The following is a 72,089-nucleotide window of genomic DNA, read 5'->3' as shown; positions in this document are numbered from 1 at the left end:
ACATTAAAGGAAACTACCAGCTGTGTGGAGATATAACCTACATAATGGAAGAAATTCATTGATGAGCCACTCCCATCTGAATGGGTACTTTGGGTTTGTGGCTGAATCAACCACTGTGCGGATTGTGTCTATCCATTTTTGTGCGTGTGTTTTATCTGCCCTTGTCTATCTCTACCACTTTCCTTCCCTCTCTATGGGGCATCAACAGATTACCCCCCTAAGTTTGACTTTAGATAACTGAAAGGATGTCCTCACCTGGGCTCACAACGCCTGTCTGGAAGACAAGAAAAATATGGATAACGTTGATTGATGTCATTTCGCAGGTGCCTGGGTGAAGCCTTTCCTCACTGCTTTGCCTGCCCCAGTAACGCTGAGGCTCCAACCCCCACCTCTTCCTCCTCAAACTCCCCTTACTGGCCTTGTCCCTTCAGCCCCAACTGCCCTCTGACTGTTTCCCACTTCCTCCCTTTACCCTAAGAAAATCCCCTGTAAAAAAAAAAAACAACAACAACAAAAAAAAAAAAAAACGGGTCCTTCCAGAGGACCTGTGAGACTAATGATAAAATCACATGCCCCCCCCCCCTCCAGATCCACCTGCCGGTGCAGGAAAAAAAAAACCTCCAAAATGGCTCTGGAGGCCAACTCTCCCAGCCAAGACCACTCTCCCTGCTGGGGTCCCCACTTCCCCTAAGCAGCCACCATGGCTCCTGCTGTAATAGGAGCCATGTGATAGGAGCTGGGGAGGGAAGAGAGCACAGGCAGCAGGTAACAGAAAGCTCTACAATGAGTCCTGCAGGCAGCGGCTGCTTTGGGGACCCTAGGCACTGCTTAGAGGGTTAGGCAGCATGTGAGCATCACAGGGCCTGGATGCAACAGGATCGGGGCCCCAGCTGGCTCAGAAAGCTATGGAATAGAGGCTTGGCTGCATGGGAACTAGGCATTGCCTTGTGCTAGGGACCACTGTGAGCACGGCCAGCTGGCAGGTGATGGCTGGGCTCCCATATGGACAAGGGGCAGAACTGGCCAGGAGCCAGCTGGAGCCTTGAGGAGCTCAGAATGGGGGGACTGGTGGAGAACTAACTGCCCTTCCAGGGTCACAGCTGACAGGTCGGTGGGCCCAGCCAGGGCATGGAGTCACTTTTAGTCGGCCGCTCTCATGTACTTTAAAATCTGAGATTAACAGCAGTCTTTTGCCCCCATGGTACATGCCTTCCTGTGCTGAGACTCCAAAGACCTGCCCTGGGGCTAAAACCTGATCAGGATCTGGCTCCAAGAATAAAATGTCACTCCCTATATAAGGCTATAATGTAAAAGGTCAGTGAATTGTTTTGTTATGATTTCTTATACCTGCAAATACTAAATGTGAGAGTTAATTCTGGTTGGTTAAATATGGCTGATTAAATAGGTATGTGACTTGGAAATGTAAGCAAGCTTTAACTGTATGTATGTATATATGTAAATTGGATCCAACTGTATGTATGTGTGCAAGTAATTATTGCTTTAAGAAAATATATATGTAACACCTCAGTACTTATGTCTTTACCAGATGTTCAACAATAAGTTGCTAAAAAAATTTAAATAGATAACAACATAGGTTTAATAAATAAAATATTTGATAAATATTAAAGCTGCACATCAATGCTTTTATACACAGGAATATACCTTGCTCTGGCAGCTAAACTTTGGAATTTAAGATTTACCCATATAAAATGATAATAATTTTAAAGACATAAAAGGATCATAGGAATCAGCTGAAGTTTGCAAATATATGGCAGGACTAAAGGTCCAAAAAGAGTCTTGTTGCAATGGTGGACCTTAGCAGTTTTAAAAATTGCCAGTGTCAGGTGATGATCACCGAAAGCACCAGACATAATAAAATAAAACAGACAGGCTATGTATGTGCTGCCAAAGGTGGGGTCAAAGGACATCATCCAATCATCTATGTAAAAGAAACAAAAAGATTACAAATAAGTCCCAGATATTGAACTTTGAGATGGTTTGTACTCATTTTGTTTTGGTTTCTTTACTGAACCTGTATTTGATGCTAAAAGAGATTCAACTTAAATAAAAGCATTGTTTTTAATAGTCAGTCATGAGTAATCAAGTTTCTTTTTAAATGTAGTCAGGGTAAATAAGTACTGATATAATATTACAGAGATAACTTTACTCATTTATTCAGTCCCTTGCATAAGTTTTCAGGGTTGAGCTTGAAACAAGTAATTAGAAACAAAGTTTGTCTATTCAGACATCTGGATGCCCCTCATACTTCAGAGATGTACAGAATATGGCACTTTTTCTCTACATCAGGACCCTGTCATACCTGTGGAGGCACATTCTTGAATGTTAAGCAGTAATCACTCATAGGATGGGAGATGGCTGAGAGGGAAATGCATTTACATTGCAAGCCTGAGACTTGGGATTGAAACTTTAACAGTGTATCAAAAGTCAGAGAGAATGGCAGGGCCCAGACATGAACCTGTAGAGATAAGAGCTGCAGATCAGAGAATGTTGGGAATCTGTAGTACCAGACATACTTATGTACAAAGCTCCTAACAAGAAAAACACTGTCTCAAACAAGACAAAAATAAAGAACTGACAATGCATACCTCTATTGTCCACTCATGCTATGGAACTGAGGCAAAAAAAAGCAGACAAAAACTAACAACATCCCAAGCACAGACCACACAAAATACACATGAGAGGCAATTGTATTACAATTCCATTTATTTATTTAATGTATATCAGGCAGAAATTATAAGCTATTTAAGGCCTTAGAAAAATAATACTGAACATAGAAGAGACTCATCTTCTTTATCCATACAGACAGATGGAACAATCCAGAAGTTACAAGTCCTGTCTTCAATGGTTACTTGCTATTTCAAAACTACATGCTTCTTCATCTACAGATGAAACAGTAACCTAGAGCCCTGCTGTCTTCTGGTGAGGAAGTACACAGTTCAGTCTGATTTGTGGTAATTCCTCCGGTGACGGTGGTATGTGGATGACTGGTGGAAGCTACGGTTACACAGGGAGCAGGTGTAGGGCTTCTCTCCTGTGTGAATCCTCTCATGAGCTTTCAGATTTGTTTGATTGCTGAAAGACTTTCGACATGTACTACATTTGAAAGGTTTATTTTTCTGGTGTATGACCTTATGTACTCTCAGGTCTGAGTGAGTATAGAAGCCCTTATGGCACGTGTTACAGAAAAAAGACTTCTGCTTCTTGTGTATTCTCTGGTGGGCTGAAAGTCTACAGGGATATTTAAAGGTTCTGGGACATTCCTCACATTTGTATGTCTTTGGGACTCTGAGGCATCTCTTTTGGCGACCCCCACGTGTGGACCTTGCATCATGATTCTGGCAGTCTTCTGTCTGCTCTGGCATGGAGATAATCTCTGGTTGTACCTCCATAGGGACATCTTCAGAGGAAGTTCCTCCCTCAAAATCTTCCTGGTACCTAGAGGTGACTTGACTTGATCTGCTGTAATCCAGAGGATTTCCATCAGAAACACTTCTGTCTCTAGGATCATAAATCTGACCTTGTTGGGTAAGGGAAAGGGAGTCCATCTCATTTCCAGGACTGCTATCCCCACCATTTACATCACTAGTGCTCCAGGCATTGTTTTGGCCATATTCACAGTCTTCTTGTCCTATGTAAATAAGACAGTCTATGAAACTGTGCCCAAGAAAACATCCCGACACCACACCCTTCCTCCATGCAGCTTCCTGACACTTACCTGTTGTCAATAACATGTCTTGGGAGATGGGAAAGGGTGTCCTTGCACTATCTTGTATTGAACTTCTTGCTGATTGCTGCTCTTTCAGAAGGTCCATGGTTTCTTTGAAGAACATGTTCTCAGAAAAGAGGGGTTCCTGCCCCTGCATGGAGACGTGAACCTGTAAACAGAGCCAGAGGTCCATTGCAAATGAATCTGTGGATTTGTGGATGAGTGAAAACCTGTCCTCTAACTGATTGCATGGGATCACTGAACTATGAGTTAGGTCATTTGTCTATCTCTCATCTCTAATGGTGTTATTCTGTCATTCACAAGTTATGTTCTCTAAAGTCCTTATTCACAATGTATTTGCAAGTGTTGAGTCACTGTTCCAATAGAAAAGTAAGGATAGGTTTCTGCAATGTCTAGCCACAACGTTTTCTTCACCTCCTCAATGCATTGAACAATGAAAGGTATTCTTGTTCCAATACAGAAAACAGAGACTTACTCCATCCAAAAAGGATTCTCATTTTTCCAAGGACTGTCCCCATTCCACCCAGGCTAGGGCAATCATAATGAAAGAGCTGGATTACTGAGAAGACACCAAGGCTAGGTAGGACATATCAGGTGGGAGGGAGTCTGAAGATCGAGAAGACCCAAAGGAGCCTGGAAAAATTCTGACATAGACTTGCCTGTGGGTCTTGCACCTCTGGGGCCTCTTCTGTTAATTGATGGGAGTTATCTGTTCTAATAATTTTTTCTGTTTAACTAACAGTTGTATGGCCAGAGTTTCTCTGTATCTCCTTAATTCGTACCTCCTTATTTTTCCTCCTTCTCTTGCACCCAGGATCTATAGTTATTACTCAGGGCCCAGAACCCTTACCATTTCTCTATTCTTTGTCTGACAGATGGCTGCTATGCTAGAATCTCCTAATTCGGCCTTTGATTAGTAATAGTTAGTTCTTTCTGAAAATCTTTGGATGTCTAACGTAACTTTGTAATTGATGTCCTTTTGGTGTCCTGGTGTCATAGTAGCAACTGTAACTTCCTGCTTTCATGCCCATGACTCTGACATTTTCATTCCCAGATAGCTGAGGATTTCTCATGCCCCACTTCCAGCCATTAGTCTGTCAGTGGTCCCTATCTCTTAAAATGTCACTTCATTTTGCTGTGGGAGTGGGTTTTATTTCCAATACTTATATTTTTGGTTGCTAATTTTAACTAGTAACTCTAGATAAAAACTTGTATCACAGCTATATTTCTAAGGGGTATTGTTTTCTATTATTAAGCCTTAATGCAACTCACATCTGACTGAAACACTTCTAACACATACATTGTCTCCACCTAAACATGCTGTCTCTGCAGTTAAGAACATGACAGCATTTTATTAGGAATTCAGTTTCAATCATGAAATAATCAGTTTAAAACAAAATCAAAGGAGTGAAATGTGGGATAAAACAAACTAAAATGACAATATGCGCATAGAGTAAAAAACGTCAAATAAACATCAGGGTGTCAGGGTGGACAGCTTTAATCCAGTACTTGAAATGCTGGGAAAGTACAATTCCATGAATCCTACTCAATCCAGTTGAACAAAAACAAGTCCCAAATGGGGAAAAAAAAAACCCTAACCAAGCAACCAGACACACCAACTAATATCCAAATTTAAAAGTCTAATGCAATAAGAAGTTATTTCAACTATGACATTTAGAAATGTATGTATGGACTGTTTGAGAAATGGCACCAACTTGACCATTTCTGAGAGTAACTGAGAATTATGCAAACCTAGACATTTAAAGAAGTTTCAATGTAATTACTTCCAAATTAAGAATTTCAGTTCTAAAACTTTGAATTGCAGCACTATTATTCATCAGGACTTTTCTTAGGGGTGTGTTGGTGTTTAATGTGCATTTAATAGCCATATTTCAGCATCAGAAATCATGCTCTACATTCCTGCACATTCAGTTTTATACATAGGAACGTAGTGACATATAGTAGACAATTTAGAAAACCATTGAGCCAATTAGATCCCCAGTTTTCACAGCCCAGGTCTTGGAGTAACAGACTAGGTCTGAGAGGCAGAATTTTAAGTGTGTGCTGCAATTCCAACTAAATACTCATAATTACAATATAATCACCTACCTAAATGAGCCATCTTCCAATCCCAGGGTCTCTATTCAAACCCTTACAAGCTTTGCTTGAATATCATCTCCCAGTCTCTCTATCACCATGTAAAGAATTTAAATATGATTGTATCAGTCAAAAGAGCCATGGGCTTCTTGCACTTTTAATCCCATTAAATTTATACCACATTTATAGTAGTAGATAATCTCCACTGTAAATATTTTGTTTCAGTGGGACATCCTCACATATAAAATAACACCATATTCTTACTTTTCCCCCCGAATATAAATGACTGTCTTGATTGCTAACTTAACCATCTCTCAAAGAAGGTACTCACCATGATAGGAGGCTTCAAGCACTCATCAATCATACCCTCCATGAATCTCCACATGTTTCTGTCATTTGATTCCTACTTCTCTTTCAAAACTAACTGGTGCTTTTAGTGCCCAGTTTTGAGAAACTGAGCCAAGACCATTTGAGAAATCATCTCCTCCTTGCTATGCTTTTCTGGCTTCAACAAGGAGGTAAACGTCTCCCAGATTACTTTCAGCTCCTGCTTTGCACAGGAACCATTGTCATTTGTGGGAAAGTTGAGTTGAGCAATGGAGGAGTTACAGATATCTTCTTCCCACTGTAGAGAAGTATCCTGGCTTGGGATAAAGTTCATGTTGTCTAATACAAGGCCACTTTCTGGTGACTGGGGTTTAAAGGGGTTGCTGTGCTGTGAAGACATTCTGTTGAGAATCCTCAAAAAATTCAACTTTCTCAGTCAAATATCTGCCTTGTGACTTGAAGATCTGTTTAAGAAATTTGTGAATGTGTTAAAGCTATAAATTAAAACAGACATAATTAAATAGTAACAACTAAGAGTCTTACCACAGATGGTTTCTATTTTATTGAGCATTTTACTATTGCTGTGAAAGACACCATAAGCACAGCAACTCTAATAAAGGAAACATTTTATTTTGGTGGCTCACTTACAGTTCAGAGGTTCAGTCCCTCATTTTGGGGAGCATGGCCTCAGAAAGTCAGAGATGGTGCTGGAAAGTCTCTCAAAACAGCCTTGAAGAGAAAAACAAACAAAAAGGATGCCTGAAGGAGGGAGGCAATCTTCAACCCCAGATGAGAATTGTAGTGCAAGGCCAACCACAATGATTTTGTGAGATTATGAGAAGAATGCACTGAAAGAAAACATGTTTCAACAACAAAATTAAAGATAAAAATTTAAATAAAGGAAAGGAAAAAAGTAAAGAAAGGAAAAAGAAGAAAGACCAAAAAAATCACCTTGTACTTTTTGGCCACCCAATTTTTTAAAAAATTTATTTATTAAATTTAATTTTACATATCAGCCATGGATTCTCTTGTTCTCCTCCCCTTCCCGCCCCCCCCCCCGCCTTTCCCCCAGTCCACCCCCCATTCCCATCTCCTCCAGGGCAAAGACTCCCCTGAGGATTGAGTTCAACCTTGTAGATTCAGTCCAGGCAGGTCCAGTCCCCTCCTCCCAGGCTGAGCCAAGTGTCTCTGTATAAGCCCCAGGTTCCAAACTGTCAGTTCATGCACTGAGGACAGGAAGTGGTCCCACTGTCTGGATGCCTCCCAAGCAGATCAAGCTAATCAACTCTCTTATTTATCCAGAGGGCCTGATTCAGTTGGGGGCTCCTCAGTTATTGGTTCATAGTTCATGTGTTTCCTTTCGTTTAAATATTTGTCCCTGTGCTTTTTCCAACCTTGGTCTCAACAATTCATGCTCATACAAACCCTCCTCTTTCTCGCCAATTGGACTCCTGAAGCTCCACCTGAGGCCTGGCCGTGGATCTCTGCATCTGGTTCCCTCAGCAGAGAGAGTGGCATGTATTTTCTTTTTGAAAAACATGAGGTTTGATAGACATGAGATAAAGACTGTGGTCTGGGGAGGAATTAAAATTGGGTGGCCAATTGTTTTGTATCTGTTGGCCACCCAATTTTAATTCCTACATTCTACATCTAGCAGTAAATACCAGACAGTTGCTGTTAAAATCTTTTTAATCTCGCCGGGCGTTGGTGGCGCACGCCTTTAATCCCAGCACTCGGGAGGCAGAGCCAGGCGGATCTCTGTGAGTTCGAGGCCAGCCTGGGCTACCAAGTGAGTTCCAGGAAAGGCGCAAAGCTACACAGAGAAACCCTGTCTCGAAAAACCAAAAAAAAAAAAAAATCTTTTTAATCTCAATTCTAATCACAGCAATATGGTCAATTCACCCTGTCAAGTTTATATTTATCTATATCTACACATGAAAGTAATTCTCACCTTCACACTGTGTGATCCCACAGTAGCAAGTGCTGTGCTGAACCGCTGAGTCTATCCTTTGTTGAGAGGATACAAGGGGCCCTGATTTATTGCTTTCTTATTCCCTGGTACCCTTTCTTACTACAGAAGTAGTTTTCAACCCAACTCTCATTTTGTAATATCATGTACATAAAGAAGTGAGGAAATTTTAAATGACTCTCCACCAATTATGGGTCAGTTCAAATTTGTCCAAACAAAAGAACAATTCCAATGAAGCAATTATGAAGAATTAGGAAGAAAACATCTCCAGGAGTCTACAGTTTCTCAAGGAGGGATGCAGAACATGCAAAGAGCCCACGTTAAGGATATGAATTTGCTGAATATTGTGTTGTACTCAGAGTCCCCCAAAGACCACCAAGAGACCAAACCTGATGCAAAAGCAAAGTCTTTTTACTGTTGTGGGTTAACCAGGGTCTCTGTCTGTCTGATGCAGCAGGAGATCAGGAGAGACCCTGAGTAGCAATGGGGCAGGGTTTTCATAGGGGGAAAAGCAAGGGGAGTCTTAATGTCTTCAGACTACATAGGAACAGACTTGGCATTGGTTTATGCAAGTGGCAGTTATGTTAGTAACTTTAATTGGCTAGGGTTTGTTTGGGGTTACAGTTATCCATTTTTGGGCAGGTGTGGACAAGTCCCAGGTTTTGTCTTTGATCTGCTGTGGAGACTGGCTGGCTCGGCGGCACAGGTGTGGTGTGTCCTATTTCCAGGTCCTGCTGGCAGGACACCTGTGATTAATTGTCTTTTGTTCATGGCCCTCCCAGAGACTGCTTGCTCAGTCTCAGGAAACTGACATTGAGGCCTGATCTCTGAGAGAAGACTGAGCAGCCTATTATGGCATCTGCTTGATCTTTTTCATAGGACAGTTTGAGAGGATTTTCTGATGCCCAGACATCCTTACAGGTAATTTTAAACTCTGAAGAACAACTGAATTAATAGGTGTGAAGGAAAGAGGTGCAGTAGATAATATTTGTCTAGTTCTCTTCAAGACACATTTGCTAAAAGTTAGATTAATTTAACTGTGCAAATGTCATTCATTGTTTTTTAACTATGCTGTACTCCATTCTATACATGAAGTAATTTGTATGGATGGGTAATGTATGGCCTTTGATTTAGGGTTATTTTGCCCTGAACTTCCTTTCAATTAATTGTAGTGTACACCTGCATATTTATCTGCACATACTGAAGGGAGAATTATGATTATTGTAGTTTTTAAATAAAGTATTTTATTATATCTTTGAGAGTATCATACATAAATGCAATGCACTTTTAATATGGTCACCACTTACTTGTCCTCTGATGTTCTCTAGATCCACGCTCACATTCCCAAGTCCTTGCACCTTCATGTACTCTATTTTTATAACCAACCACATCCAATTTCTGTTGTCCATATACTCATAGTGTGTGAAGCCATCCACTGGACCTTGTTTGACCTACTGGGGCCTCTCCTAAGGAAAACTGACCCTCCCTCTCTAGAACCCTTGAAATGTCAATAGCTCCTCAACCATGGCTGGGGTCTCATGAACACTTTACTCATGCTAGAATATTGAGAAGCCTGACCATGTACAGGTCTTATGCATGCATTCACATTGTTTGGGGTTCATGAGTGCAGTGTTTCTGTCATAGAGAGCAGATACTGTTTTTCTCTGATCCTCCCTGATATCTGTCCCTTACAATCTTTCCACCCCTTTTTTCCATGATGATATCTGACCCTTGGGGTGAGGAGGAAGATACAGATATCCTACTTGTGACAGATCATTACAGAGTCACTTATTCTCTGCACTTTGATCAGTGTGAAAACCTCCTTCACAGCACAAAGTAACTTCTCTCATGAGTTTGGAATATTGTAATAATCTAGAGGTAAAGATATATGATTGTAGAGGGTTGTTTGACACTATGTCTATTTAGCAAATTAATACCAGTAATATCATCCATGGGATCTGTATATCCTCAATCATGGATTCCTGGCCAGATATGTAGCACCAGGCTTCCTGTGTAAGAATCCCTAAACACAACCAGAAAGTTGCTGGTTATCCAAATAATTTTGTCACAAAAAAATCTACCCATGTCAGTATCTTCTTATGCCAATTATTACTATAGATCGAAGTGTTCACCGCTGGGTAGGACTATTAGTGGCTTTCTTCCTCCAGCACCCTGCATGCATCTCAGGTACTATGAAAGTTACTCTGAACCTGATAGAAGAGAAAGTAGGAAGTAGTCTTGAATGCATTGGCACCAGAGATCACTTCCTAAATATAATATCAGTAGCATAGACACTGATAGCAACAATTAATAAAGGGGACCTCTTGAAACTGGGGAAGCTTCTGTAAAGCAAAAGACACAGTAAATAAGACAAAATGTCTACATAGAGAATGGGGAAAGATCTTCACCAACCCCACATCTGACAGAGGGCTGATATTCAGAATATATAAAGAACTCAAGAAACTAGACATCAAAATACCTAACAGTCCAATTAAAATTGGCCTATAGAGCTAAACAGAGAATTCTCAACAAAAGAATCTCAAATGACTGAAAGACATTTAACGAATTGCTCAGTATCCTTAGCCATCAGAGAAATGCAAATCAAAATGACTCTGAGATACCCTCTTCCACCTGTCAGAAAGGCTAAGACCAAAATCACTGCAGACAACTTATGTTGGAGAGGATGTGGAGCAAGGGAAGACTCTCCACTGTTGGTGGGAATGAAAACTGGTACAGCCACTGTGGAAATCAGTATGGTAGTTTCTCAGAAAATTGGGAATCAATCTTCCTCAAGACCCAGCTATACCACTCTTGGGCATATACCCAAGGAATGCTCAATCATACTATAAGGACACATGCTCAACTATGTTCATAGAAACATTATTTGTAATAGCCAGAACCTGGAAGCAACCAGGATGCCCTTTAACTCAGGAATTGATAAATAAAATGTAGTACATATACACAATGGAGTACTAGTCAGCAGAGAAAAACAATGACATCATGAGGTTTACAGGCAAATGGATGAAACTAGAAAATATCATCCTTAGTGAGGTAACCCAGACTCAGAAAGACAAACGTGTTATGTACTCACTCATAAGTGTATACTAGAGGTAAAGCAAAGGATAACCAGACTGCAACTCACAGTTCCAGTGAGGCTAGCTAGTAAAGAGAACTCTAGAAAAGAAACAGAGATTGCCCAGCGACAGAGAAATGGATGAGATCTACATGAGCAAACTGGGGGTGGGGGTTAATGGAGGGCAAGTGTTGGGGGAAATAGAGCTTAGGGGAGCGGAGGTCTGTAGATGTAACTAACTGTCTTATTAAATAAGAAACACAGAAACAATGTAAAAGAGAAAGCCGAGAAGTCAGAGCTCAGAGCTAAAATCTCACCCTTCCGCCTGTGGTGTCCCAGCTTCCCGAAAGAGGGCTACTTCCTGTCTGTATGTCTTTTTTATAGTATTATTTTTCTGCCTTCTCATTGGTTGTAAACCCAAACACGTGACTGCCTCGTCACTGTCTGAATGTACAGCCCCCTAGGTCTTAAAGGCATATGTCTCCAATGCTGGCTGTATCCCTGAACACACAGAGATCTATGGGATTAAAGGCGTGTGCCACCACCGCCACACTCTGTCTATGGCTCTAATAGCTCTGACCCCCGGGCGACTTTATTTATTAACATACAATCAAAATCACATTTCAGTACAATTAGAATACCACCACAGAGGTCCTAGTTGGATCAGGAACAGAATGTGAGAACAAAGGAAAGAGATACCACTATAAATGAAGGTACCATGGGAATAGGAAGAAATAGAGTGCTAGAACGTCCCCGGGAAGCCACAAAGATGACTCCACTATAGACTACTGACAATGGTTGAGAGGGTGCCTGAGCTGACCTACTCTTGTGATCAGATGGCCGAACACTCTGTCATGAAAGAACCCTCATCAAGTAACTGAGGGAAGCAGATGCAGAGAATCATAGCTGATCCCCAGGAGGAGCTCCAGGAGCCCAGTTGATGAGAGAGAGGAAAGATAATATGAGCAAGAAATATCAAGACCATGATTGGAAAAAGTACATACTATTAGCCAAACTAGTGGAAACACATGAACTGTGATCCAATAGCTGAAGAGCCCCGAAGGCACTGGACTAGGTCCTCTGGATAAGTGAGACAGTTGTTTAGCTTGAACGGTTTAGGGGGCACCCAGGCAGTGAGTCCGGGACCTGTCCTTAGTGCATGAGCCGACATTTTCGAAACTAGTGCCTGTGATGAGACACTTTGCTCAGCCTTGGTTCAGGGAGGAGGGTATTAGACCTGCCTCAACTGAATGTACCAGGCTCTGCTGACTCCCCTGGGGAGACCTTGCCTTGGAGGAGGTGAGAATGGGGGGTTGTTGGGGGGAAGTCTGGGAGGTGAGAGGAGGGTGGACGGGGAATCCGTGGTTGATATGTTGTGGTGATATTGTGTTTCCCAATATATCATATACCCTAATAAATTTATCTGGGGTCAGAGAACAGAACAGCCCCTAGACGGACATAGAGGCCAGAAAATGGTGGCACTCACACCTTTAATTTTAGCCATCTGGAGGCAGAGATCCACCCAGATCTCTGTGAGTTCAAAGCCACAGTGGGAATAGCCAGGCATGGTGACTCACACCTTTAATCCCAGGAAGTAATGGCAGAAATCAGAAAGGTATATAAGATGTGAAAACCAGGAACTAGGCTGGTTAAGCTTTTAGGCTTTTGAGCAACAGTTCAGCTGAGATTCATTTTGGATGAGGACTCAGAGCTTCCATTCTGAGGAAACAGGATCAGCTGAGGAATTGGCTTGTTCTGCTTCTCTGATCTTTCAGCATTTACCCCAATACCTTGCTCCAGGTTTATTTTCATTAATAAGACCTGTTAAGATTTGTGCTACAATATGTAAAATGAATAGAAAATCTCTTAATAAAAAGAAAAGAAAAAAAAAGAATCAAAACGTCAGTGTAAAAATGCATAAATTCTGTTGGAATTGAAGTCAGCTGATGAAATTCTGGATTTTAATAATTGAAACCTTTTGTTTTCCTACTCTAAGGCTGCACAAGGGACATCAGGGGAAAGTCATAATTCATCCTTCACATTTCTACATGATGCTGGAAACCCTTCTCAACTTTCTCAATAAAATCAACAGCATAAAGTTGCTAACAAGTCAGTCACCCTATGCATGCTGGCTTAGGCTAAGCACAGAGTTCCTGTTTCTCAAAACAGCTATTATTCTCTTTTCCTTTCTTGCCTACAGCTTTTGGAGTTCATTCATGGAAGACACCTGCATCTTGTAATCTATGTATCATCCTGTCAGTCCAACTTCCATATAACCAACTTTCTATGTGTCCTGTGCACACTCATGTGGGGGTACATTCTTGAACTGTAAGCAGTAAGCACTTATGGGATGGGAGATGGCTGAAAGAGTGATACACTTACCATGCAAGCCTAAGACTTGAGTTTGACACCTTAACAGGGTAGAAAACAGAGGGAATGACAGGGCGCTGTCATGAACCTCTGTAATGATGAGAGCTGGAGACCAGAGAATGTTTGGAATCTGTAGTACCAGATGTACCAGTGGACAAAGCTCCTAATAAGAAGTACCCTGTTTTAAAGAAGGCAAAGGTGAAGAACTGACAACTAAGTCCTCTGTTGTCTCCTCATGCTGTGGAACTGAGGCAAAAAAAAACCAGAAAAAGTTCACAAAATCACAAACACACACCACACAAAATATGCATAAGAGGAAATTGTATTACAGTTCCATTCATTTATTTAATATATAGCAGGCACAAATTATAAGTTACCTTAAGGCCTTAGAAAAATGTTAGTGAGCAAAGCACACCCCTTCTTTACCTACACATGGCACTGGAATGTGACAACGGACAGTGGGAACAATCCAGAACTTACATGTCACATCTTCAATGGCTACTTGCTGTCTGGAAATGACATGCTTCTTTATATGCACATGAGATACTGAGGCTGTAGCTCTGCAAGGTACACAGTTCAGTCTGACCTGTGGCAACTGCTCCATTGACGGTGGTATGTGGATGACTGGCCGAAGCTACAGTTACACACAGAGCCTGTGCAGGGCTTCTGTCCTGTGTGAATCCTCTCATGAGTCTGCAGTTTGGTTTGACTGCTGAAAGACCTCCCACATGTACTACATTGGAAAGGCTTACTTTGCCTATGTATGACCTCATGTACTCTCAGGTCTGAGAGAGTAGGGAAGCCTTTATGACACCTGGGACAGAAAAATGACCTTTTCTTCTTGTGTATTTTCTGGTGAGCTGAGAGTCTACAGGGATATTTGAAGATTCTTTGACATTCCTCACATTTGTATGTCTTTGGGTTTCTGTGGAGTCTATCTTGCTGACTCTCAAAAGTGGAGTTTGCATCATGAAGCCGGAAGTGTTCAGTCTGCTCTAGACTGGAAATAATCTCTGGTTGTAGTTCCATAGGGACATGTTTGGGAGGAGTTCCCTTCTGAGATTCTTCCTGGTACCTGGAGGTTACTTGACTTGTTCTGCTGTAATTATGAGGGTTTTTATAAGAAACCCTTCTGTTTTTAGGCTCTGCAAATTGTTCTTTTTTAATAATGATAAGGGAGTCAATCTGATTTCTAGGACTACTATCACCACCATTTATATCCCTATTGCTCCAGGTATTGTTTTGGCCATCTTCATTGTCTTCATGTCCTGTGGAAATAAGACACTCAATGAAACTGTGCCCATGAAGGGATCCCTACACAATATACCTCCTCTGTGCAGTTTCCTGACACTCACCTGTTTTTAATAACATGTCTTGGGAGACTGGAAAGGGTGTCCTTGCATTCTCATGTGTTGAACTTCTTGGTGATTGTGGCTCTTTTAGAAGTTTGATGGCTTCTTTTAAGGACATGGTCTCAGAAAAGTGGGCTTCCTGCCCCTGCATGGCGATGTGAACCTGTAAAGAAAGCCAAATGACAATTGCCAATGAATCTGTGGGTCTGTGGATGACAGAAATCCTGCCCACCAATTGACTGTATGGCATTACTGGAATATTGGTTAGGTCATTTGTCTATTTCTCATATCTGATGGTGTTATTCTGGTATTCACAAGTTATGTTCTCTAAAGTCCCTATTCACAATGTATTTGCAAGTGTTGAGTCACAGTTCCCAGGGAAAAGGTAAAGTTCTATTTCTGCAATGCATGCCCACAACATTTTCTTCAACTGGTCAATACATTTGTGGAAAGCTGAGGTTGGTCCAAACTGGAAAACAAGGACTTTTACCCTTCAAGAATGGCTTATTATTCTAAGGATTATCCCCTTTCCCCCAGCCAAGTAATGGAAACTATAACAAAATTGTTGTCTTAGTGAAATACAGCAAGGTTTGAGGAAGAGATTTGTACAATGACATTAGAAATGTATTTATGGGGTGTTTAAAAAATTTAACTACATTGGCCATTTCTGTCAGTGACTAAGCATTATGCAAACCTAGATATTTAAAGAAGATCCAATGTAATTACATCTATATTCAGTTTGGTGTTTTCAAAATTTGCATTGCATCACCATTATTCATCAAGGTATATCTTTGAGGTATGTCAGTATTAAATATGTATTTGATAGCTAGAGTTTAACATCAGAAATAATATTCTAGCATCCTGAAACTTAGGTATTATAGACAGGTGTTCTTAATGATTTGTAGTAGATAATTTGGAGGACTATTAATTGAATTAAATCTCCAGTTTCTGCCCCCCAGGTCCCGGGATCACAGGCTACTTCTGAGAATCAGAATTTTAAATGTGTGCTGAGATTGCAACTCAGTACTCCTGATTAGGATGTAACCAGCACCCTAAATGAGCCAACTTCAAAGCCCAAGGTATCTTTTCTAAACTGATAAAGGCTTTGCTCAGATGTACTATCCCAATGTGTGTGCCATCATGTAAATAATTTAATTATAATTACATCCATCCAACAATCCATGGGCTCTTTTCTGTTTTATTCATAGTAATGTAGAACAGTAGGTAGTCTCTTTTTTGAGACATGTTGGTGGTAGGGCAGTAATACAGTCTTACCAATTAAAAAACTAAAACAACTTTCTACTTTTCCTCAAATCAAAATGACTGTCTTAATTGCTGACTTAACCATCTCTCAACCAAGGTACTCACCATGACAGGAGGCTTCAAGCACTCATCAGTCAGACCCTCCATGAATCTCCTCATGTTTCTGTCACTTGATTCCCATTTCTTTTTAAAGGCAAACTTGTCCTTGCATTTACCAGTGATGAGAAAATCCTTCAAGACAAGTTGAGAAATCATCTGCTCCTTGCTATGCTTTTCTGGCTGCAACCAGGAGGTAAACATCTCCCAGAGTGCTTGCAGCTCCTGCTTTGCCAAGGAGACACTGTCATTTCCGGGAAAGTTGGGCTGAGCAATTGGCGAGTTAGAGATACCTTCTTCTGACTGCACAGGAGAAACGTGGGTTGGAATAAACGCCATGCAGCCTAATAAAGGGTTATTTTCTGGTAACTGGGGCTTAAAGGAATCTGTGTGCTGTGAAGCCATTCTCTTGAGAGTCCTCAAAAAATTCAACTTTCTTAGTCAAGTATCTGTCTTGTGACTTGAAGAACTGTTTAAGCAATTTGTGGATGTGTTAATTATATAAGTGAAAAAGAGAAAAGACACAAATTTAAGTCAAAGATTAACTAAGAGTCTTGACACAGATGTTTTCATTATTTCTTAAGAATATATACTTCATTGTATGCCCACACAAATTCTTCTAGAGATCACAACAAAGAGAAGATGTGAATGTAACAGCACTTGACTCAGCAGGGAGAAAAATCCTTGGTTGAGGATGGCAAGACTGCAATAAGAAAACAGCAAGGTATGCAGTAGCACAGGGGTATCTGTTCTCCTTGTAAAATGTAGAGTTCTTGTTGCTGAACCTCAAATTTTCAGTTTTACCCTTGTCTCCCATTCTAAATGCTCCAGAGAAACAATTTAATACAAAATGACAAAAGACAATAAACAAAAAACTTCAATTCCCCAGGTACCAAAGCATGTTCATAAAAAGAAGCACATGTCTCTTCTTGAGTAGCCCTCAGAATTTTAAATGCAACACTCTTGATCAGAAAGGGTGTCTTAGCCAGGGAGTGCTGGCATGTGCCTTTAATTCCATCACTTAGGTGCCTGAGGCAGACAGATCTCTGTGAGGCAGGCAGATATCTGAAAAGCAGGCAGATCTCTGTGAGTTCAAGGCTAACCTGGTCTACATAGTAATTTCTAGGATAGCCAGTATGTTTCATGAAAAAAAAAAAAAAACTGTTTCAAAAAAACCAAAGAAAACAAAAGAAAGAAAAAGAAAAAGAAAGGTTTTCTGAAAAACCACATTATGCCTTTAAAATATTCCCATAATTGTGATGCAGAATATTCCACAACCTACAAGTAATTATGCATGCATGCATGCACGCATGCATGCACGCACGCGCGCGCACACACACACACACACACACAGAGGCACACACTTACATACTTACATACTCAAGGTAACAAAGAAGTATAATGTTTCTATTCTCCAAACTTAACTCTTTCTTGGATAAATCTCGAGGATGATTTGAGGGAGCAGGGGGAGGTAGAACATGTTTACAGTCCTCTGCTCTGCTTAATCTGAAGTTCTTTTCAAGGTGACTTCCTTTTATAGTGCCTGGCTTGAGTAAATCAATCTGCGAAGTTAATTGAATTGAGAATGAGATTGCATTCGACCTCCTGTGCCTGGGTGTGGCAGCCAGTACATTCTCCCTATTACTCTTGCAGTAGAGCAGGAAGGTCTCCAGTCCCAGCACAGCCTAGTAACCTAGGAAGACCAAGGTCAGCCTGGCCTGTAGTAAGATGGTGCCTAATTAGAAGCGCAAAATCAAGTGAGCAAACAAAACAGGGGAAACCCAGTTTTCCCTCTGGTTGAATCAGAGATGGAATCCTACCTGAGCCCCAGCTCTGCATCACTATGCAATGCTTGAGGCCTTCATGAAAGGAGAACACATCCTAAGCAAGCATAGTCAGTCACTGTAGTGAAAGGGGGCAATACCACACTGAAAGGGAATATCAAGATTGGCAATTTAGTCCCATGACTGCTGACATATGTCTCATTCTAAACTTGTTAAAATTTTCTGATATCCAGAAAGTTTGGGATCCCAAATGCTGCAGTGAACAAGGTAAAATCCTTGGCAGTGGAATGAGAGAGAGAGAGAGAGAGAGAGAGAGAGAGAGAGAGAGAGAGAGAGAGAGAGAGAGAGAGAGAGAAATAATTGCCCAGGAGGTATCTGAAGCACAGCCTAGAAAAGACAGGCTCTTTTGGGTTCATCACTATGGATAAAGCAAAGGTGTATAACTATTGAAATACATGATATTGATAGATAAGTTGTGAGGAGTATAGTCTGGGGAAGAATTAAAATGTATATCCAAAATGAGAAGGTTTTTGTTGTCCTTTCCTTCCCTTTTTGTTTCTTTTTAAAAAAAAATTTTTTTGGTGTTGAAAAACAATCCTAAATTGTCTTAACAATAAAAACCCAGAGGCAGATATTGAGGGTAAAAACTGAAAGATTAGAGAAGCAGAGCAACCAGCCACTTCTTACCTCTGTGAAATCACAGGATGAATATGAGGAGATCATGTGTCTGTGATCCTTAGACTGAGTCGGGGAGATCCTGTCTCTTCAAATCCTCAGACTGAACTGGCACTGAGATCCTATCTCCACCTGCTTTATAAGCCTGTCTCCACCTCCCTATTAAAGGGGATTAAAGGCTTGTGGCTCCACCACCTGGCTCTGTTTCTCTTTTGGACTGAATCAATCTTCATTAACCCAGGGTGGCCTTGAACTCTTGATCTTCCTGCTTCCTCCCCCAAAGTGCAGGGATTAATGGTGTGTGCCACCACTGTTGGGCCTCTATGGTTTACTAGTTCTGTGCTCTGATCCCCAGGCAAGCTTTATTTGTCAGAACACAAACAAAATATCATACGACAGGTATGGCTTGTTTTTTGCAGATGAGTGCCTTGTAGGCTAGTCTGCTCACATGTTCATTAGGTGTTTGAGAATGAACTTGCACTACAATCCTATGGCTTCAAACTACTCAGGTCTGGGGTTCCAGAGTTGCCTCACTGCTTGAAGGATCCTTTTTTTGTTATTTGTCTATTTTTATTTTTGTTGTTGTTGTTGCTGCTGCTGTTCTGCTTTTTGAAATATTGTCTCCCTATGTGTCTCTGGCTACACAGGAACTAATATGTAGACCAGATTGAACTCAAATTCATATATGCTTTCCTCAGTCTCCTCAGTGCTTAAATGTGTGTGCCATTATCAATGGCTTTCTCCAAGCATGCTAATTGTTAGGTTCAATTGTATCACCTGAAATTCATGGTTGGGGCCTTATTACCTAAGGTTTTGATCTTTTAGCAGAATGTGCTTAACATCCACACAAAAGGCAAAATTCAAATTGCCATCTTCCAAGACAAGCTGGATGCTCAATGACTAAAATTTATAAAGTCTAAAGTCTTCTAAACCATAACACTAATAATTTTGAATATTAAACCTCAAGCTGTAGTTCTCTTGGGAAAATAAAAATGTTGTGTGCTAGGGAAAGAATTCCCAATTCTGCACATGGGTTAGCCAAAAGGTACAACAATGATTGAATCTTCAGTATAAAAAATTCATTTTTTTCTGCATTAATATTTATTCCTGTTGATGTTATTCTGGATTTTAGTAAAGTAACACCATGTTAGTCAGAAGAAATATTCCTATGAAAATATTTGTTTTCATGAGAATAATAAACATTCCACTGTGTGTCACTGTTTACTTCCTTCATGAAAATGCAGGGGATACTATAGATGTAACCAACCGTCTTATTAAATAAGAAACACAGAAACAATGCAAAAGAGAAAGCCGAGAGGTCAGAGCTCAGAGCTAAAATCTCACCCTTTTGCCTGTGGTGTCCCAGCTTCCCGAATGAGCGCTCGCTTCCTGTCTGTTCATCTATTTAAAGTATTTTGTTCTGCCTTCTCATTGGTTGTAAACCCAAACACATGACTGCCTCGTCACTGTCTGAATGTACAGCCCCCTAGGTCTTAAAGGCATATGTCTCCAATGTTGGCTATATCCCTGAACACACAGATATCTATGGGATTAAAGGCGTGTGCCACCACCGCCACACTCTTGCTATGACTCTAATAGCTCTGACCCCCGGGCAACTTTATTTATTAACATACAATCAAAATCACATTTCAGTACAATTAGATTACCACCACATTTCCCCTTTTCTATTTTAATAAAAAGAAAAAAAAGCAAAGGTTATAACTAACAAAAGAAAAAATATATACAAAAGTACAATAACTATATACAATATATACAAGTAATAAATACCTAAACAGGTATTTGACAAATCAGAGAAAATAATTCCATTATCTATCCTATTTTGGTAATTCCAAGATGTATCTAATGTACTTTCTATCCTAATTAATTTTCAACTACAACTAACTAATCTTTAACCATAACTAACTAATCTTCAACTCCCTCAGAGACCCAAGAAGGGAATAATATTAGCTAACAAAAATAAAAACAGGAAGTGCACAAAAGCAACTTCCAAAAAATTTTTGTGAGTTGAAAGAAACAGCCAGCTGCCTGGGCAGTCACCTGAGGTTTCTCCGCAGTGTTGGGGCATCATCTTCAGCCTATAGGCTTAGTGTATCTGACAGACTCATTTGTGAAGTAGGATGTACACAAGGTCAACAGTTCAACCTCACATTGGGTGAGAGCAGTCCACGTACCAGAAACACCTGAATTCCACTAGTGTCCTGTCATGATTCAGGATTTTAAATTCTGGAAATTGTTGACAGTTTTTTAATTCAGCTGTCCATTCTTCTTGGCTGTGTATATATGGCTTCATCTCAGCATCCCCTTCTTCTCCACATCCCTCTATTAAATGCCAGTCTACTTTTGAGAGGCATGAGCTTTCAGCTGCTGTTCCATTGTACAACAGAATCCATCGTCCCTCTGCCTGTTAAGCTGCCTTCGAAGAAAAGGGCACCGTACCTTTTCCGGATGCAAAGGCCACTTCAGGGATGGGGCCATATTGTCCTGGCCTCAGAAGATGCCTTTTGATAAAGCCATAACCACACTTGTTTTGGCAAGAATCAATAGTCCCTTGTTTCATGTTCTGTCTGTCCATTTTGTCCTGTTGATTCAAGGATACTTTGTTGTCCAGTGGCTAACTTTTGCCACAAGGAAAGTTGACTCCATATGCAGTTTCTTCAATGCCCATATTTTCTCTGAAGTAGATTAGTACTGCCAGGAGCCGACATGTCTCAAAAAAGAAAAATTTTCTAAGTTATTAAAACATTTTAAATGCCATATTCTGTAGATCTCTGAAGGGTTTGAAGATGACCTGTCTAAAACATCTCTGCTCAATTTTTAAAACATATCTAATATGACTACAAGTTCTATGATAATGTCTAACTACTAGCTTTCATTTCTTTATATCCTAATAGTTGATAATAATAACATTCAAGGATCAGAAATTTGCATTACATTGTTAAATGAATGGTAATATACATATAGCATTTTCTAACAATATCAGTTTCAAATTTGTATACAATATAAAACAATCCAATCCAATGTAAAGTATTTAAAATTAGTAATTGTCTTTTTCTTTTCTTTCTTTCTTTTTCTTTTTCTTTTTTTTTAACAAGAACCTTAAATCTAATCTCCTTTGCTTAGCCTTTTTCCTAACCCTTGACAATAACTTGTAACCAACCCCCCTAAACACTGAAAATTATCCCAGACCCAAAACCCATTAAAAAGACCAAAAAACCACCCACCCCACACCACCTCTTTGGGAATGTGGGCTTCGTATTCTTAAAATTGCTTCCTGCTGGGTATGGGCGAAGTTTTCTTTATCCTGAAAGAAAAATTTTAGGTTAATTGTCAAATTCTAGGAGAGGTAACTATATCCTTCATTATCCAGTCTGTGTATAATGCCTAAGTTCAGGGTTTATCTCAAGTCCTTATTCAAGTAGTCTTTGAGACTGGATCATCTCAGCTAGTCATCTCAAAATTGCTCTGAGCACCTTGTAGTTCAAAGCTGATCTATGGATGATGTTTGTCAGCTTAATGATATTATTATTGTCCACGTGGAATTGTTGTTGTTGTGGGGCCCCATCTTCTTTCTGGAGACTTCAGTTGATGTTAGGCCTGGCCGTGATTTCCTGTAGAAAACTGATAAGAGACTCGAACACAAAAACATATATATGCAGCTAGCCTTTTTTCTAGAATTAGTTAGTACTCTATATGACCATTCATATCTAAACAAAGTTTAAAGTGTGTATATATATATATATATCTTATAAATTTTGATATAAAATTTATACTTTAAGAAAAGTTTAAAGAATCAGAATAGAATCAAAAGAGTTGAGATTAGTAATAGAATAGTCCCTTAATTAGTTTTGCTTTTGTCCTGTACCATAGCAGAAGATGGCTCTTATTCTGGCATGATACAGGGAGTTTGCATTTTCCTTTTAACAACATGCTTGATTTTAAAGAAGGAGGGAGCCATTCTCCAACTCCAAAGTCAGCTTTAAATTTTAATTGAACTGGGACTGTTAGAAAACCAATAGTGTTTTTTTTTCTTTAGAGAAAAGCAGAAACAAACATTTAGGAAGACATAAAATTTTTTAGATAATATATACCCATACACCGTTTCACTCTGTTTCTTGGGATAGATGATTTGTCACTTTTCTTCAGTTGTCTCATTTGTCCAGTGTTCTTCAGATTCCTTAACCTTCATTCTCCTAAAAGACAAAAACAAAAACCTTTCCCCAAGACTAATTTTGGGGATGTTTCCTTTTGACAAGTTATTATCTGATTAAATGAAAAGGCATGTGTTATTGATACAAGTTAGTTTAAATTGGATGTTCATGCTGGTTAATGAACTATCACCTCCTCAATTAAGAGGTCTCTCTTGTTCAAATCGAACCTTTATCAATTTTGACGGTACCCACAGCTTATCTTCTCCTGCAGAAACAAAAGCAAAACCTCGTCCCCAATGTAATACATACCCTGGTTTCCATTCTGAGGTCAGCACATCCTTAAAGTATATAGGCTGATTTAATTCTGTAGTTTTTCTATTATCCAATGTCTCTCTGCAGCTGTTGTTCCTTTCTCATTGGCATTCAGAAAATTCAAAGTTAGAAGAGCATTATGCAGTCTATTTCTGGGGGTTTTTGTTACCCATTTCTGTTTATTTAGCATATCCTTTAGATTTCTGTTTGATCTTTCTATAACTGCTTGACCTGTAGGATTATGTGGTATGCCTGTAATATGCTTTATATTGTAATAAGCAAAAAACTGTTTCATTTTAACAGAGACATATGATGGAGCATTGTCAGTTTTGATTTGTGCAGGTATACCCATGATGGCCATAACTTCTAGCAAATGAGTGATTACAGAATCAGCTTTTTCCATGCATTCAAGGCTGCCGTTCGACATAAAATTAGGGTTTGGACATCATATAAACATTGTGTTTGTGCTGAAGCATATTGGCCTTCTCCAATAAGCTGATCCTGGCAAACTTGTATTCCTTTATCCCTCCATTGTTTTTCTATATTTTTAGCCTCCTCCTTAAACCAAGTCAGAAATTGAAGTCTCTGGCTGGGTTCCAGAACACCTTGTGCCAGGTCCCGCCAGTCCTGTGGTATTATCCTATTATATGTTGACCAAGAGTTTAACATTTGCTTTACATATGGGGAATGCATGCCATAAGATACTATTGCCTCCTTAAACCTTTTTAAATCCAACATTTCAATTGGAGCCCAATTATTTTGTGTAGCCATCATTTGATCAGGCACCTGCTGTACAGTTACAGGATAAATTAAGGGTGACTGTATGAAAACAGGCTTTCTTTCTACAACCTTATGATCCAAACTTGAACCAACTTCACTGTTAATTTCTTCTGTCTGAATTTTTACAGGTTTAACAGGTTTTTCTAAAGCTGTTATCCTGGCACTTAAATCGACTATCTTTTTAAATAGTAAAATGAGAATAAGCATGGTGATAAACTGCATAATTCGATCAACATTAATCTTCTCATAGAGTTGTTCCATTGTCAGACTGCCTAAAATTTCAAACAAAACCCAATTTTCTTCCAATGTACACAGGAAACCCATTTTTTTTAAATGTGGAAAAAAATTGTCTTTTAAATAGTTTCCTTTATGACTTACCAAATCTGCGTAGATCAGTAGAAATCCGAGGGGATTTTCAAAACAGCCACCTAGTGTCCCAGGTGTCAATCCAGAGAGAGAGAGAGAGAGAGAGAGAGAGAGAGAGAGAGAGAGAGAGAGAGAGAGAACAAGAAAGCGTAGCTGGCTAAAGTTTAAATGTAGCCACGTGTTCCCTCTTGTGCCTAGTCAAGGCTTGGGTCTTGGCTTCCTTAAACTCCGACCACGTGCGTTGGCTTTACAGGCAGGGCCCTGTTCGGCAGGGCAGGTCTGAGTTGTTTGTAGCACCGGCTTTAAGCAAGCAGGATTTAAGCAAGCAGCTCACCGATAGTCCAGCCTGAGGTCAAGCAGAACTAGACCCAGGCTAAGAAGCCGCTGCTCGGACTAAGAAGCCGATCGCCGCCGGCCGCCGTGTGCCGCCACTGCCGCCGCCGCCGCCGCGGGCCGCCTGCCGCCCTTGCGGGAAAGTGGACCTGCCGCCAAGCCAAGCAGTTTTTTTTTTTTGATTCTTGTCACGTTGGGCGCCAGATGTAGATGTAACCAACCGTCTTATTAAATAAGAAACACAGAAACAATGCAAAAGAGAAAGCCGAGAGGTCAGAGCTCAGAGCTAAAATCTCACCCTTTCACCTGCGGTGTCCCAGCTTCCCGAATGAGCGCTCGCTTCCTGTCTGTTCATCTATTTAAAGTATTTTGTTCTGCCTTCTCATTGGTTGTAAACCTAAACACGTGACTGCCTCGTCACTGTCTGAATGTACAGCCCCCTAGGTCTTAAAGGCATATGTCTCCAATGTTGGCTATATCCCTGAACACACAGATATCTATGGGATTAAAGGCGTGTGCCACCACCGCCACACTCTTGCTATGACTCTAATAGCTCTGACCCCCGAGCAACTTTATTTATTAACATACAATCAAAATCACATTTCAGTACAATTAGATTACCACCACAGGATACAATTCATCCTAAACATTAGAATGCTTGGAGGAAGTCAGTGGCCTTTAATCCTGGCACACACCTTTAATCTCAGCACTAAGTAAACACCGGCAGGTGAATATCTAAGCTGGGGCCACCCATGTCTACAGAGTGAGTTCCTGTAGTCCAGGGCTACAGAAACAAAGTCTCTCAAAACAGCACTAAACAGAAAAACAAACAAGCTTGTTGTTTTCATACATTCCCTGATTTCCTGGATGTTTTATGTCAGGAATATGTGAGATTTAACATTTTTCTTTCATGAAATATGAAGTATCTATTTCTTCTAGTGTCTTCATTGCATAAGGTTCTCTCTTCCAGGCCAGGTGGTGGTGGCACATGACTCTAATCCCAGCACTCAGGAGGTGGTTCCAGGTGGATCTTTGTGAATTTGAGGCCATTCTGGTCTACACAGCAAGATCCAAGACAGGCATCAAAACTACACAGAGAAACTCTGTCTGAGAGAGAGAGAGAGAGAGAGAGAGAGAGAGAGAGAGAGAGAGAGATTCTTCCATCTTTGTTTTCTGTTGGTGATGTTTGAATCTGTAGTTCCCATCTGCTCACCTAGATTTTACATTTCCCGAAATCCCACAGTTTTTATTTGCTTTATTGCTTCTTTTTGAGCTGTCCTATGGATTTCATTGAAATGTTTGTGTTTCCCCTTGGCTTTCTTGACATTCATTAAGGGATTTATTGATTTCCTCTGGGTAGGCCAAGGTGTCCTTGAACACACATTGTAGCAGAGAATAGTTGAACATCTGATCCCCCTGCTCATACTTTTCCCAGGTGCTGAGATGGCTGGAGTGCTTCATGCCATCATCAGGATATCTCATTGCTATCAGCTGAGTTCTGTCCTCTGGTGTTCAGGTGTACAGGACTTAACTATGGTCTTTAGGCTATGACTTTATTTGGAAACATAAGGAACATTATGATCCTAATCCAATAATCTGTAATCACCAAAAGACTAGAATCTTGAAAGATTATAAAGACTGAAATATTCTCCAAACCACAATCTATGAAACTTTACTTTTGAAATCGTGAAGCCTAAATCACCCAACTTACAAAGTCTCACAAGAAAAGAAAGACTAGAGAACAAGAACACACCACCATAAGAAGAGGGTTTGAAGGCAAACGCTGGGGAGAAATCAGCCACAAGGACCCCAACACTAAAATCTTCAATGGAAAAATGTATAAATTATGTTGAAATTCATGTCAGCTGAATAAATTCTGGATTTTAACAATTGAAGCCTCCTGGTTTCCTACTCTAAGGCTGAACCAGGGACATCAGGGGAAAGTCATAATTCATCCTCAACATTTCTACATGACACTGGAACTCAGCTCAGCTTCCTCAATGAAAGCAACCACATAAAGATGCCAACAGCTCAGTGACCCTATGCATGCTGGGTTCAACTATACACAGAGTTCCAGTATCTCAATATAGCTATATTCCCTTTTCCTTTCTTGGTACAATTTTTGGAGTTTATTCATGGAAAACCTCTACATTTTGTAATCTATTTATCATCTTGTCAGTGGAGCTTCCATATAACCAACCCTACTCCCTATATTCTAGGTGTCATGTGGATAGAGCTATGAAAAGTATAGGGTTATGGCATTGGAATAAGTATGGCAGTCTTCTCTGAACCATTGTGACTGACTGGTAAAAAAAAGTCAGAGGAGATACCATGCAAGCCTAAGACATGAGTCTGAAATCTTCACAGGGTAGAAAAAAAATCAGAGGTAATGGCAGGGCGCTGACATGACCCCCTCTTACATGGAGAGCAGGAGACCAGAGAATGTTTGGAATCTGTAGTACCAGATATACTGGGGTACAAAGCTCCTGATAAGAAGTACCCTGTTCAAACAAGGCAAAAATAAAGAAATGAAAACTAAGTCCTCTGTTGAACTCTCATGCTGTGTAACTGAAGCAAAAAAACAGAGAAATAGTCCCAAAATCACAAACACCCCCCTCAAAATATACGTAAGAGACAGTTTTATTTAGGGAACTGGCTTCAGATTCCATACCCTCTTTTTTTTTCAGAGCTGAGAACCTAACCCATGGTCTTGTGCTTGCTAGGCAGGGGCTCTACCACTGAGCTAAATCCCCACCCCCTATTTCTGATGGGAAGACATGCAGAAATGACCAGCCACACTGGTGGAGACCCATAAACTGTGGATTAGTGGCTGTGGAGCCCCCATGGGACTGGACTAGGCCCCCTGGATAAGGGAGACAGTTGTTTAGCCTGAACTTTTTGGGGTACAACTGGGCTGAGGGGGGGGGGTTGGGATCCATCCCTGGTCCATGGGCAGGCTTTTGGGAGCCAGGTGCCTGCTGTGTGGCACCTTGTGTAGCCTTGGTGCAGCAGGGAGTGGCTTGGGACTGCCTAAGCTCTGTGTGCCTGTCTCTACTGACTCCCCATGGGAGACCTTGATTTGGAGGATGTGGGGATGGGGGGTGTCTTGGGGGGAGGACTGGGGGATGGGAGGAGGGAGGAGGTGGGGTCTGTGGGTGGGATCTAGGGTGAGTAGAAAATTTCTTTAAAAAAATAAAAAAAGAGCCAATTGGATTACAGTTCCATCTTTTAATTTGATATATATCAGTAACAAATTACAAGCTAACTTAAGTCATTAGAAAAATGTTACTGAGCAGAAAACAGACTCATCTTCTTTACACACATGGCACTGGAATGTGACAACAGGTAGATGGAACAACCCGGAAGTTACATGTGACAACTTTAATTGCTATTTGCTGTCTTGAAACTACATGCTTCTTCATGTGCACATGAGACACTGAGCTGAAGCCCTGCTAACCTCTGGTGAGGAAGTTACACAGTTCAGTCTGACTTGTGGCAATTCCTCAGGTGATGGTGGTATGTGGATGACTGGCAGAAGCTATGGTTAACAGGGAGCAGGTGTAGGGATTCTCTCCTGTGTGAATCCTCTCATGAGCCTTCAGTTTTGTTTGATTGCTGAAAGACTTTCCACATGTACTACATTGGAAAGGCTTATTTTCCACGTGTATGAGCTCATGTACTCTCAGGTCTGAGCACCTACACAAGCCTTTACCATACTCAGCATGGAAAAATGACCTCTTCTTTTTGTGTACTTTCTGGTGGACTGCAAGATTACAGGGATATTTGAAGGTTCTTTGACATTCCTCACATTTATATGTCTTTGGGTCTCTATGGCTTTTCTCTTTATGACCCACACATGTGGAGCTTGCATCATGATTCCAGGAGTCTTCAGTCTGCTCTGGCCTGGACATAATCTCTGTTTGTACCTCCATAGGGACATCTATCTTCAGGAGAGTTTGCCTTCTGAGATTCTTCCTGGTAACTGCAGTTGACTTGACTTGGTCTTCTGGAATTCTGAGGGTTTCCATCAGAAACACTTCTGTCGTTAGGCTCAGGAAACTGACCTTTTTCGATAATGGAAAGGGAGTCCATCTGATTTCCAGGACTACTAACACTATCATTTACTTCACTGGTGTTCCAGGAATTGTTTGGGATATCTTCACTGTTTTCCTGTCCTGTAGAAATAAGATACTGTATGAAACTGTGCCCAAGAACGAATCCCTACACAGTACTCCTCCTCTTTGCCGCTTCCTGACACTCACCTGTTGCCAATAACATGTCTGGGAGATTGACAAGGGATGATTGCTGCTCTTTCAGAAGGTTGATGACTTCTTTTAAGGACATATTCTCAGAAAAATGGGCTTCCTGCCCCTGCATGTGGACATGAACCTATAAACAAATCCAGATGACTATTGTCAATGAATCTGTGGATCTGTGGGTAACAAAAAACCAAAACAAAATAAAAACCAAAAAACAACAACAACAAAAACCTGCCTTCTAACTTACTGCACTGGACTATGGCTTAGGTCATTTCTCTCTCTCTCATCTCTAATGGTGTTATTCTATTATTCATAAGTTATGTTCTCTAACATAAATTGCAAGGCCTGAGTCACTGTTGCCAGGGGAAATATAAGATTAGTTTTCTGATTGCCATGTGTTGAGCCAAACTTGCATTCCTGAGAGGAGTTCCAAGGGGACATGGTACTTGGTCCTTCCAACCAAATGTGGTTTCTTACAGCGTGAGGAGCTTTTGTGTTCAGGTGTCTAAGGCCTACAGTGTTTCTTCAAATGCCTGCTGCTTCTTCTATTGTCAGAACGATACCAGCTTCACAGAATGTGGTGGTTAATACTGTCAGCTTCTGGGTACACCTGGAGAGACTGTCAAGGTTAGGTTAGCCTCTGGGTATGCCTGTGATCAGTCTCTTGATTATGTTAATTGGAATGGAAAGCTTCAGCCTGAATGTGGAGAAACCTTTCATTGGTGACCCAGATAGAAGGAAGTATAAGAAAAGATTTTTTTTTGCCTTCTTGCTGATAGCTGCTCTGCTGTTGCTGCGACTATTGCCAGCCTCTACTTATGAACCTTTTGATGACACCAGAACAGCTTCTTGGACTTCCAATGTTGACTGAAGAGCAGTCGCTCTCCAGAATCCTCCAGGCCTCCAGCATCCCAATGGGACTGTGGAAGCATTCAGCCTTGTGGACTGAGCACTTAGAGGGTTCTTAGCCTCTTCAGTGTGAAGATGTCTATGTTTGGACTACCCAGACCACAGTGTGTATGCCAAATCTGAAAAATACTGTTTAATACATCTTTCTCTCATTGGTTCTGTTCTTCTAGAGAACTCTGACTGATGCAGAGCAAGTTATGGAAGTGGTTTCAACATGTCCATATTCCCAAGACTTTGAAGACAATTGGTTTCAATCATGGCCTGGGACTTTTTTGTCTGTTTGTGTTTTGAGACAAGGTTTCTCTGTGTACCTTTGGAGCCTTTTCTGGAACTCACTCTGTAACCCTGGCCTCAAACTCACAGAGATCCTCCTGCCTCTGCCTCCCAAGTGCTGTGATTAAAGGCATGCGCCACTGTTGCCTGACATCCTGGGACTTTCTCGTTAGGAGGCTTTGGGATCATTAGTTCCCTCATTCTTCTTGTCATTCTTCAACTCAGATTGGTTGTTTGTGTCTTCCTGTGGATGTCAGTGTCCTTTTCAGACATCTCCAGACAGTTGTCTGCAGTGTTCTCTTGAACCCTCTTGATGTCTGTAAATTGGACAGACCTGCCCCTGTTCCTCATGTGATGGTCTGAGCCTTCGGCCTCTCCTCTCCTGCCTCATCCTTGGTTTCCATCATTTATCAACTTCATGTTAGCCAACTTCACTCTTTGTCTAGTTCCCTACTTTCACCCACACTCTTACTGCTTCTTTCTTCTGGTTAATTTGGGTGTGGTCTGCTCTTGTCTTCCTAGCATGGTCAGAAGCCTACCACTGTCTGGATAGCTCAATTACAGGTGACACATACACATAATAATAATGGCTGTGTGTACCTGCCAACTTACAAAGCTGAAACTTTCACCTGTGGTTCTCCCATGTTAGCAGAGCCAGCTGCAGATCCTCAGTGCAGATCTAGGCTGCAGGGAGACAATGATGCCAAGACACAGAGGAGGGGCCAGGCTGAAGGAAGGCTTCACACAACAGCTTTCTGCTGCTTCTCTGCCCACAACTCAGAGACACCAGGGGACCTGCCTGAAGCTGCACAGGTGCATTAAGAGTTTGCACATTTCCAAAATGCCAAATCTTGATTGTGTCCCCCAGTGTTCACACTGAATACTTAACCCCACACTTTATGGTGAGCCATGGAAGTTCTGTCATGAGAACTGCATTTTCGTCAATAGATTTATGTTGCCAGTAAATGTTCTGGAAGAGGGAGTTCTCTCATGTTAGAACATAGCACCTTCGCTTCTGAGAGGCCTTGACTGAAGCTGCATAGGCCACGGCTGGACTTTGTCTTCTCGACCTAGTCCACACAAGCAGGCCGGGCTTGCATGGTGCCTATAATCTGTCCCTTTCTGCATGCACAGCGTGCAGTCCGCTTGGCGATCCTCCTCCTTGTCTGGCTGCTGTCCAGGTCTAGGTTCACGATCTCACAGGTTCCAGTGGCCCGCTGACCTTCTTTGAGGAACTGTGCATGACCAGGAAGCAGCAGAGTGCTTTGAATGCCCAGAGAGCCTTGAGGAGCTGCATGTCAGAATGCCAATTGGGCCTATGCAGCAGAAGTCGCTCAGTGAAGGTCCAGGCCCCGCATCAGCACTTCTTTGAGTGAAGCCACCAAGACCGCCAGATGGCGATGGCGCAAACCATCCGCCACCAGTGAGCGCTCCGCTGCGACTGGAGGCGCCACTCGGGGAAGCTATCTGGGTCTTTTGGGCAGAGGAAGGGGACCGGCAAGGAGATTAGCAGGAAGTTTCAGGCCCAGAAGACTACCGCTCTGGCAAGTCGGCCAACATCGCGTGCTGCGGGGCGCCATGGGACTGGGACGCGGAGGACTGGCCGCGGACTGCGCTAAGGCTCCACGGGCTTGTGGGCTCAGGAGCGGCCTTGGCGCTGGTCGCCTGTCGCCCCACGCCAGAAATTCGCGTCGCCTTCCTCCGCTACTCTGCCGCCACGCCTTCTCAGGCTCCTCCACCGCCTCTGCCCCCTCTTGCTCCGCCTGGGGCCTTAGGGAGCTTCTTCGCCACAGCCACCCACTGCCACCGCCCTGCAGGGCCAGCATCCCGGCCGGGGCTTCGCTCCGCTCTTGGAGCTGCAACACCATCGCCGCGCTGGGGTCCGAACGGACCAGCTGAGTCTGCCATAGCCCAACTTGCACGTCCCGGATCCCCCCGGAAAGGTCCCCTCGCCTGGGAAGGTGAGGACCTTGTGCTTAGCCGGCAGAGCACGGGCATTCGCCGCCACCAGGGCAGCTGCAAGCCACCGGTGCTGTATGGGGACGCCAGGGGCGATGCCAAGGGCTGCTGCGCCCACAGGTGAGGCAGGATTGGCGCACCTCGCGGACCTCCGCCGCTCTGGTGCCAGTGGTGCCCTCCCGCTGCTAGGCTCCGCGTCTTTGTGAGCTGCGGCAGGAACCTGAGTGCCACATGGGTCTTTGTCCGCCCAGGCAGCCAGGCCGCGCTACCTTGGACTCTGGCCCTTGGACTCTTGGACTGCTTGCTGTGCAGCGTCCAGGCCGCCAAGCTGCCGGTGCACACAGGCCTGAATTTCCTTTTCAACGAACTGTAGTGCACATGCATGCGTGTCTGTACAGACTGAAGACAGAATTATGCTTGTGGGTGTAGTTTTGAAATACAGTATTTTTTATTAATTCTTTGAGAATTTCATATATGCATAGATGCGATTTGATCATGTTCACCCCCTTACTTGTCCTCCTAAGTCCTTTATATCCACCTCCACATTCCTAAGCTCTTGCAACTTCATGTCCAGTAGTTTCCATAAACCGCCAATTTCAATTTCTGCTCTCCATATACACATAGGTGTGCGAAGCCATCCACTGGAGCTTGGTGGACCTACTGGGGCCTATATCCCTAAGGAGAACTGAGCCTCCTTCTCTAGAATACTTTAAATGTCAATAGCTCCTCAGTCATGGCTGGGGTCTTATGAACTTCCTCATGCTAGAGTATTGAGAAGCCTGAGCATGTACAAGTCTTATGCATGCATCCAAGTTGTTGTGAGTTCATGAGTGCACTGCTCCTGTCATAGAGACCAGATACTGTTTTTCTCTGATCCTCCCTGATATCTGCCTCTTACAATCTTTCCACCCCCTTTTCCATGATGATATCTGACACTTGGGGTGAGGAGGAAGATACAGATATCCTACTTGTGACAGATCATTACAGAGTCACTTGCTCTCTGCACTTTGGTCAGTGTGAAAACCACCCTTCCCAGCACAAAGAAACTTCTCTGAGGAGATTGGAATGTTGCAATAATCTAGAGGTAAAGATATATGATTGTAGAGGTTTGTTTGACACTCTGTCCATTTAACAAAGTAATAGCAGTAATGTCATCCATGGGATCTGTATATCCTCAATCGTGGATTCCTGGCCAGATATGCAGCACCAGGCTTCCTTTGGAGGAAGCCCTAAGTCCAACCAGAAAGTTGCTGGTTACCCCAATAATAATTTTGTCACCACTGTACCAATGTAAGTGTCTTCCTCTGCCAATCATTACTGTAGTTCACAGTGTTCACAGCTGGGTAGGTCCACTGGTGACTTTCTTCCTCCAGCACTGTGTATGCATCTCAGGTGCTATGAAAAGCACCCAGCACAGGGGAAGCTGCTTGGTCAATATGAATATGATTTCTCATGTCACCTTCCCAGAGTGTGTGGTGTCTTCAGCAAGACTGTCTTGTCATCCAGTTCTGCTGGGTAACCAAGAGCAATGGCAATAATATTTACATTTTTTGGTTGTTCTCCTGGATACTCTGAACAACAAGGAAAGGGGAGTCATCTTACATGTGACGTTTTAGTTGGTAACCTATGGTTCTGAGGTGAACATCATCCTCTGTATGGCATAATAACTCCAATTGAACACACACATACACACACACACACACACACACACACACTTATATTTGTGTTCTCCAAGCATGTTTAGTGTTACTTATCCCTTCTCCCAGCTTCTCTACCCTCATATATTTCCCAACTTAATTTAATGGTGTACAGCTTTCTGAAATGTTAAAAACATATCATGATCATAAACATTTGGTAGTTCCAATACACATACATATCCATATATATCCTTGTTGATTCTGAGTTGGGATTTTTATGTCAGTTGTGGTACATATGTATTTATCTTCTTATGGTTAAGTATGTATTTTAAAGTTGGGCATCCTCTGACATTTTGACAATTCTAAATGTGGAATTTTGTTAAATGATTATTTTTTTTAATGTTAAAAGGCAAGCATATGAGTGTCAAGTTGGTGATATGGACTCCTGATGGTTGTTCTTCCTTGTTGATATAACTGTGAGGGTGTTTCAGAGAGGTTCAACTGAGGACAGAAGACCCACTATGAATCAAGGTGACACCACCACACAGGCTGGTTGTAGAGTCTTAATCAAAAGGGCCAAAGAGAAAAGTGAAATAAACACAGACATTCCTTTTTCTACTCACTTATTGTGAACTCAGCATCAATATGCTCTCTCATCACAACTCCAGCTTCCCTCACTGCTGCTCCCTTACCATGATGGACTCTGCCTTCAGACTGCTGTGAACAAACCTCTCCTTATTTGAGTTGCCTTAGCCAGGCATTTTGTCCAGTAACAAGAAAGAGAAATAAGACATCTACCAAATGCTTTGCCATATTTCCTAGGTTAATTTGCTTTCCTGAATGCTAGGATATGTAGTGTGTGTGTGTGTGTGTGTGTGTGTGTGTGTGTGTGTGTGTGTGTGTTTACAGGTAACTTTTTTCTCATTCCACATTTTAAAAATGTTTCCCCTAAATTTGTAAGCAGTATTGCAGTATTTTCTGTGGAACAAAATGTGAGACATTGTATTACTTTTGCTATTTTTTTAAATGTTATGGTGTGAGATCATTCAAGCTGATAGAAAACTTGCAAAAGTTAATAAAAGGTTTTCTCATACAACTTTACTGAGGCTACCATGCTGGATAAGACTGTTTTCTGGGTGTGGATATTCTGGAGGTAGAATGCTTGTCTTTCAAATGAATTGCCCAGGGATCCATGCCTGGTGCTGTTCACATCATATGTCATATACGCCTACTATACATTTCCTACCAGAAACAGCATTACACCACATAACCACAGTTAAGTTGTCAACCCTTGAATATTTATATCTATGTAGTAATGTTATCTCATCTCTTAACACCTTTCACATTTTCCCAATAATCACAAAGTTTCCTTTTGTAGCAGAAGAAAACCAAGCACTCTTGTGAAAAATCTAAGCCAGAGTTAACTGTAGCATTTAGCAACCTCCCTTCTTTAGAGTATGTTTACATCCAAACTGTATTTTATGAAAATAAGATACAGTAATAAGATAAGACAAATTACTGAACAGAAGAAACAACAAAATGAGACTAAAATCCTAATATGTTTTGGAGCTGGATGACCAAGTGACAATTCCTGTAATATGCAGAGAAGCTCACAGAGAATGTATTAGATAAGAGGCTGAGATTTAAATGAGAGAATATTTTCAAAATGCTCAGACTCATGAAAACATAAATAAGGAAAATTGCCCTGTTTTGTGGAATGCACAAATATTAATAAAACTAAATATCATATACCTGAATGAAACAAACTAAAATGTAGATACAGACCCTCTGAACAGACTCAAAGATAGCATTCATAGTTTGCTGATGCGTTAGTTATTAGGCACTCTGCAAATGTGTTACAGTTGTGTAGTTTAGTTCTCTTGTGGGACTCCTAGCAGTGGGAACTGGGGATGTCTCTGATTCTTTTGCTGGCTTTTGGGACCTGTTCATCATACTGGGTTGCCTTGCCCACTTACTAAAACTTGATATGCCATGTTTTGTTGATAATCACAGGAGACCTGCCCTTTCTTAAACAGAAAGGAAGGAAGAGTGGATGGGAACACAGGAGCGGAGGGAGGAGAAATTGTGGGAAGGATGTAAAATAAATAACTTTATTTATTTAAATAAAAAAAACTATGTGTCGATACCTGTTAATAATGGCACTAAATTCAGAACTGAAGGTCTCCCATCCAAGTTCATGTGTTCATATGTAGTCCCTCACATCATGGAGAAGATAGAACATTTATCCTCCAGTGGGAAGGACTTGGTTATTGGGATGTGCATTTTCAAGGGACCAGAGGGCCCCAGGCTAGACTCATTTCTGCTTTGCAGAAAAGGAGAAATTTTCTCCTAGGAAAATTTATTATAAGTAAAGTATGTTATTAATGTAACTCCTCAGGAGAAAGCAGGAGGCCAGAGGTTTACTTTTTGAAGAAATGAATATATGTAAAGAATAGAATTATACGCAATTAAAACATGTTGATGAGTCTTCTAGAAGGCAGATGTTGCAGCACTTGCCATGTAGGAGCCAGAGTCAAGGAGGTAGACATGTGAGTAAAATGAACTTAATGGGCCACGGGACTCTGGTGACAGATTTTAGTTACTTTTTATTTTAAAGCATATATTAATTAAACAAAGTAAGTGATAGCATTGTGACACTTTCATACATGTGCATTATGTGCTTGTGACATATTGATCCTCGTTATTTCATCTATTTCTCCCTTTCCTGTTCTCTGTTCTTTTCCTCTTCTCAGTAGTTCATATTTTACTCTGATTCCTTTCTGTTCCTTGATTTCACGTGAAGGAAAACGTAACATTTGCCTTTCTGAGGCTGACTAATTTTTTAATGGTAAATTCTGTTTCCATCATTGTCCTACAATATTTCCAGATCAGTGATGACACTTGAAGAATTGTAGTGCCTGTGTATGAGAGACAATAAACCATGGCTTGACACTGGACAGCTGGCTCAGTGGGTAAAGCAGGGAGTGAACTTCCAGAAAAACTGAGTTCAGTTCCCACCAACCACACTGAGTGGCTCACAATCGCCTATAATTCCAGTTGCAGAGCATCCAATATGGTCTTCTTGCCTCTGTGAGCAGCAGGCTGTTTGTGGTGTACTTATACACACTGAGGCACACACACCTACACAAAATATAAAAAAAACCATAAAACCTGATCAAACATCTGATAAAACAGTTCTTGGTGGTTAAGAGCACTGACTGCTCATCAGAACAACTAGGCTTTATTTCCAATGCTCAATAGTGCCCAAAATACACCTATAACTCCAGTCCTTACAGGTTGAACAGCCTCTTCTGACCTCTGTAGGATGCATGTGGTGCACAGACATACATGTAGGAAAAATGCCCATACATATAAAATGAAAACAATTCACAAGACCTGGAAATCTTTTTCTTGATTCTCCAGATAAGGTCTGGTCTCCTGAACATATTTTCTCAAGTTCACCATTACTTTGCCTTTTGTCACATTTGTATGATATGATGATTCTATATATTTGAAATAAATGCTCATTATTGGATAGAAAATTTCTGCAAAAAATGCTGTAATAAAATGTCTCATGATTAGACCATATGAAGTTATGGGTTGCTTGATATATTTAAAATATGGTCTTAGCATTATACAAGAGATAAAAGAATATGCCAATATATATATATAAAAAACAGACAACCAGGGTTCCTATCAAATATAGAGAGAGCTATCTTTTACCATAGCAGGGTAAAAACAGGCTAGAAATAGACTTGATATTACTGATGAGAACAAATGGGCAAACTATGGGAAAGCATGTTTCTAGAAATAGAAATACACTTATTCCCCATAGTGTTGGACCTTTGGAGGAGGTCCTAAAGACAAGCCGAATGGATGACACTGAGTAAGAGATGACAAATGTGCACACCAGGATAAGGACAGTTTGGGTGGCTCTGTCCTCAGGCGAGACTTTCAGAAAGTGTTGAACACTGTGAATATGCTTGACCTGTCTTTTATGTCTGTAGAGGAGACTCACCATGGAGACACTTGAACAGGCCATGAGACCCAGACACAGACCATCAGAGAAGCACAGTAAGAACATGTACAGTTTGATTGTCACATTGCTGGAAGCAAACCATGAGCAATATCCATAATTCACCCAGTTAGTCACATTTTTGTTGTAAATGGGGCCTGACACTCTTGCTGGAGTCAAAATGTTTAACAACATGTGCACAAGCCAACTGAGAGAGCAGGAAGGACCAATGTACTTGGTGGCTCTGTGTTTAAACTTGATCCACCTAGAGTTGCTAGGGCTGATTGTGATTGCTTGGAAGCTACTCAATAGACACATAGCATATAGGGACATTCCCCTCATTACTCGATAAACATACATTATCAATTTACATCCAATGTCATCCAGGAAATCCTTAAATCCAAAGTGTGCCATTGTCTGTGGAATGCCTTTTGTGATGAGAGACAAACAGTTGGCAAAAGTCAAGTGCTCTAGGATCAGGTCTTTGGGCATTAAATGCTTTCCAGTGAATATCAAAATGACATAGTAAAATAGAATTGAGGAATTGCCAAGCATGCCCACTGTAATCTGAGAGAAGAGGAAAATTCCCATTGCCAAGTTTGCAGGAGTCATTTTCATTCCTATGAAAGAGGTAAATAAATTTATTCTTGTCAAAGACCCTGGAGAAATATTATGAGTGTACATTATTTCGTGGAATTAGCTTAAATAAAATATTCATCACTTTATTGTATTTATATAGCTCTATCATTGGAAATGATGTTTTAAAGATTTTGTTTTTGTTGTTTTTTTTCAAGAGAGGGTGTCTCTGTGTAGCTTTGGAACCTGTCCTGAATCTTGCTCTGTAGGCCAGGCTAGCCTGAAATTGACAGCGATCCACCTGTCCCTGCCTCCCAAGTGCTGTGATTAAAGGCATGTGCCACCACCACCAGGTTTAAAATTAATTTTTTATAGAAGTAGATAATCTCTGTTCTTTCAATGTAAAATATTTTATATGTTTACTAAAGGTTAAAGGTTAAAGTTTTCCCCAGACATGGTGGTGGCACCTTTTATTTCAGGACTCAAGAGACACAGCAGAGGCAGACAGAACTATGGATTTACAGCTAATCTGGTCTACAGAGGCAGTTCCAAGACAGTGAGGACTTCACATAGAGAAACATATCCAACCCCCCCCCCCAAAAAAAAACCCAAGATAAATGAATGAATGAATCAATCAATCAATCAATGATGGATGAATGAATAAAAAGATCAACATATTCATTGCTTTTGACTAAACACAATGATTTGCAGTCAGTTTTCAAAGAAAGAATTTTAAGAACATGCCATTATTTATAAAGTTTGCATGAAACAGATTTCAAAAATCATTAAGACAAAGAAAATTAAACGTCATTAAAAGAAAGAAAAGTCATTATCCAAAAAAAACCAATATAAATATTTTTAAGATTAATCTTGTTTTTAATTGAGTGTGTGTTTGGGAGCCTGGATATGAGTGTGAGCGACAACAGAGGCCAGAGGCTTAGCATCTCCTACAGCTGCATTTGTAGACAGTTGTGAGCCACTGGTAGGAACTAGGACTGGAACTCCAATCCAAAGTAACAGCAGAAAGCACTCTTACCCAAAGATTCCTCATTCTATGCTAAAAAAAAGAATATTTAAAACTAAATTAGTAAAACCTAAAATATAAAACAAATGAGAGATGGATTCCAGACTTGGCAAAAATTTCTAAATCAATTCAGAAATGTCCAAAACAAGGCTCAACATTACCAGTAATTAAGGGAATACAATGAAAGGATGCAATTCAAAGTTTCAGTGAGAGATTATCATATACCATATAAAAAGGTATTAATTAAAAGAAATTAACCTACACAAAAGCAGGAGTTAAAGGTACTGAACACATGGAAGAAATGAATCCAATTGCAGACTCCATAGGAAAGTAAAATGTAGAAGTTAAACAAATTAGAAATATTTCTTCAACAAAATTGAAAAATAACTACCAAGTTCCAATTGGAGTGTTACTGCATCTCGGACATATTGAGCCATCAACTCTTGTTATTCACAATGGCAAATGCTATAGGAGGATCTGAGAACAGGAGAGGATACAAAGTCACACAGAGAATGACCAGCATTGAGTAAGAAGGATAAAGGAGAAGGCCAGCTTTACCTACGATTGCACTGATGAATCTTAGCAGTTCTCAGAAAGAATTCACAAAGTCATAATCATTTCTTTTCTGATGTTTGGTGTGGTCAGACTTAGTGGTCAGACCTTCTGACCCTTGAATGACTTTCTGTAAAATTGATATCTACCTGAAAAGAATGGGTTTATGTCTATATCCCCTCACCTTTCACAAAAAACAAGGTTAAATTATTCTAAAGCTGAACTCTTAGAGGAAAATGTTAGTAATACAAGATGGAGGTAGAGGCCACAAGACTAATAGCATAGGAAATGCACTAAGATTTAATGCACAGAATTGCATGAATAATTTCTTCACATTAAAGGAAACTACCAGCCACGTGGAGATACAACCTACAGAACAGGAGAAAATCATAAGCTTCTGTATTTCACTCAGTAGCTTAAAACCAGGAATGTATAAAGGAAAATAAGGATTAGACAGCCTCTTCATAAGTCTTTTAGTCAACAAAAAGGCTAATGAAATGGACAAGCATTTCTTTAAAGAAAAAACACACAAAGAAAGCAATGTTTTCTAAAAGTGTTCAACACATTTAGCTATTAGGGAAATGCAAATTACAAATACTTTGAGACTCTGTCGCACTCCTTATAATGGTTAACAATAAGAGCTGATAATGATGTGGAAAAGGAATCCTCACTCTATATGTGTAGGAGGGTAAAGTAGTATGTTCATTATAGAGATAAATACAAAGATTTTTCAATAAAATTAAAATAGGACTATAATGTAACACAGCTATGTAATTTCTGGGCACACACCCAAAGGACTCTATGTCCAACCAGAGAGATGCTTGCACATCCATGTAAGCTGCTGCAGTACTCACAATAGTAAGGAAATGATGTCCATCGTAGATTTTCATCTGCAGATAATAGAACTGTGGTATTAACACACAGTGGAATTTTGTTCATCTATAAAGGAAAAGGAAATAATGAAATTTTCAGGAATGACACAGACTTGCAAAATTAGCCAGGTGGCATAGACAGGGCGGGGGGAATATCACCATGTTCTTTCTCAAACAGCGACATTGATAACAATGTCCCTAATGTCCCAAGTGTCGAGATAAAGTGGTTACGGCCTATGAAACGAGAAAGGAGATCAAAAGATGAGGAAAAAAAGAGGTATTGGGAAATCAAGGGGAGGGGAGTAGGAAAAAGTGTGCTGTTAAAGTGAGAATGATTATAATAAATATGTAGAGGGGTGAGAGGGTATGGGGGAGTGGAGGAGAAAAGTGGAAGAGGAGAATCCAAAATAAATTTGTTTGCAAATGCCACAAAGAAATCCAGTACTATGTAAGCCAATTAAAATTTTTCTAAATCCAAATCAAATAAAAAAAGATTATGGTTTCATAGTAAAGTTTGCTATTTAATAGTGCCAGTTGTTATAGTCAACACAATGTTACAACTCAATACCTAAAATTGCCTTGGTCATTCTTGTCTTATTTCTCTTCTACAGAAATTTTATAATATTTGAAGGACTGGGTATCGAACCCAGCATCTACTGAATGCATGACAAGTACTCCACCACTGAGCTACAGTACTTCTCTTGTTATATGAAATTCAGATCCATATGTCAATTTGTATGAGAATGATATTTGTAATCCTTAGATCTTTGTGGTGAAGAGGCTGTGCTGTCACTTTGTGCATGGAATCATTTGAGGAGAAAAGTCTATATTTATGTCCCTGCAGTACTCCTCAAAGAACATGCCATAAATGTGCTTTATGGAATATATTTTAATTGTAATCATTTCCCTCCTAAAAGCAATGTATTTTCTAAGACATTTCTTTTTTTCAGCTTCTTCGTTTTTAGTTAATTCCAGATGTAATCAAGTTCACAGCCAAGAAGAGCCACCACAGTGGCTGAGGCTAGCTTTGAACTCCTGTTCCTCCTGAGTCCACCTCCCAGATTCTGGGGTTATAGTATATGTGCCACTGTGCCTGGCTTAATTCATAAAGAAATTTTTTTCTGTAATACTGGGGTTTGAGTCCAGGGCTTCTTACATGCTAGGCAAGTATACACTCTTCAGTCAAGGAGTACCGTGATGTCATGCTAACCTGGCCTCCACAGGAGCAGCTCGGAGACTTGCTACTAAAGCCACTGTGGCACAGAGAGGAGGAACCATTGTGGTTTGTGGTCCCAGCTCATAGGAAATGATGGTCTATTGGTTTGTTTGGGGATCACTTTGATTTTTCTAAACAGAAACTGAGCTCAAGCCAGGGAAGTCCTCAAAAACTATACATGCAAATCCTTTGGCACGGTGTACAATTTGGCAGCGTATGGTAACACTGTTGACTGAAGCATGGCCATGGCTGTGAGAGTCCAGCTCCTCTGTTGCTGTACCAGTCACATGGCTGATGTAGATGCACCCGGTCACTGAGCCAGCAGTGTCAGGAAGGATACATAGTCACCTATTAGTCCACTTTATCCTGAAATTCAGTTTCTTCACCTCCCTCATTGAAGATTTGATTGCTTTTGGAGCTCATTTCCATCCCTAGGCTAACGCTGGCTAGTCTGGGTTCTTCCTCCTTCTCCTGGCAGTTGGGGACTCTGAAGCCAGGCCCAGCACCTGGATCTGGGGTTCTCTTTAGGCTCAAACTCCTATAGCAGCTTCCCAGGTGCTAGTCTCAGACTCCACCCCTTCCTGTAAATCCCCGAGTTTCCTAGGCTCTGCTAAGACATTTCTTATGCTTTATTAACTCTGTTGTTGTTATAAATACATTCATGAAAGAAGCTCTCATAGTGTACATTCCATATGCATATAAACTACTATTTCATATGAAACCAGAATTACTATTTCAGCTTCCAGTTCCACTTCTTAGTATGAGCAAAAGAAAAAAAAAGAATTAAAATCAGGGTTTTGAGAAGATACCCTGTTAGTCACTTCACTACCAGAATCATTCAAAATAACTGAAAGGTGCAATCATTCCATATGTCCATCAAGAAACAAGCACATAAAGACAACACAGTGTATCCATAAAATGTCATAACATTTATCTCAGAACATGAAAGTTGACACATGCTACAAGGATAACTACCACAGAGCCTCTGTTACGTGCTATAGCCAGTTATACTACTGCATGATTCCTTCTAGCTGTTGAAACTACAGTGATCCACTACAAATACAAAGAAACTAAAATGATGAGACCTGGGAAGACTGTGTAGTAGTTAAATGTGCTTTCTGCCAAGCCCAATGAGGAGAGTCCAATCAACTGGTGGAAGGAAAAAAACAGCACCCCAAATATATCTTCTAACTTCCACACATGTATGCTGTCTAAGGTGCCATGCTGTCCCCAACAATAACTGAATCATGAAAATTTAAAATTTCATGGGCACCGAGTTTTGGGTTTGTGATGAAAAGATTCTGGAGAATAATAGGATCATTTTTCACATGACGGTATTGTACACTTACAATGGCTAACATGAGAAATGTTTGTAATTTGTATCTGTTTCTAATTAATAATAATAATAATAATAATAATAATAACATTATGAATAATAAGTGAGATGTTCTTTCGATGTTGTATGGTACAGAGCTACAGTGATGACAGTCAACTAAACACTTGGCTTGTACGTTAGTGATATAGAATTTAGGGTCACAATGATGAGTTTGTACTTTTGCCTGTAAGGAAAAACTAGAAACATAATAGATGAGAGTATAACATAGTAGACTTCTGTTGCCGAAGTCTTGGTTTTGGTTTCATTTATTCACAGCAATCCCTGACATCAGGTAGATCATATGACAGCTTCTGAAACTCTAGACAGTGACGAGACAACAGAAATAGAGAAAACCAAACGTACCTGTGTGTATTCCCCAGAATTAGACAGGCCTAACTATTCACATGACAAGAGCATTGTATCTGAAATCATATGACAACTAAGTTTGGGGTATATTCAGTGAAACACAGAAATAGAATCAGGAAAACATATCACATTTCAAAATAACTGAAGTACCAAGAAATAAAACATACTCCTGTTATGCTTTTACTCTTTACTTGTAATTCATTCAATTTTTAATTCTTAATCTTCAAGCATCTATAAATCCAATTTTCCCAGTAGAAAACCACCCCATAATACTATCATTGATAAAACAATTTTAATTACCAGTATTAATATTCTAAATCATCTATTACTATATTCCAAGTATTCAAACACAGTAAGAGATTGTAATATTTTCCAGAAGTATATAAATTGTTGAGTAAGAGGAATGAAAAGAATAAAAGTACTTGAAGATATTTAGGACTTAAGTTGAGACTATAGCTCATGGCCTGTGTATGCTTTGTAAGGCCCTGTGTGTGATCCCTAGTGTCATCAGTAATAAAAATGAAAAATCAAAATAAATCTCCCTTTAAAAACTAAAAACTAAAAAGAAACATGCAGAAAGGCATGATGGTTCTGCATCCCTTTAATCTCATCACTTGGGAGGCAGAGGCAGGCAGGTCTCTGTGAATTTTCGACCATCCTGGTCTACAGAGATAGTTCCAGGACATCCAAGTCTACACAGAGAAACCCTATCTCAAAAAAACCGAAACTAAAAACTAAAAACTAGGAAGAGACACACAAAAAGAGGTAGAGAAAGAGTGAGGGAGATGGAGATGGAGGCAGAGACAGAGGCAGAGGCTGACTAAGTAAAGATAGAAACATGGAAGGAGGTGATACCAGTGATAAGAGAGGCTTGGTATTGGCTTATGGGAGGAACAAGGTTTATACAGCTTAGGGAGAATGAGAGACTGCCTACTTTTTCCTGAGTTAGAAATAGCTCCAATTTCATCCAAAAGCCCATTCAAGTTCCCACTTCCAAAATCAGTACAGAGTCTCTTTCCCCTACCCTGTCTGTTTATTTAATCAACTTTGTATGTATCTATAGATGTATCTGTTTGTCATCCTTCCTTTCTTCTTCCTTCCTTCCTTCCTTCCTTCCTTCCTTCCTTCCTTCCTTCCTTCCTTCCTTCCCTCCCTCCCCCTCCCTCCCTCCTTCCTTCCTTCCTTCCTCCCCTCCCATCTTCCTTCCTTTCAGCAGAGCTGTTGAAATAATTCTTAGTGTAGATATTAAGTACAACTAAGATAAAGAGGGGCACTAGTGGAGAAAGTAAGGCGATTTCAAGAAGATGAGCATGGCTTCTCCGAGGAGTGCTTTCTAATGTCTTTAGCTCCGGTCACTCACCTCAGGGCGGGATGGTAGCACAATGGTGTGCATCACCGTGAGAAGTGAGAATCTGCTATGACTGTGATGAGATATTCTCCCTCCTTTAAATGTTCATGATCTCTTGGTGTTCTTTCTCAGCAGGCTAGTGATTTTCAACTCAACTCTAGACACACGACAGCATCTCCACAAGGGTCTGAAGTAATTATTCAACACATTGGTCCTGAGTTCCTGTCAGAAAAAAAAAGGTGCAAAATACATGAGCAACTGTAAGGAAGCAATTAAGAATCCGGATGGGAACTTTCATGTCATTCTTTGGAGTACAAAGGGCATGGCAGAGAGTCATGCAGAAGGAACTTCATTGCTATTAAAGTGTAAGCAAGTGGCATGGTCTTGCCCCTGGAGGGCCTTTCCCTATCACTTAACATGCTAGACAGTTTCAACATCTCAAAACTGTATGTCCCAAAGAAACTTAGGACAAATGGCTCACTGGGGTGCCTAACAACATATCAAAGTGAATGCTGGCTGCCATAATCACACAGCACTGCAAGTACCTCTTACAGAGCCCTGGCTCCTCTCAGAACATCTCACCCTGGCCCCCTAACCTAAACCTCTCTAGCCACTGAGCTTCCCTTCCCTTCCCCCAGCTTCTCTTTCATATAAAACCCAGAAATTTCGACCATACACTCTTGGTCTCTTGGTTCTTGATTGGTTTCCTGGACACTCTCTTCTCTATTTTCTTCTCACACTCTCCTCTTCTCTGATCGTATTGCCTGGTTAAGTCTAGTGAACATGTCTAGTGTACTATTTTCTCTCCCTGATTTGGACTCTTCCAGATGCCTCTGACTGTTCTCTCCCCAATAGCTACAATAAAACCCTTTTCCTCAATGATACCTTGCATCAGTCTTTCCTACATTTTCATTCTAAATGTGCAAGTATTAAGGTGTATGGAAGAAGTTAGAGGTGATAGATCTGTGTGTATCACATCCTTCAGGTCAAGGTTGCCAAATAACTCCTCTATGTTGTGTGTGACACTCTTTGTTGACTTTCATGCGGTAAAAATTCCATTGTATGTAAATAAAACAATTTATATTGATAATTGTTTGGTAGATCCTTTTAGTGGAAGCTATCATGAAGGAGGCTGCTGTGAGCTTTGCTTTAAGTAAATTCAATGCACTTAGATATGCATTTCAAAGGAACAGCTTTCATTAAGTATCACTATATATTGGGACTTGCCTCTTTCAATATAATGGCAGAATTAAATTATAATTACAGTAGCAATACTTCCAGTAGCCATAGCAGGAGTTATTCTTTTGATTTTGTTGACTCTTGATGGTGGCAAAATTTTAAATTGTTTTCTTTTTATATTATTTATTTTTTATTTAATTTTTTAAAAAATTTACATACCAACCCCAATTCCCCCTCCTTCCCTCCCTTTCTCCTGCCTCCTCCCATCCCCCAACCCCACCCTGCATCTGCTCCTTAGAAGGAGTAAGGCCTCCCTTGGTGATGTCTGGCATACCAAGATGAGGCAGGGCCTAGCCCTTCCTCTCTGCAGCAAAGCTGAGCTAGGTATCCCACCATAGGGAATGGGCTCCAAAAAGCCAGTTCATGCACCTGGGATAAGGCCTGGTCCCACTGCTAGGGGCCCCACAAACAGATCAACCACACAACTGTCACCACATTCAGAGGGTCTTGTTCAGTCCCCTGCAGTTTCCACAGCTGTCAGTCCAGAGTCTGTGAGCTCACACTAGCTCAGGTCAGCTGTCTCTGTGGGTTTCTCCATCATGATCCTGACCCCCCCCCTGCTCATATGATCCCTTCTCCCTTTCTTCAACTGATCTCCAGAAGCTCAGTCAAGTGCTTGGCTGTGGATCACTGCATCTGATTCCATCAGTTACTGGACGTAGGTTCTATGATGACAATTATGGTAGTCACTAATCTGATTATAGGGGAAGGCCAGTTCAGGTGCCCTCTCCACAGCTGCTAGGAATCTTAGTTGGCATCATCCTTGTGTATTCCTGGGAGTATTCCTAGCACCAGGTTTCTCCCTTACCCCTTAATGGCTCCTTCTGTCAAGATATCACTTTTATTGCTCTCCCTCTCCTGCCCTCCCCCAACTCATATATATATATATTCCTAAAACATGATGAAATTTAATTTTTTTTTTCTTTTTTCAGAGCTGAGGACCAGACCCAGAGCCTTGCACTTGCTCTTGTCCCCAACCCCGGAACATTTTTCTTAATGATCTTTGTCCATGAAAAAAAGTATCTCTTCCAAAAGATAGCTACCTGGGGAATAGAGAGGTTTCTCAGGAATCAAAGGAGCTTGTTGCTCTTGCAGAGAATCCAGTTGAATTCCCAGCACCCACTTAGGGGATAACAGCCATCCCAGGTGATCCTATGCCTTCTTCTCATTCCATGGACACTAGGCTTATATGTGATGCATATACATGTATATAAGAAAAATACTCATACACATAAAAGAAAATATTTAAAAAAAACAATAACTACATAGTCAAAAGACAGCTTTCTTCTGAGTTCAGTCAGCAATTACATTCAGGATTCTGATGCATGTGAGTTGTTTAAATCACAGAAATTTCTTTTTCCTGTGCTATCTGCTCAGGGAGAAGGAAGATGGGTGTGCCTATAAACCGCACCATGCTAATTAATGAAGAAATTCCTCCTTTAAAGAAATTGCACATGGATTCTTCTGCAGAATTAAAAAAGAAGATATCCATACGAGTATTTCTTACTTATGCACATGAAAAGCTTTCTTTATACACTTCAAAATTTCCTTTAGGTAACATTGTTACTGAATTAGTTAAACTATTCTAAGAATTGAGAATGTCTCTACTTAGGATCTGAAGCCAAGGTTTTTTAATGAACATTATGGGTGGAAAAAAAGAAAAAGAAACAGATATTACAGCCTTAACAATGTGTACTATAAAGGGAAAGTCTGGCTACGTAAGAAATCATATTTGCAAAGTCTATAGAGAATGTGGGCTTTCCACCTAGCAGGAAGCAGCCTCCACTTGCAATGAGCTGCCTCCTTATATCAGGAAGCAGCCTCCACAGAGCAGGAAGTGACACCTATTGCACATGAACGTCTTTCTAGGGTCTCACTTTGAAAACTAGAAAGAGAACCAATGTGCCCTACCCCATCTATTTCTTCACTCCGTTGTTTCCAGTCTCTTGATATGAAAGGAAAAATCAACTAGTGTAGACTGAAACACCATTTTGTGTCCTGTGCTGAATGGCTCAGTCTATCCTGTGATTGTGGTGTGGGAGACCAGCTGGGAGTACACTTGAGGAGTGAGGGATAAGAGATAGAGATAGAAGAGTAGAGGGGAGAGAAACAGAAACACAGGATAGCCTCGGGAGGGCCTGGATCCTTATCCACTGGCCCCTTCTGTCTCTTCTCAAGGCCTATTTATAGGAATGCCAAGGGGTGGAGCAAAAGACTTCCCCTCAGCACAGCCAAGGACAGACCCTTTCCAATCACCTGGTGACCATGCACATGGTCAAGCCACCCTCTAATGCAGCTCTACTGGGTAAAGCAAACTCAGATCTCACTAGGAAACCTTTGTGGGCCTCTACATTGTGATTAGATTCTGCATTGCTACTTAATAAATTTATTGTTTTCTAGTCTCTTTCCAAAAGACCAGTTGTTATTTTCATAGCAAGTTTGTGTCTTTAACATCATCTACTTGAAGGATTGAGAATTACTTTCAAATTACTTTTCCTCAATATTATCTTGGAGTAAAAATAAGAACAAGTTACACAAGCAAATTCACAAAAGCAATCAGAAAGAGTGGGGAGAAACCTTTTTTCCATGAGTCCTTGGAGGGCTCAGTTTATTCCAGGAACAAGCTCTAGCCTGTGTTGGAGAAGACATGGACATTCAAAGCTGTGTTGCTAATGGTGGTTTAGTGAGTAAATCCAAACCACAAATTGACAACTACATATATACATGCAGGTAAATCATTCATGCTGTGAAAGAAACGCCAAACACTGCAGAACAGTTTCCAAAAGGAAAATGAAATCCCTCCTGTTTGCTGAGATGCTTTTATTTCATTGTGAAAAACAGCAAACGTGGTAAGTCTAGAATAAGCAAATTCTTCTCGCAACAAGAACTGCACAGAGCATAAATACATAACTTGTAGTTTTCAAGTTGTGGGGGAGTCACAAGGCAGATATCAGGGTATTCCTATGCCACCATTTAAGCATTTCTACATGGATAACCTCCTCTTTAGCTGTTTAGTACCACTATACTGTAGAAGTGAACTGATAGTGAATCCAAGGCAACCAGTCTAAGCCCATTACCTCCATCTTCATAGTATATTCCTTTTCTCCAACTTTCTTCTTCAGTATAGGCCCCTTCCCTTCTTACTGTCATTGTGGAATCACTTATGGGAAAACTTTTGCCCTTTTGGTATCTCCCTGTGGATAACATTGCATCTCACAGCTTCCATCCCTAAGCATTTCCACCTATTTAGTTGTTAGTATTTGGAGTATATTTCAAAAATCTTAAAGGGGCCACAGAAATGGCTCAGCATGTAACAGCCCTTGCCCCCTAATGTGAGATCTCAATTCTATCAGAAAGATCCTCAAAGGGAAAAGGAGAAAATCAATTCCCAAACAGTGAACTGGGTAAGGGGAAACCTCTATGGAACACTCTCAGCTTCTGATATTTGTTTCTTCCAAAACGACTGCACTGTCCTCTTCCATAACCTATATTCTTGAATTTTAATAAATATCCCATGGATGGGAAGCTATTTCAGTGGATAAAGGTACTTAATGCAGATATCCAGTGTTTCAAGTTTAAAACTCAGATCCAAGGGTTGGACAGATGGCTCAGAGGTGAAGAGCCTTTATTGCTTTTGCAGATGACCGAGGTTCAGTTTCAAGCACCTACATACCAGCTCACAATTGTTGTTGGTCCAGATCCAGGGGATCTGATGCCCTCCCCCCCACCCTGCCACCCATTTATGAGAGCTCCTTCACACATGTGGTGTGCATATTTACATTCAGGCACACACACATAAAACAAATTTTTGAAGGGCAGATCCTGTAGCTGTAAGTATTCTCAGGTCCCTCACAACCCCACATTCCCACATTCCTTCAGTCCCACCCAGCCCCACGGTCCCTCAGCCACTTATAAAATAATCATCCAGAGGTTTAATATTAATTACCAATTGTATGGTCTATGGCAGGTTTCTTGCTAGCTAGCTCTTATAACTCACTTCTATTAATCTATAAGTTACCACGTGGCTATGGCATTACTGGTCTGCTGGCATCTTGCTGCTGCTTCAGCGGTGGCAGATGGTATCTCTCTCCTCTTTCTTCTCTCTGTATATCTGCTTGGATTTCCCACCTGCCTCTAAGCTGCCTTGGCATAGGCCAATGCAGTTTTATTTCTCAACCAATCAGAGAAAACACATGTTCACAGCTTACAGAAAGATATCCCATAGCAAGATCCAGTAGCAGAGACATCTGTATCATCTTGCTAAGAAGTCTGGAGAATGAAGACAAGGATCTCTATGAGATTCAGGCCACTTAACCTGTGGTTCAAGCTTTTGAAAAAGAGAGACTCTGTTTCAAATATGGTGGAAAGTAAGGCCCAAAATCCCTACAAAAAGGCACCAACATAGGACACACACTCACACACACACAAAACATAACACACAGGAGAAACACAGAAGCATCAACATTTATTTGCTAATGGGAAATAAGATATCAGCCAATATTTAGGCATTTGGAAAACAGTGAACAAACTGACCAACTACTCATCTTCTTTACCCTCTAACGAAAGCAGGATAGAAATAGAACAATAGGTGGAAAGAACAGTCCTTCAAGATAAATGAACCAACTTCACTGGCCAAGTGGTATTTAGAAGCGACATGATTCTTCATGTGCAGATGAAACTCTGAGGCAGAAGCCCTGCTAGCTTCTGTTGAGGAAGGTAACAGTTTTAGTTATATTTGTGGTAATTCCTCAGGTGACGGTGGTATGTGGATGACTGGCGGAAGCGATGGTAACACAGGGAGCAGGTGTAGGGCTTCTCTCCTGTGTGAATCCTCTCATGAGCCTGCAGGTTGGTCTTGTGGCTGAAGGACCTTCCACAAGTGCTACATGGGAAAGGTTTCTCTGGCATATGGATGACCTCATGATTTCGGAGGTCTGAGACTTGGTAGAAGGCTTTCAGACAGTGGGTACAGACAAATGACCTCTCCTTCCTGTGCTTTTTCTGGTGGACTGAGAGGTTACAAGGATATTTGAAGGTCCTGGAACATTCCTCACATTTGTATGGTTTGAGATCAATGTGGAGTCTTTCCTGGTGACTCTCACATACAGAATTTGCCTGGTTATTCTGGTAAAGGGGAACAGGCTCAGAAGTACACTGCTCTGGCCTGGAGAGGAACCCTGGTACCCCCATATGGATATTTTCAGAAGAATGGGGTGTTGGAGACATTTCCTGGGACTCACATGTGCCCCAAATTGCTCTTCTGGGATCCCAGAGAACTCCATAAGAAACACCTCCCTCTTTAGGCTCAGGATACTGTCCTCTCTGGATAATGAGAAGGGAATCCATATCATTTTTGAGATTGCTAATACCACTATTTACATCAGTGTTGATCAAGAATGTATTGCGGCCATCTCCATTGTCTTCAGACTGGGCTGTTCTGGAGAGAGACACTGCTTGTACCTCCATAGGGATATGTTTATAAGCAGGTGCCCTCAGGGGCTCTGCCTGGTACCTGGAGGTGCCTTGACTTGCTCTTCTGGAATCCTGAGGAACTCCATAAGAAACACCTCCCTCTTCAGGCTCAAGATACTGCCCTGTCTGGATAATGAGAAGGGAGTCCATCTCATTTCTGGGACTACTAACACCATTCTTTACTTCAGGATTATTCAAGAAAGTGCTTCGGCCATCTTCACTGTTTTCATATCCTGTGGAAATAAGAGTCTATGAAACTGTGCCCAGAAAGGGGTCCTCACACAACACCCCTCTTCTCTCCAGGTTCCCTACTAACCTGTTGCCAGCAACATGTCTTGGGGGATAGGCAAGGGTGTTCCTGCATTTGCTTGTGTTGTAGTTGTTGCTGATTGCTGCTGTTTCAAAAGCTTGATGACTTCTTTTAAGGTCATTCTCTCTGAAAAGAGGGCTTCCTGCCCATGCATGGAGACATGGACCTGTAAACAAAGTCAGATGATCACTGTCAGGGATTCTGTGGATTACAGAAAAAAACCTCCCCTCCACTTGCTTTCACAGGATCCCTGTACTATTGGTTAGCTCATTTGTGTATTCCAAATCTGTTCTCTAAAGTCACTATTTTTGCAAGTGCTTGAGTCACTATCTCTAGGGAAAAAACAAAGTTAGGTCCTTGAGGTATGGCTACAATATTTTCTTTAGCTGATCAGCACACTAAAGGAGGATCAGATGAAGTTAGGCCAATCTGGAAACAGGAACTGGCCTCTTAAAGAAAGACTGTGCATTCTTCTGGGGATTATCCCCCAACCCATATTCACACCAAGGATATTTCAATTATTACCAAATGGCTGTCTTGGGGGAAAGAAAGTCTGGCCCTAAATTCCTTGAGTGGTCTCTCATTTCTGGAGACCCTCTTAATTACCTTGATTAGAGCTATGTGTCTGTTCCAATAAAGCCAGTCTTTTTTTTTAAGTCTCTATGGCTGGAATTTCACAGTTCCTCATCAATCTGTAACTTCTTATTTTCAGTCTTTCAGTTGCTCCCTGGACTCTTGCTATCTTCCCTCATTCTCTGGTTCATGGCAAACTATTCCAGAGAAAGCGCCGCCACTTTAGCCTCCAGCCTCTGATCAGTAGCAGCCTAGCCTGACTCCACCTTAAGATTAGATGCTATCTTATAACAAGTTTGTTGTTGTTTTCTGTAAAACTTGAATTTGACTGTGAATTGACCCATTTTCTGAAATTTTACCTGTTCTGCAGTCTATACTCTGGCCATATCCTGACCTCCACCCTGATAAGATATTCTGCCAAATAAGTTTGAGATGTTCAGCCAAATTTCTATGCAAACAAAAAATCCCCCAACCCTTGGACTCCCCCCTACGCTTCAAGTTTTTTAAGCTGTATAAACCCCATTGTCTCCTGTGTTCCCTATTTCAGCCCTGTCTAACAGAAAACAAAGCTTGCTAAATTTAACCAAAAAAAATGGGTAACTGTCTTTACACTTGTTCAGTGGGATTAACAATAGGTAATTTTTTCTCCTATCTAGAATCCCCAGAAACTCAATTGTGATTCTGGATTACCTGACATTTTGGTGTCCTAGCCTCAGATTGACAATCGTTAAGTTCTCGCTTTGAACCTCATGACTCTTCCTTTACCACTTGGAGGAAGCTGAGGCTTTCACATCCCCCATCCCCAGCCATTAGTCTGTCTCTCCCTCTCCAACTGTCACTTCCTTTTGCTGTGTGAACGGTCTTTATTTCCAGCAACTACAATTTCTTGTCCCTCCCTAGGCAACCACCTTTGCCCAAAGATACCCTTTAAAAAAGCTATAATTTGGGGGCTTTTTGTTTATTTATTAATGAGTCCATAACAGAACTAACACCTGTCTGAATCAAGTTCAACACATACATTATCTCTATAAGTTGCACATTGCCTCTGCTCTTAGGAACATGACTGGACCACTAGGGCAGCAGTTTACTTGGAATTAAGTTTCAATCATGAGATTCTCAATTTAAAACCGAGTGTAAGTGTGAAACTGTGAATAAAACAAACTGTGAAATGTGAACTTGTTTACAGAGTAAACAGATGACAGGGGGTGGTGGTTGACACCTTTAATCCAGCACTAGAGAAGAGGGCCAGCAGGGGCTACATTAGGAAACTATGCCTCAAATTGAGAAAAATAAATAAAATAATTTTAATTTTTAAAATTAATTAAAAAAAACTGACCAAACAATCAAATTGATATCAAAACAAACAAACAAACAAACAAAAAACTAAAACACTAAGTGATTTGTACAATGACTTCCAGGAATGTGTGTAAGGGGTATTTGAAAAATTTCTCCACCTAGACCATTTCCATCAGTGACTTAGAATTATGCAAATCTATACTTTGAAATATGAGCCAATGTAATTACATGTATGTTAAGTCTTTCTGAACTTCAAATTTTGCACTTAAGCACCATTATTCATTTGTCAAGGCATTTTTTATGGGTGTGTCAGTGTTGTGTATACAGGTAAGAGCAACGAGAGCCATATTTTTTTTTCCTAGACAGGGTTTCTCTATGTAGTTTTGGTGCCCGTCCTGGATCTCACTCTGTAGACCTGGCTGGCCTCAGACTCACAGAGATCCTCCTGGCTCTGCCTCCTGAGTGCTGGGATTAAAGGCACGAGCCACCACTGCCTGGCAAGAGCCATATTTCAACATCAGAAACCTTATTCTTACATTTCTGCCACTCCAGTATTTTAGACAGGGGATCTTCTGACAGACAGTAACATACATGGAAAGCCAAGCAACCACTTCAATCCCCCGTTTCTGCTCCCCAGGTCTGGGGATCGCAGACTCATGACATCTCCTCTAAAGCCTTAAAGGCTCTGCTCAAATGTCAACTCGCCAGTCTCTCTATCACAATGTAAATTAATTAAGTTTAATTATGACTCTACACAATGGATGCATTCCTTTCTGCTTTATTCATGCTAATTCAGAGCACTGAATATTCTCTCTTGTAACAATTTCAGAGAGAGAACAATCTCACTAATAACAAAAATAATAAATAAATAAATAAATAACAAAAAATTCACTAATAACACCTTCTCCTAATTTATTCCAAAATGCAAATGAGAGTCTTTCCTCCCAGCCTAGCCACCTCTTACCCCACTTACTTACCATCACAGGAGGCTTCAAGCACTCATCAGTCAGACCCTCCATGAATCTCCTCATGTTTCTGCCACTTGACTCCCATTTCTGTTTCAAGGCAAACTTGTCCTTGCAGTGCCCAGTGAGGACAAACTGCCTCAAGACTAGGTTAGAAATCATCTGCTCCTTGCTCTGCTGTTCTGGCTGCAACCAGGAGGTAAACCACTCCCAGAGTATTTGCAGCTCCTGCTTTGCACGGGAGCCACTGTCAACTGGGGGAAAGTTGGGCTGGGCAATTGAAGAGTTAGAGATGTCCTCTCCAGACTGCACAGAGGAACCCTGCATTGAAATAAACTCTAGGTTGTCCATTTCAGTATAGTTTTTTGGTGACCAGGGCTTAAAGGATTCTCTGATCTGTGAAGCCATTCTGGTCAGGATTCTCAGAGAGATTCAACTACAGTAGTTTGGTATCTGGCTTGGGACATGAGGATCTGCTCCAACAATTAGTGGATATGTAAAAGCTGCAAGTTCAAAAGGAGAAGAGACAATTAAATTAAAAAAAATCAACTGGGAGTTCTGTTACTGCAGGTTTCATAACAGTAAATACTTCATCCTAGTCCTACACAAATGCTTCCAGAGAACAGACCAAAGAGTAGCTGTAAGGTGGAACAATACAGGACTCCATAGGGGATAAAATCCTATGTTGAGGATGGGAAGATGTACCATAAGAACACAGCAAGTTGTGCAGAAGCTCAGGGTTATCTGTTCCTCCCTTGCAAATGGTGGCAGGTGCCGTGTGTCTGGCCCCATGCTCTACCTCATCTGAGATTCTATCCAAGCTGTCCTCCTTTTTAGTGCCAGGCTTCAGTGACTCAATCTGTGATGCTGATAGGTTTGAGAATGTGATTAGATCACACCTCCTGTGTCTTGGTGCAGCAGCTCACAACTTTCTCCCCATTACTCTTGAAATACAGCGGGAGGGTTGACAGTCTCAGCACAGCCTAGTAGCCTAGGAAGACCAAGGTCAGCTTGGCTTAATGTGAACACATGATGCATAACTAGAACAGCAGAAACAAGTAAGCAAGCCAACAGGGGAAAGACACATTTCCCACTGATTGAATCAGACATGGATCCTACCTCAGCCCCAGCTCTGCATTTCTAAGGCAATGGTTGAGGCTTTCATGGAAGGGGAACACATTCTAAGCAAGCATAGCAAGTCACTGTAGTGAAAGGGGACAATACCACACTGAGAGGGAGTATCAACACTGGTATTTATTTCCCATGACATCTGATCCTGTGTTCTCACATTGGCTCAATCCAAATGCAGTGGTGAACAAGGTAAAATCCTTAGCAGTGGACTGAGACAGAGGGCAAGAGGTGCTCAGGAGGTGTCTGAAACACAACACAGAAAAGACAGAGACTAAACAGGGTTCCTCTCTGTAGGCAGAGAGGGGCTTACATTTATTGGGTGGAAACGTAAGATGTTTGGTAGACATGATATGAGAACTAGTCTGTGGAGGAAATAAAATGCTGTGGCCAAATAATGAGAAGGATTTTGTTGTGTCTTCTTTGTTGTATGTGTGTGTGTGTGTGTGTGTGTGTGTGTGTGCGCGCGCGCGTGCGTGCATGTGTGCTTATTTTGCAAAAGGGTGTCGTCTAGTCTAATCTGCTCAGAAACTCACTAAGAAATTGAGAATGCAATCCTATGGCTTCTCTCTCCCCTTTGATGGGGTTCCATAGCTGCCTCAGTATTTCAAGCATCATTGTTTGCTGGTCTGTTTGTCTTTGTTTTTTTCTGATACAGTGTTTCTCTATGTAGCACTAGCTGTCCTGGAATTCCCTATCTAGACCATCCTGGCCTGGAACTTACAGAGATCCACATGCTTCTGTCTCTTCAATGCTGAGATTAAAAGCATGTGCTACCACTACTGGATTTCTCCAAGCATTCCAATAGTTAGGTTGAATTCTATGCCTTGAAATTCACGAGTTGAGATCATGATATCAAAATTGTAGTTAACCTCAGCACAAAAGTCAAAACCCTAAATGCCATCATCCTAAAGAAAGATGGAAGTCAAGTAATGAAAAATTCTGAAGTCTAAAGTCTCTTAAACTGCACTACTGAGAAATGTGAATGTTAAAACTTCACTGTAAAAATCATCATTTGTCTGTATTGATATTCATTCTTGTTGGTGAAATTCTGGATTTTAATACGTTAAAGAAACACTGATCAGGGGACACATTCATATGAAAATATTTGATTTCATGAGGATAAGAACACTCATGCTGGACACAACCAGACCCCAGGAACCCCCACCCTTTGCAGCCCCAGTTGCTGGCCAGCAGGGAACACTCCTGTGGGCAGGATCCCCCATCAAAATCCCCCATGAGATCGTGCAATCTACAAGACCCATGCCCTACCCCAAACCTACCCATCCTTTCCTGAAACACAGAATCCCCCAGCTCTCATTGGACCAAGAGCTCTCAATGGACCAAGAGAGACTTCTTAAGACACAGAATCCACCAGCTCTCATTGGACCAAGAGCACTGATAGACCCAAGAGCAGCTCCCTGAGACACAGAATCCACCAGCTTCAATTAGACCAAGAGTTAAGACTACACCCAGAGTGGCCCCTGAGAAACAGACACAGCAAGCACAGACTGGACCAAGAGCAGCTCACTCACAGAGGCACCTCTTGCACCTATTGGAGGAAGAGATGGGTAGACACCAATGCAAAAATACATAAAACAACAAAGAGCAATACGGCATTGCCAGAACCTACCAGTTCTACAATAGCAAAACCTGAACATCACAACGAAGAAGAAGCAGAAGAAAGTGACCTTAAAAATAACTTTAGGAAGATGACAAAGGCCTTTAAAGAGGAAATGAAAATTTTACTTAAATAAATTGAGGAAAAGACAAACAAAAAATTGGAAGAAATCAAGAATCTCTTAAAGAAAGCCAAGAAAACCATGAAAAAGCGATTAAACCTGTGAAGGAAACAGTTGAAGACCAGAAAAGTGAAATAGAAACAACGAAGAAGATACAAACCAGTGGAATGCTGCAAAGAGAAAATCTGAGTAAACAAACAGGAACTACACAGATGTAAGCATAACCAACAGAATATAAGAGATGGAAGAGAGAATCTATGGTGTAGAGGATATACGAGAGAAAATAGATTCATCAGTCAAAGAAAATACCAAAGCCAAAAAAGTCATAACACAAAATGTCCACAAAATCTGGGACACCAGGAAAAGGCCAAACCTAAAAATAACAGAGATAGAAGAAGGAGAAAAATACTTACTCAAAGGCACAGAAAATATTTTCAACAAAACACAGAAGAAAAGTTTTACAACTTAAAGGAAATATCTATGAAGATACAAGAAGCTTATAAAACACCAAATAGATTAGACCCCCCCCAAAAAAGTCCCCTCACCAAATAATAATTAAACCACTAAACATACAGAATATAGAAAGAATATGAAGAGCAGCAAAGGAAAAAGGCACAGTGACGTATAAAGGCAGACCCATCAGAATAACACCTGACTTCTCAATGCAGACTTTGAAAGCCAGAAGTTCCTAGACAGCTGCAATGCAGACACTGACTAATATACCCAGCAAAACTTTCAATCACTATACAGAGTGAACAAGACATTCCAAGACAAAACCAGATTTAAACACTACCTATCCACAAATCCAGCCCTACAGAAAGCACTAGAAGGAAAACTTCCACTTACAGAAGTCAGATTGAACCATGAAAACACAGTCAATGATAACCCCACAGCAGCAAATCTTGAAGGGAAATACACATTTACCACTAAAAGATAACAGGAATTGAAAATCACTGGTCATTAATATCCCTTAATATCAATGGACTCAATTTGCCTATAAAAAGACACAGGCTAACAGAACGGATACAAAAACAGCATCCATCCTTCTGCTGCACACAAGAAACATACCTCAACTTCAAAGACAAAACACTACCTCAGAGTAAAAGGCTAGGAAAAGACTTTCCAATCAAATGGACTTAAGAAGCAAGCTGGTGTAGCTATCCTAATATCTAACAAAATAGACTTCAAACTAAAATTAATCAAAAGAGATCAGGAAGCACATTACATATTCATCACAGGAAAAATCCACCAAGTTGAAGTCTCAACTCTGAACACTTATGCCCCAAATACAAGAGCACCCACATATGTAAAAGAAACATTACTAAAGTTTAGATCACACATCAAACCCCACACAATAGTGGGAGACTTCAACACCCCACTCTCACCAATGGATAGACCTGCCAGATTGAAACTTAACAGAAAAATAAGGGATCTAACAGATGCTATGATTCAAATGGCCTTAATTCCCATTAAGAAATTAACAAAATAACAAATAAGAATATAACATTCTTATTTAATTCCATTAAGGAATTAAAAAAAATAACAAAAAAGAATATATTGTTTTTCTCAGCACCCCATGGAACCTTCTCTGAATCAACCATATACTTTGTCACAAAGCAAATCTCAACAGCTACAAAAAATTTGGAATAACCTCCTATATTTTATCAGACCATCATGACTTAATGTTAGATTTCAACAATAACAAAAATAACAGAAAGTCTACAATCTCATGGAAACTGAATAATGCCCAACTGAATCACCAATAGGTCAAGGAAGAAATAAAGAAAGAAATTAAAGACTTCCTAGAGATCAATGAAAATGAATGTACTACATACCCAAACTAATGGAATCCTATGAAAGCAGTGCTAAGAGGAAAATTCATAGCTCTAAATGCACACATAAAGAAGTTAAAGAAATCTCACACAAGTAACTTAACAACACACCTAAAAGCTTTAGAACAAAAAGAAGCAAAGTCACAAAGGAGGAACAGATGCCAGGAAATGATCAAATTGAGAGCTGAAATCTATAAAATAGAAATAAAGAGAACAATACAAAAAAATCAATGAAACAGAGTTGGTTCTTTGAGAAAATAAACAAGAGAGACAAGCCCTTATCCAAACTAACCAAAAGGCAGATAGAATATCCAAATTAACAAAATCAGAAATGAAAAGGGATACATAACAACAAACAATGAGGAATTCCAAAGAATCATCAGGTCATTTTCAAAAACCTCTATTCCACAAAATTGGAAAATGTAAAAGAAATGGACGATTTTCTGGATAGGTACACCATACTAAAATTAAATCAAAGCCAGGTAAACAATTTAAACAGACCTATAAACCCTAAGGATTTAGAAACCATCATTAAAAGTCTCCCAACAACAAAAAAAAAGCTCTGGACCAGATGATTTCAGTGCAGAATTTTCTCAGAATTTCAAAGAGCTAATACCAATACTCTTCAAATTGTTCCACACAATAGAAACAGAAGAAACATTTTTATGAAACCACACAAAGATGAAACAAAGAAAGAGAATTACAGACCAATCTCCCTCATGAACACTGATGCAAAAAAACCCCAAAAAAACCAAAAACAAAAAAGAAAACCTCAATATTGTACTGACAAACTGAATCTAAGAACACATACAAAAATTATACACCACAATCAAGTAGGCTTCAACCCAGAGATACAAGGATGGTTCAACATATGAAAATCTGTCAATATAATACACCATATAAACAAAATGTAAGAAAAAACCCACATGATCATCTCATTAGATGCTAAAAAAGCTTTTCACAAAATCCAACACCCCCTTCATGATAAAGGTTCTAAAGAGATCAAAAATACAAGTGCCATACCTAAACATAACAAAGGCAATTTACAGCAAGGCGCCAGACAACATCAAACTAAATGGAGAGAAACTCAAAGTGATTCTACTACAATCAGGAACAACACAAGGCTGTCCACTCTCCCCATATATATTCAATATAGTACTTGAAGATCTATCTATAGCAATAACACAACAACGAAAGGAGATCAAGGGGATATAAATTGGTAAGGAAGAAGTCAAACTTTCACTATTTGCAGATGATATGATAGTATACATAAGTGATGCCAAAAATTCTACCAGGGAACTCCTATAGCTGATAAACTCCTTCAGTAAGTCAGCAGGATACAAAGTTAACTCAAAAAGAAAAAAATCAGTAATCTTCCTATAAGATAAATGGGTTGAGAAAGAAATCATGATATACATCACCCTTTTCAATAGCCACAAATAATATAAAATACCTTGGGGTAACTCTAACTAAGCAAGTGAAAGACCTGTGTGACAAGAACTTTAAGTCTCTGAAGAAAGAAACTGAAGAAGGTATCAGAAAATGGAAAGATCTCTTATGCTCATGGATAGGTAGGGTTAACATAGTAAAAATGGTAATTTTACCAAAAGAAATCTACAGATTCAATGAAATCCCCATCAAAATCCCAACACAATTCTTCACAGACCTGGAAAGAATGATACTCAACTTGATGTGGAAAAACAAAAAATCCAGGTTAGCTAAAACAATCCTGTACAATAAAGCCACCTCTGAAGGCATCACCATCCCTGACATCAAGCTCTACTATAGTGCTAAAGTAATAAAAACAGCTTGATTGGAATAAAAACCAGCATGTGGACTGATGGAATCAAACTGAAGATCCTGACATTAATCTACACACCAATGAACACCTGATTTTTGAGAAAGAAGCCAAAACTGTACAATGGAAAAAAGAAAGCATCTTCAACAAATGGTGCTGGTATAACTGGATGTCAACACATAGAAGACTCCAAGTAGATCCATATCTATCACCATGCACAAAACTCGAGTCCAAGTGGATCAAAGACCTCAATATAAAACCAGTTACATTGAACTTGATAGAAGAGAAAGTAGGAAGTAGTCTTGAACGCATTGGCACAGGACTACTACTTCCTAAATATAATACCAGTTGCACAGACACTGAGAGCAACAAATAATAAATTAATAAACAATTAATAAATGAAATGGGTACCTGAGCTGGCTTACCCCAGTAATCCAATTGGTTAATACCCTCAGTGTCATCACAGAGCCTTCATCCAGTAACTGATGGAAGCAGATGCAGAGATCCACAGCCAAACACCAGGGCGGAGCTCCAGGAGTCCAGTCCAAAAGAGAGAAGAGGGTTTCTATGTGCAAGGGGCATCAAGATCAGGATGGGAAAACCTACAGAGATGACCAAATCAAACTAGTAGGGACTCATGAAATTGAGATGAACACCTGTGGAGCCTCCAGGAGACTGAACTAGGCCCTCTGCATAAGCAAGCCAGTTTGTGTAGCTTGATCTGCTTAAGAGGACCCCTGGCTGTAAGATCAGGATCCATTCCTGGTGCATGCACAGGCTTTTGGAGCCCACTCCCTATGGTGGGACACCTCAAACAGCCTTGATGTGGGGGAGGGGCTTGAACTTGTCTCTACTGAATGTACCAGGCTCTGCTGATTCGGAGGCCTTACCTTCTTGTAGGAGGGAATGGAGGGGGGAGGTTGTTGGGGGAGGGGAGGTTGGAGGGAAGGGAGGAGGAAAGAGGGGGATTTGTGATTGGTTTGTAAAATGAATAATTTTTTTTTAATTAAAAAGAAACACTCATGCCACAGTGTATCACCATGTTCTTCCTGCCAATTCGTTTTTTGTCTGTGTGAGTGTGTGGAATTGATTTCCACTCACCCAGAGCAGCACACAATCATGACACAGGAGAGCTGGAATTGAAAAACTAACATTTTTGTACACAGATTTCAAACCATAGAGAAAAGAGCCCTTTGGTTCTCAACTCTTACATCCCAGGTTGACTCTGAACATGGTATGAAGTTAAAGATGACCTTGAGCTTCTGATACTGGAGCCTCCATCTCCAAGTGCTGGTCTTGCAGGTGAGAGGGAGTCCTAGGGATCATGCAGTATGGGTATTAATCTGAGTAGTTTTGGAATATTAGGTAAGCACCCTACAAACTGAGTTTCAGCCTCAACTCTGTAAGAATTTTTGAAAGAGCAGAATGAAGTAGAAAACCAATGTGAATTAATCAGCTCAGCAGAGCTATGCTCTACTGAAAAAAAAAAAGTTGACCCATCTTCTAGGAAGGTCTGCAGAACCAGTTAATCCAACTGTAATTGGCCAGAATTATGGAATCTCTCCACAAGTGTACTTGGGCTGCCTATGTCTTTACTACCAGTTTGTGTGGGGGGGGTTGTTTCCTTTTTATTTAAATCTTTAAGTCATTTAAACCATATTTTTGTTTTCGTGTCAATTTAGCACACGTTTTTAGAGTTCTCCTGTGAGAAAATAAAAACAGGTTGAACACTGTTTTCCAAAGTTGAAAGTACTCACTCAGGATTCAGCTCTTCCTGTCTGCCTGATGTATACTAGTGAAACATTTAGAGATAAGAACACACCTCAGTGGTAGACATGTGCTTACCACATATGTAAGGGCCCTAGATCTGTGCTTTAGAATCAGTTCCTAAGCCCAACACACAGTGTAGGGTCAGAGGCATTCTGAGAATCCCCACTTCTCTTCTACAATTATCATTGAACATTAAGCCTGAGAAAAGGCTTAGCCAAGGGATAGAAACCACAGCAGATGTGCCCAGCATTGACAGTTGGAGTTAGTGAAAGCTGGATTTGGCATTTGGCCACACTTGGCCTCATTTATACGAACATTGACGATCACAGTACTGAAAATGAAGAGAAAATGGAGAGATAGGCTAGTTGAAAGCTGTTGACATGTGCCCACCATGCATAAGCAAAAACACACAACACAGTACCTGGGAAGTTCATATTAAAAACCTTCAGGGCCATCCTCTAAACAATTAACTCATTTTTAAATTTTTTGTAGTCATTTTAAATACCAACCACAGTTCCCTCTCCCTCCTGACCTCTCCCCCATTCCCCCACCTCTCCCTCACCCTGCCCACCCTCCATCCAAAATCAATGTGGAGCAAATCATCCCATCATATAGAATGGGCTTCAAAAAGCCAGCTCATGTACCAGGGATAGATCCTGGTCCCACTGCCAGGGATCCCTCAAACAGAACAGGCAACAAAACTGTTCCCCACACACAGAGGTCCTAGTTTGGTCCCACACAGGCTCCCCAGCTGTGGGTCTAGTGTCCATGTGATCCCACAACTTCAGATAATCTGTCTTGGTGGGTTTCCCCATCATGATCTTGACCCCCACCCCCACCCCCACCCCCACCCCCACCCCCCGTTCATAAAATCCCTCTTCCCTCTCTTCAACTGGACTCCTGGACTCTCTTAGAGGATGGTCAAACTGATAGCACTGCTATACTGTCTAAATTTACCTTTCCTGGGAGCAAAATTGATTTAGCACACATTTTTATAGCATTAATTTAATCATAAAGATATTTGATAAGAAAATTTAATTTCTCAAACAGGAAAATTCTCAAAAATTCTATTTGTGCTAGATACTAACTAGCATGTTAGAATAGATTTAGATACCTTAATCCCTCAGTCTCACTGGGCTTCACTTTTTGGCTATTTGATATCTGACTTTAGGTTCAAGCTTATGTAAATTATTAGCTTCAGTCAAATAAAATTGATAAAAGGCATATTTAAATTCTATAAGTGCCTAGCTAGCACACAGGACTCCATAAATATGAATAATTTTTATATTACAGTTAAAAATTTAAACAATCTTTTTTTGTTTGTTTGTTTTTTGAGACAGGGTTTCTCTTTGTAGCTTTGGAGGCTGTCCTGGAACTCGCTCCGTAGACCAGGCTGGCCTCGAACTCAGAGTGCTGAGATTAAAGGCATGCACCACCACTGCCCAGCTAAAAATTTAAACAATCTTAATTGTTGTTCCTGAAACCTCTTCTGATTTTTCTAAGTGGAGATAATTATAATAAATTACAATTATATGTGAAAAATAAATGAAATAAAAAATAAAATATAAAGAGAGGGAGGAGAAATTATGGGAGCAAGGGGCTCAGGATCATGATGGAAAAAAAACACAGAGATAGCTTAGCTAGTGGGAGCTCACTGACAGCTGGGGAGCCTGCATGGGACCGCACTTGGCCCTCTGAATGTGGGTGAAAGTTCCGTGGTTTGATGTGTTTGTGGGTCCCCCGGCAGGCAAGGGGGCCAGGATTTATCCTGGGTACACGAATGGGCCTTTTTTTTTTTTTGTTTTTCGAGACAGGGTTTCTCTGTGTAGCTTTGTGCCTGTCCTGGAACTCACTTGGTAGTCCAGGCTGGCCTCGAACTCACAGAGATCCACCTGGCTCTGCCTTCCGAGTGCTGGGATTAAAGGCGTGCACCGCCCGAATGGGCTTTTTAGAGCCCATTCCCTATAGTGCAATGCCTTAGTCATCTGTGATGCAGGGGGAGGGGCTTAGTTCAGTCCCAACTTGGTATGCCAGCCTGCATTGACTACCCAAGGGAGGCTTTACCGGTATGAGGAGTGGATGCGGATGGAATGGGGGAGGGGCGTGGGGGAGCGGGTGAAGGGGGAAGGGGGAAGGGGGAGGCACAGGGGTTGGTATGTAAAATAATAAAAAATAAAAAATAAAATCCCTGCAGGGACGGAGGACGTTCATCCCCGAGCAGTGTAACTGATTCACTTTTATTTAATTTTGAATTTCTGATTCCCTTGTCCATTCCTGAACTTAGGGTAGTTTGTGGGGAAATTAATGCGGTGGCATCATTAAGAAGTACCACACTGGAAGTGCTTGCAACCACCCTCAACCCTCTGTCCTTTGGGGGCTGCAACATACCGTCTAGAGAAGCCTGTCCCCACGCTGGAGCTGAAGAAGCCCTCTTAGGTGTTTTCCAGAAGTCTCGGGGTCTTTGTAAGGGGCCTGCAGCTGGGGATGAGAGTTGTAGCTGCCTGTTGCTTTTCCTGACTGACCTGGATGTAGCCTCCTTTGTTGCTGCCTCTGACTTCATAGAAGAGGTCCTGAAGGTCTGCTTTCTAGACAGGCAGGTGAAAGGGGCACTCTTGCTTGTCCAGCTTGCTAGCCTAGGTCCGCCACATCTGTGCCTCTGATCCTTCGAGAAGTCTAGCCTTACTTTAATCTTATTTCCATTTAAGTGTACAAGTGTTTTCTGTTGTAACACACATAAGGCCCCAACACACACACACACACACACACACACACACACACACACACACACACACACACACACACACACACACACCTAATGCTCTATTGTACTTTTTTTAAAAAATATTTTTGGGGAAAAAAACCTCTTCAGTTCAGGCTGACCTAGATCCCATGGTGATCCTTATGCCTCCACCTCCTAAATTTCTCCTGTCAAGATTTTTACAAAGGAAAAAAAAATCCCCCATGCCTATCAGCCTGTGCAAGAATTTCTGCAATATCAAAATGCCTTAAGACTGTCTAGAAAGGAATAAACAAGTTCTTCACACAGCAGAGCCGTGTAAACAGCTGCTTAAAGTCTATACAGCATCGTCAGGCAACCATCACAATTCCTGCCTATTATTTAATTTACCCTTTCTATGAGACCCCCTCTGCCTGTTTATTGTAATTGAGCCCCCATTTCCTTATGAAATCCATCTCACGTATAATGGACCAGCATGTACCCGTGGGCACCTTTTCCAAGATCATCTTAGTAATTAACTTTCCTTCCCTCCTTCCCTGTAAGATTTGGAGTTAACTCACAAGAAAGCATTTTCTAGCTGTGAATCTATTTATCTAAAATTGTGTTCTGCAATTCTCAGAAATCAGTCCGAGTTCCCTCAGGTTTCCTTGCTAGTAATCCCATTATATATTTTTCAGGTCAATTTTTTTTATTAAAAATTTTTTATTCATTCCACACACCTACCCCATGTCCTCCCCCCCAATTCCTCCTCCCATCCCCCCACAGCCTTCTTCCATTAAATTTTAAAAGTAGTAAAATCATTTAAAGGGAAGGCTCCCCAAGATTTTAGGTGCCCCCTGACTTCAGTGATAAATGTGAGCTATAAGCTTAATGGTCCAGAGATTGTGAAGTCTCTGTGAACTACTGAAGTTTGTTTCTTCTAGATTTCAAGTCACTGTCTTCTCATGAGGGACACATTCTTGAATTATAAAAAGGAGTGCTCATGGGCTGGGGAAACTGCTCAGTGGACAAAGTGCTTGCCATGAAAGATTCCAATGCCCCCCAAACCACATAAATCTAATCACAATATCACAGGCATCTTTAATCCCAGTGTCCCTGTGGGGAGATGGCACATGGAGACCAGAAAAATTTCAAAGATGGTTAGCCAGCCATGCTGGTAAAAGGCAAAGATGAACACTCAAAGTTCTCCTTTGACCACCACAGACATGCTGTGGCACATATGTGTAGCTGGAGTATTCATGTGTCCCAGCCTGCCGGCAGTTGGGACAAATCTCTCCCACTTGCATCACCCAAGTAAACACACAGAGACTTATATTACTTATAAACTGTATGGCTGTGGAAGGCTTCTTGCTATCTGTTCTTATATCTTAAATTAACCCATTTCTATAAATCTATACCTTGCCACATGGCTCATGGCTTACTGGTATCTTACATCATGCTTCTTCACATGGTGGCTGGCAGCATCTCCCTGCCTCAGCCTTCCACCTCCCAGAATTCTCCTCTCTCCTTGTCCTGCCTACACTATGCTTCATGCCTGGCTACTGGCCAATCAGCATTTTATTTCTCAGTCATAGCAACATACATTCACAGCATATAGGACATCCCACAGCACACATGCACTTTCACACAAAAACTCATACACCACACACACACACACACACACACACACACACACACACACACACTTGAAAGAGAAAGTTGTTCAACTATGTTTACTGCCACCCTATTCATAATAGCAAGGAAACAGAATGAGCCTAGATGTCTATCAACTAATAAAGTCTGTTGGGTAAAAAAAAAAAAAAAACTTTTCCTGGGGAGATGCAACACACATGTCAGCTCACACTAGATAGGGGACCCATGTCCCACCACAGCATGGATACCACCAAAGTCCAATTAGGTGAACCAGTGAGTTTCACTGGAGTTACTTACAGGAATATGGGTGAGGGGTTACTTACAGGAGTCAAAATTACTCAAAGACAGCTAGCTATGTCACTAAAGCCCACCCAAGCACAGGTGACAGCTCACAAAACTGGGAAACCTGCAGCACACTGCACAGCCTGCAGGCAGCTCAACAGGGTGGAGAGTGTTCCTTCCAGGTGTCTCAGTTGGTATAAACTTTTTTCCCCTTTTCCCAGGTAGCTGGTCTGGTCTCAAAGTCATCTCTAAGTGTCTTCTTTGCAGTTCAGTTCATCTGAGTCTTGACAACTCAACATGGCCAAGCACCTCTGTCCAGCTCAGCTATACTTCCTCTGAGAGGAACTCTTAGATTCTATTGTTTATGGTGGCAAAGAGGGGCTTACTGAATCTGGTCAGTTTCAGGGGACTTCCTAAAGCTGTGTGGAGTTCTTTACCTTCTCTTTTTAGGAGTATCCAAACAGGAAGGAAAGTTTCAGTCATTGAGAAAACTACACAAAAACAGGAAATTTCAGAGGGCATGAGGTCCTACTGCTCACAGATGAGCACTAAGGAAACCATGTTAAATGTGAAGAGTTACATCTTCAATGGAAGAGATATATACTTGTCCGTCCCCGTCCCCCCTGGAAATCTGGGAATGGGTGTAGTTAACTCTCAACAGTTGTGGTGGTCTGTATAAGACTAGCAAAATAAAGCCAGTCAACATTATAAACATGAGGGTGGGTGTCATTAGACTCCAGGCCTGAGGAGCTATGTGTGCTATGGGCAGTTCATGTCTTTTATGGAGGGAGGGTCAATTTTCCTTAAGGGCATGGGAAATAGTAGGTCAGCTGTAGCTAGAGTTTTTCTCTCCAGGTCCAGAAAGTCTAAATTTTTAAAACATTTTAAATGCCATATTCTGTAGGTCTTTGAAGTTTTTGAAGATTACCTACCTAATTGAATTATATCTATGTATATCTAGAAAACAACATGACTATAAGTTTGACTATCATAGAAGACTAATTATTAATCTGTATTTCTTAATTATCCAAATTATCCATTGCAATTTAAATGAGTTACATAAACATAATCTCTCAAATGAGAATAGAAATATATATATATATATATATATATATATATATACAGTATAACAAAATTAAGTTTAAACTTGTGCCAATAAACTAAAATCTATAGCAATGTAAAACATTTTAAACAAGTTGCTCTTTTAAAAGTAGATTCAATAATCTACCCTTTCATCCTATCATATCTATATCATATCCCCCTTTTCTTCTTTAGGAAGATATCACATTCATAATCAACCTGATTTAAATAAAAATATTGGTTTTTCTGTCTCATCCCAGAGGGCTCTTATGATATGGGACAAAATAATTTATTAACCTTTTTTTTAGCAATATGCCTGGGTTTAGAGAAGGAGTAAGCCAGCTTGGTATATTTGGGAATTTGGACTTAGCCTCTCTTACTACTTCCTGCTGGAGGGGGGCACTGTATCTTATGGGGATACATCTGAGCCAGTTGTCTTGAAACCGTTCTGGATGTTGGATCATCTGGGCCATGGTGTCACCGGAGACCTTTCCGGGGGGGGGGGGTCTAGGCTGGTCAAACCTGATGTATCTTAGTCTGGAACAAACCCGTAGCCTCTGGCTTTCTGTGGAAACAAAAGCAGAGCCTCTTTTCCAAAGCAACATATCCTTACATTCAAATTTTGAAGTCAAGTTACCTTTAAAATATACATATTTGTTTAACTTAACAGCTTTTACGATCAATTTTTTTTTGCAGTTAAAAATCCCAAAGACAACACAAACCAGATTCTCTGTATAATATCCATCTTTACATGGCTTATTTTACTTATTTACTTATTTATACTACCTTTACTGTCTCTTTAAAGACTTTATTTTTAAAAATTATCTATTTCTTTATGTCACTGTATATATTTCTTTTATTTCTCTCTTCCAAGCCTATGTACATTTTTATATACATTGTAAAGCATTTAAAGTCTTGTTCTATCTGAAGCTGTCTTATTGTGAATCTATTGGTTTAAACTGCAGCATTACTAGGGCTATAATAGCAGCTTTGGCTGGTGGCTCTGCTCACCTCAGCTTCCCAACATGGCGGTGGTACGTTTACCACCAGCTCTGGGAGCCATCAACTCTTAGAAACAGTGGTTTTATGCTTCTATCAAAGCAGTGTGTAGCCCAGAAACCTCTTTTTTTTGTACTAGCAAAGACTAAATCTATCATGCAGCATAATGTGCCACTTGTAGACGCCTCATTCCTACCATACTGATGGTCAAATGCACATGGCAGGAACCCGCCAACTTGAGAGAGACAACTAGGAAGCTGTTTTTAGCTCTGTTTTAGAATCTTTTTTTTCTCAGGTTTTAGGTGGAAAATCCTGCCAACCCACTGGGTGCCATTTGTAGCTAGAGTTTTTCTCTCCAGATCCCACCAAGCCCTGGTAGTCCTGTAGCCCACTTATAAAATAAACATACAGATGCTTATATTATTTAAACTGCTCAGGCCTACCATTGTCTAGCTCTTACTCTTATACTCAGCCCATTTCTGTTAATCTATATGTCATCATGTGTTCTGTGGCTTTACCTGCTGCCTTTACATGATGCTCCCTGGATAGCAGGCTGGTGTCTTCTCCTCCCCATCTTCCTGTTCTCTCAATTCTCCTCTCTGTTAGTCCTGCCTATACTTACTGCCTGGTTACTGGCCAATCAGTGTTTTATTTATCAATCAATCATCCACAGCAGTCAGCCAAGCTCCAGTGGCTGTCCCCCCATACCTATGTGAATATTGACAGCAGAAATTGGACTAGGTGGGCTATCAAAAGTAGTGGACATGAAGTTGGGAGTTTTGGGGGGTGTGGTAGATTTAGTGCACTTAGGAGGACAAGTAAAATGGTGAATATGATTAAAGTGCATTGTATTCATTTTTGAAATTCTTAAATCATAAAAATAATGTATTTCAAAGCTACAGCAATAATCATAATTCTGTTTTCAATTTGTATAAGCAAACATGCATGTGTGCACTACAATTTGTTGAAAAGGAAACTCAGAGTAAAATAATCCTAAATAACAGCCCATAAACTAGCTACCCATATAAATTACATTATGAATGGAATAGAGTATATTATAGTTGAAAAAGAATGTATAACTATTGCACAGTGAAATTAATCTATATTTTAGATAATGTGGCTTGAAGAGAGGGCAACAAAGACTATTTATTGCATCTCCTTCTTTCCTGCCTATTACTCCATTGCTCTTTGGAGTTTAAAAATATCTCTATGGATGTCTGGGCATTGGAAAGGGCTCTCAACTTGTCCTATATTCATCAACTTCATATTCTTGATATTGGTTCCTTGTGCCTTCTGCATCCTTCCTTGAGACACTGTGGGCTCACAGAGATGTTTTCTTTCTACTCCCTGTAATTGCTTCATTGGATTTGCTCCTGTGACTTGGACACCTTTACACTGACATGTAATTAGTGGAAAGTCATTTGCAAGTTTTCTCAGCCACTTAGATGGTGTTGTGGATCTGGAATAGAGCTGAAAATGACTCCTGTAGTAGAAAAGGGGACCTGGGAACAATAAACATAACTCAGGGCCCAGAGTCTCATCTCAAAACAGGACAGACAGCCGTTTATTTAGCTCAGCACTTGCTGCTGTGGCACCACACAGCATGCACGTGAGAATTATTTTCTTATCAAGAGATGGATAATTATAAATTGAGACTTAAATGGGTACAGACAAATGACCATGTTGGGATTGAGACTTGAAAAGATTTTAAGAGGGATAGGAGGGTGTTTACTGCTAGGTGCAGAATAACCTGTGAAAACCACTTTCTGAGAAAATCGGATTATGTCCACATGATTCCAAAAGTTATCCTTGATTCCTTCTCTCACTAAAGTAGAACTCTTCTCTTCATTTCTTCATTCTGCCCTTCATCATTTATTCATGTCTTCCTTCTTCCTTGCATTTTCAATGTACTTTTGATTAAAAACATGTTAAATTTCCACCCCTAAACAGGCAGCTATTTATGACTGATAGCTGCTCAGAGAGGTCAAGTCAATTTTCTTCAATATAGTGAACCATGGGCATTGGAATGAGAGAGAGGGCAGGAAGGACCCAGGAGGGCTCTGGAGTACAACATAAAAAAAGCGGAGACTAAAGCAGGCTCATCTCTGTTGGCAGAGAGAGTGGCAAGTGTTTTCATTT

General features: G+C 40.7%; 2 protein-coding genes across 3 annotated transcripts; both read right to left on the bottom strand.

Annotated features, from left to right (window-relative positions):
* Positions 1-37,416: 37,416 nt before the first annotated feature.
* On the bottom strand, positions 37,417-38,405 carry LOC102904838 (vomeronasal type-1 receptor 3-like). Its single transcript, XM_006996360.4, has one exon. The coding sequence runs from the start codon at positions 38,382-38,384 to the stop codon at positions 37,464-37,466; it is 921 nt and encodes a 306-aa protein (XP_006996422.1). The 5' UTR covers positions 38,385-38,405; the 3' UTR covers positions 37,417-37,463.
* Positions 38,406-50,786: 12,381 nt separating this feature from the next.
* On the bottom strand, positions 50,787-65,750 carry LOC102907919 (zinc finger and SCAN domain containing protein 4C). Of its 2 annotated transcripts, none has more exons than XM_076571031.1 (5): positions 65,609-65,750; positions 61,876-62,015; positions 54,963-55,453; positions 52,123-52,282; positions 50,787-52,039 (listed from the first exon to the last, which is right to left on the bottom strand). In XM_076571031.1, the coding sequence occupies exons 3-5, from the start codon at positions 55,356-55,358 to the stop codon at positions 51,060-51,062; spliced, it is 1,536 nt and encodes a 511-aa protein (XP_076427146.1). In that variant the 5' UTR covers positions 55,359-55,453; positions 61,876-62,015; positions 65,609-65,750; the 3' UTR covers positions 50,787-51,059. The 2 variants fall into 2 exon arrangements, with proteins under 2 accessions (XP_076427146.1, XP_076427154.1); XM_076571039.1 differs by having other exon boundaries at positions 61,876-62,052; positions 65,609-65,744.
* Positions 65,751-72,089: the final 6,339 nt, after the last annotated feature.

Source organism: Peromyscus maniculatus, chromosome 1 (assembly GCF_049852395.1).
Source record: "Peromyscus maniculatus bairdii isolate BWxNUB_F1_BW_parent chromosome 1, HU_Pman_BW_mat_3.1, whole genome shotgun sequence".
NCBI classification, from domain to species: Eukaryota; Metazoa; Chordata; class Mammalia; order Rodentia; family Cricetidae; genus Peromyscus; species Peromyscus maniculatus.
This window is presented reverse-complemented; position numbering and strand designations above follow the sequence as displayed.

What these genes read in the sequence shown, in the direction of transcription:
- LOC102904838 (XM_006996360.4), bottom strand. Translation starts at nt 38,384, where the DNA reads ATGAAAATGACTCCTGCAAACTTGGCAATGGGAATTTTCCTCTTCTCT.
- LOC102907919 (XM_076571031.1), bottom strand. Translation starts at nt 55,358, where the DNA reads ATGGCTTCACAGATCAGAGAATCCTTTAAGCCCTGGTCACCAAAAAAC. An exon ending in GCTTGAAGCCTCCTGTGATG is followed by an intron (nt 52,283 to 54,962) that starts GTAAGTAAGTGG and finishes CTTTGTTTACAG; the next exon opens with GTCCATGTCTCCATGCATGG. An exon ending in AGACATGTTGCTGGCAACAG is followed by an intron (nt 52,040 to 52,122) that starts GTTAGTAGGGAA and finishes TTATTTCCACAG; the next exon opens with GATATGAAAACAGTGAAGAT.